Here is a 61,391-nt window from a genome sequence, read left to right on the forward strand (position 1 = left end):
TCCGCTGCTGTAGGAGGTGGGCGGCGGTGCGCCGGCTGGCTGCGTCCTCCGCCGCGGGGGGTGTGCAAGTCCTGCAAGGAAAACCGGTGGCCGGGCTCCCCGGCGCCGGCCCTCCGATGCCTAAGTCAGAGGGGGGGCTTAACTTTGAAGAAGAGAGAGGGATTGTATGTGGAAGTCCGAAATAATCCCCTTGGGAGGAAGAGGCCTCCCCCATCTTAGAGGGAGAAGCTCCCCTTTTATAGGGAGGGTGGCCGGATTACCTGTGATGTGACTGGGCGAATTAATGGGTTACCGTCACTTTCAGGGAGCTGTCACGATTGATCAGACCCGTTGGGGTGGTTGAACCGCCGGCCGTGGTGGGCCTGGGGTCCGTAGATGACAAGTGCATTGATTGCTGAGTGAACCGGTGGTCAGAAAGAGCCGTACGCTTTGATGGTTCAGTGATCCGGAGATCATCTTGAGCCGTGTTCATTTAATGACTGAGTGCATTGGAGGCCTGAGGGGGTCTCATGCATTAATGATAGGGTGTGCCGAATGCCTGCGGAGATCTTGTGCCTTAATGACTTGGGGATGGTGGCAGATTGAAGTGGAGTCATATATTTAGTTGTCAGATCCTTTGGAGGGTTAGGCGGAGATTGGATATTTGGCTAAGGCATGGGCTCGGCGGGGTTGCCTTTCTGGTCGGCGCTCTCTGGTCTCGGCCTTCTGTGCTCAGCAGCCTTTTGTGCTCGGCCTGCTGTGCTCGGCAGCCTGCTGTGCTCGGCTCGCTGTGCTTGGCAGCCTGCTGTGCTCGGCTCGCTGTGCTCGGCAGCCTGCTGTGCTCGGCTCGCTGTGCTCGGCTCGGCCTATGAGCTCGATCACTTAGAAGAGCCCGATCACTTGATGAGCTTGAGAGCGGAAGAGCTCGATCACTTGGATGAGCCGAAGAGCCCGATCACTTGGATGAGCTCGATCTTGCTGACGGATTTGGGTACTATAATTGCATTTGTGGGGTGGTCCATTTTACCACCAACACTACCCCCCGACTTCCGAGTTCGAGCTGCTTTTTGGCTCGGACAAAGGAAGTAGTCCAGTGGTCGATCATCCTGTAATATAGCCAAATATGTATAAAGATGTACGTGCCAAGTAGGGTGTACCTCTCATGCAGTTGGAGTTAAGTGCTCCAGGTTGACTCAGCGGCCTTCTTTGGCTTGTCGTAGGAGGCGTCGAATGGCGTTGAAAGGCGTCGAATGGCGTTGAATGTCGTCGAATGGCGTCGAAGTGTCGTCGAATGGCGTTGAAGTGTCATCGAATGGCGTCGAAGTGTCGTCGAATGGCGTCGAAGTGTCGTCGAATGGCGTCGAATGGCGTCGAATGGCGTCGAATCGGCGTCCCGAGCTTAGCTAGAGCATCATTGGAGACGCATACAGGAGACGGACCTCGTCCGTTGGCGATCGTGCGCCCTATTCGGGGCGACGTTGGTCGTTTTTTGGATTCTCCGACTTGGCACTAGCTTTCTTTGGCTCGATTTTCTGGGGGAGGTGTTCTGCATTCAGGCTTCGGAGCTTGGCAGCCTTCTGAGCTCGGCGGCCTTCTGGACCATGAAAGGATTTAGCTTCATAGTACTTTCTTGGGGTAGAATCTCCTATGAATCTAGCCAGAGGAGCGTTCATCCTTTGGAAGGCATACAAAATAAGGTATCAGCCGAGCTTTCATGATGTACTAAAATCCTTTTTTTAAAACCTTGCAATGATGAGGGAAATAGCTACAGCGTCGTCATAAAGAGGGCTCAACACCCTTTTGGTCTTCATCAGAAAAGGAGATGTGACTTTCACAGAGCACGGATGCTTTGAGGAAGCTCTTTTCTCCGAGCTCGGAGCTTCTGGTACCTCTAGTTGCCCGCCCTCTGATGGTATTGATGATGCCCGTGAGAGGTCAGTGGTCATTCTGCTCCTTATGAGGCACTGGATTTTGTTCCTCGGGCTCTCTCCTGTAGGCATGATCACGGACAAAATAACTCAACCGACCTCGGCGGACAAGTGCCTCGATCTCATCATGAAGCTCGTAGCAATCCTCCGTATCATGGCCGCGATCTCGGTGGAAGCGGCAGTACTTTTTCGAGTGCTTCCGCGACTCTGTCGGACGCATTCTCAATGGAGGTCGGAGGTAGCCCCGACCCTCAATCTCCATGAGGATTTCTGCTCGGGTGGATGTGAGAGGAGTGTACGTCTGGAATTTTTGGAGGGAAGACCCCGGGCGAGCTAGGCTCTTGGGCCAAGGAGGCTCTTTCTCATGCCAGGGAAATCTGCTACTTGGTTGGGAGTGCTCCTGGTGCTTCTTCTGCATCTTGGCAGGTCGTTCGGCTTCCTCCCGCCGAGAGGCCATGGCTTCCTCAGCCTTGGCGTACTTGCGAGCTCGGGTCAACATTTCAGTGAGGTCCGCAGGGAAGTTCTTCTCGATAGAGAAGAGGAACCTGTAAGACCGGGCTCCAGTCTTTAGTGCCGACATGGCGATTGACTGGTCCAGCTCCCGGACTTCCCATGTTGCGGCAGTAAACCGATCCAAGTACTCCTTGAAGGACTCTCCCTCCTCTTGTTTGATGTCAAGGAGGGAGTCCGACGTCCGCCGCTGGGGCTGGCTAGCGGCAAAATTACTGACAAACTGCCTGCCGAGCTGCTCAAAGGAGGAGACAGTACTCGGCTTCAACCCGGTGAACCAAAGCCGGGCCGGTCCTCGGAGCGTTGCTGGAAAGGCTTTGCACATCATGGCCTCCGAGGCTCCTTGTAGGGCCATTAAGGCCCGATAACTTTCCAGGTGGTCAAGGGAGTCGGCCCTGCCGTTGTAAGGCTCCACCTGGGGCATCTTGAACCGCGGCGGGACTGGTTCGTCATCAATTTGCTGGGAGAAGGGGGACTTTGTGGTGAACTCAAAGTCACCATCACGTCCCGGTTTCCTTCCATGGAGTGCCTGGATCTGGCGCTCCAGCTCCTCGACCTTCTTGTCGAGTTCATCATTCTGGGGGATCGCTACAGCGGTTCCTCCGGGTGCAGGTTGCCCTGGAACCGACTCGGCTTCTAAAGGCTGTGGCCAGCCTCCGTGATCTCTGACTGGGTGCTCTCTCCAGAGGGAGGCCTGGACTTAAGAGTCCTGACCTCGAAGAGGAAGCCCGCTTGTAGGGGGCTCCAGTTGAACTGGAGCTGGGGGAGGCGGTGCTGCTGGAATGCCCCTGGGTTGCAAGCTTTGGACGGCGGTAGCCAACGCCTGCACTTGCTGCACCAGGGCATCAAATTGTTCCGGTTGAACTTGAGGTGCTGGCTCAACCGGGGGTGGTGAGTTCCGAGCGGAACATTCTGGGCTTGGTGGAGGACGTCGAGAGGCGTTGGAAGCCCCTTTGCTTCTTAGCTTCATGGTAGCGAACTCGGGCCCTTCCTCTAGCGCCAACTGTTGCTGGAAATTGGACCTGGGGGCTGCCGTGAAGCCGGGGAAGGAGGAGCTCCGCTGCTGTAGGAGGCGGGCGGCGGTGCGCCGGCTGGCTGCGTCCTCCGCCGCGGGGGGTGTGCAAGTCCTGCAAGGAAAACCGGTGGCCGGGCTCCCCGGCGCCGGCCCTCCGATGCCTAAGTCAGAGGGGGGGCTTAACTTTGAAGAAGAGAGAGGGATTGTATGTGGAAGTCCGAAATAATCCCCTTGGGAGGAAGAGGCCTCCCCCATCTTAGAGGGAGAAGCTCCCCTTTTATAGGGAGGGTGGCCGGATTACCTGTGATGTGACTGGGCGAATTAATGGGTTACCGTCACTGTCAGGGAGCTGTCACGATTGATCGGACCCGTTGGGGTGGTTGAACCGCCGGCCGTGGTGGGCCTGGGGTCCGTAGATGACAAGTGCATTGATTGCTGAGTGAACCGGTGGTCAGAAAGAGCCGTACGCTTTGATGGTTCAGTGATCCGGAGATCATCTTGAGCCGTGTTCATTTAATGACTGAGTGCATTGGAGGCCTGAGGGGGTCTCATGCATTAATGATAGGGTGTGCCGAATGCCTGCGGAGATCTTGTGCCTTAATGACTTGGGGATGGTGGCAGATTGAAGTGGAGTCATATATTTAGTTGTCAGATCCTTTGGAGGGTTAGGCGGAGATTGGATATTTGGCTAAGGCATGGGCTCGGCGGGGTTGCCTTTCTGGTCGGCGCTCTCTGGTCTCGGCCTTCTGTGCTCGGCCTTCTGTGCTCGGCAGCCTTTTGTGCTCGGCCTGCTGTGCTCGGCTCGCTGTGCTCGGCAGCCTGCTGTGCTCGGCTCGCTGTGCTCGGCTCGGCCTATGAGCTCGATCACTTAGAAGAGCCCGATCACTTGATGAGCTTGAGAGCGGAAGAGCTCGATCACTTGGATGAGCCGAAGAGCCCGATCACTTGGATGAGCTCGATCTTGCTGACGGATTTGGGTGCTATAATTGCATTTGTGGGGTGGTCCATTTTACCACCAACAAGTTCTATAGTCACTACATGGGAAGATGAAATTTGGGTTATATTATAATTAATGAATTGAAGAGCAACATGATATATGAATAGCATATAGTGACAACAAAATAATTCCTTGGCAAATATATGGAAAACATGAAATTTAAGTCTTGATTCATAAAGCACAGGGTGATCCATGATCAAATATCATTTCAGGTTTTCATGAAACAATCTCAAAATGGTTTTCTGGTCACTAAATATGTGATCAGTATATGAAAATATAAAAATTGAATATTAAAACAATTAATGCCTTAGAGGGAGCATGAAGCAATTTATAAATTTTATCTTTAGCATTTTATGTTATGATTCCAAATCGTTTGGTGGTTACCATATGGAAAGATGATATTTGAACCTATAGTCATCAACAAAAAGAATAATGTGCTTAAAAAAATTATTTTCTGGAAACAAGAAGTTTAAATCTTAATATAATTCATTAATCATGGAGGTTTGCTACCAAATTTTTCTTTCTAATGTCCAAGTAGCAACTTTATAATGATTTCGTGCGTATTATTAGCATTTGGAAATACAAATTTGAATTTTAAAATAATTAGCAAATGGTAGGTGATCTATTTTTAAATCTTATTTTTATATTTTTAAATCGTAACTATTGCATGAGCTGTGGTATCATTTTGAAAACTATTGTTAAAAAAAAAAAACATGAGTAATCAAAAGACCTGGTCTGGCCTGTTTGTACTGCCAGATGGCTGATAAGTAAGGTGGAAATAGCCTTCCAGTTCTAAAATTTTTCTCAGAAAAAAAATATAAAAATATATTTTGGTTATTGCTTTTTTTTTTTTAAACAAACGTTTTGCTTTAGTAGCTTTTTTCTGAAATACTATAAGATATAAAAGCAAAAATCTTTCCCTCGAAGGGATCAACTTTTAAGACAGTCCATCAAGGAATCCCTGTCTCTTTGTTTCCGGAAAAAAAAACCCATATTTCTTATCAGTCAACTGGCGTAATTCCGGTTCAATCGCTGTCGTCTTATTTTCTCCGAGGGGACGAGAAAGGCAAGGGGGAGTAGGCGAGGGAGCGGAAGCGGGGGCAATGTCGAGGGCCGGGGGGATCACGAACGCGGTCAACGTGGGGATCGCCGTCCAAGCCGATTGGGAGAACCGCGAGTTCATCTCCAATATCTCCCTCAACGTCCGCCGTCTCTTCGAATTCCTCCTCCAATTCGGTATTCCTCTCTCTCTCCCCCCCCTCCCAGGCTCAGATCAAGTAATTTTAGCTCTATGGCCTTTTAATATTTAGTATCTTCACATATTTGCTTCTATCCCGTGCGTTAAACTGGCTGTTGCATTCAATTCAAGAGGTAAAATTTTGAGATCTGAAAGGATACCGACAAACTGCTTCGCAATCGAGCTCGTTTTCGTGGGTTTATCGACTTTCTTGTAAAATTAGGACAGCTCTAGACACAAACCCTTGATTGCCAGGTTCTCCAATAGGGTTGAATCTAAGGGAGGCGAGAATGGAATAGAATCATGAAAAGAACGCTTTAATTAGATGGAAGCCTTTTGCTGATACTGGTCATAAGCCAGGGATTTGCAAGAGCATGGTAGGAAAGATGATATACCGGATGAATTGGGACGATAGGTGGAAAGTTTTGGGTACAGTGGCCTAAAATGATCGGAATTGATTCCCAGTAGCCCTTCAAGGAGAAAAGAACTTAAAAGAGTACTAAATATACCCTTCAGCAGTGTTAAAAGCTTTATTAGTGACTGTTAAACCACTACTGACAATTGAGAAGTTTAATATGTAGTGTTTAAATAGACTCATAAGTTTGGTGAGATACTTTGAGCTTCCTATAGCATAAATTAGAGATATAGTTATAGCATAAAGTTATTTTTTCAAATCTAAGGATAAGTAGAAATAAATACGCTAGTGGGGGGTTTTGTACAATGCATTATGGATTTTACATCTATCGATGTGAAGCCATTGCTGGTCTATGCTGTATCACAGCGTATGATTGGTACTTTGTTATAATCTTATTTGTCTTTTGATCAGTTAAGGCCGTGAGTTCAGGAAGACTTGATGACCTTTAGTCATATGGTCTAATAACAATCTACTTGTGGTTTCTCGGTGGGTATCACTATCTTTGACATTCATGCTCGTGTTTTGCTTCAAGAGGTATGTAAAGGGTAAATAGAGACAATTGTGGGCTCGTTTGGTTCGCGGGAAAAGAAGGGGGGAAAGTGTGGTCAACGGGAAAGTAATAAGATGCCTCTTGTTTGGTTGGAGTTTTCAAAGGAGAGAGAAGGAAAAGTTGTATTCCCATGGAAATGTGATTCCCACATTTCATGGGAAAGTCTTTCCCATGAGAAACGTGGGAAAGTTACTTTCCCATGAGGCGGGAATCACTCCATTTTTACTTTTTCCCAAAAAGTCCCTTCAGCATTAAAGAAGCATTAAAGAGGCATTAAAAACCTAATTTTTATTAAGGGCATAATAGGAATTATATATAACTTTCCTAGGAAAGTGGATGGCCAACCAAACATAAGCATCTTGGAAATTTGTCACTTTTCCATGGTCAACCAAACATGCCAAAAGTACTTTCCTAGGCATCCTCTTCCTAGGAATTTGTTTCCCAGGAATCATATTCCTAGGAAGGAAAATGCTTCCCGCGAACCAAACGAGCCCTGTATGTATATAAATGATGCTTCTTAATGTATGAGAAAGTGTCCCGTGACTCAACCTTTACTGTCCTAATAATCATTACCTGGGCAGTTGCCTATGATAATTTTTTCCAAAGAGAATATTCTCACCTAAAAATAAAATATGGGCAGAACACCAACCACGAGTGAGGATGTTATGCAATGTGATGATCCATTTGTCCTGCAAAGAAAATTTTCATTTTGTTGTGATAAGTTGATGCTCTATATTTTATGTCTCACAAAATTTTCCTCGTACCATTTAGACTGTACATATGCATGCTGGTTGTATCTTACTACTAGGAATTCCATCAATTGTTCAGGGCCTTCTCAGGGATCCTTGGATTAGCTAGTTCATGGATAAACGGGGCAAGACGTGCTATTGCTTCATCTTGTTCATTATTCTCTCCCTCGTCCATTTTGCTGGGCAGTTGTTTGTTTGTCAGTATGCTGCATGATGCAATATTGTTATTCCAATACAAGGGCCTGAAGATTGCAAGATTCTGAGTTACTGAACTTTTCCAATTGCTCCTTGGCGTCAGTAATTACGATTTATTATAGTCTGGACATATGTTGATCTCCTTACCATGTACTTTGTATAACTTCTTTCATTCCATCCTTCATAATAATAATTATTTGATTCATCCATGAGCATATGATGAATTCCATAGGCAGGCAAAACACAAGGATAAAATGTTAAAAAAAAAGGATCATTAACCAAATTGTGGATATGATCCCTCATTACTAAGAGAGAGCTGTGCTGATGGCTGGGGCCCAAAGAAATGCCTATATGGACCAAGTAGATGGTTATAAGATCAGTTGGCAGCTGGAGCAGTTCTGTTACTGACCAGCTTGGGCTGAGCTCAGAAATCGGTTTGTTATATTGAAAAACTAGCTGATTTCAGGATACCATGTGTTTGATGGAAACTTGAATAAAAGAACATTTATTGTCTAAAATAAGGCCCTGTCTCATTTCCCTTTGAACCTAGGCCTGTTTGGAGTGCAAGCAGAATTCCTTGTTTTGACTTTGCTTTTCTTCATGGGACTAGAACAACAACGAGATCAATTTTAATTGTGGAAAGATAAATAGTGATTGGACCCATCATTTTCTTTTTGTATGGTTAGGCATGTAGTACGTTATGCGATGTCTTGTTTGCAAGGGAATCAAAGGAATGCTGTCATTCTTTAAAATAGCACATCTTCTTTTTTCCTGTTTCTATTAGCATGGTTGATATCTCTTTTCTATCTCTGGCCTTCTGTATGAAACCTAATTGAAGGGGATTAATTTAGCTTCATGCTTGTTTCTCGAGCTTATTAAGAGTGTCTGCATCTGCCTCCTCTCCCAACAACATCCCATATTTTGAATGCGACATGGTTCTGTAGCCATTTGGAGAAAACATAAATGGGATACGCCAGCATATTATCAACATCAGCAAATGGTTCAATATTTTATGGCTTTCCTGGCTATACATGGCAGATTTTCATGCGGCAGACGTTAATGATAGAGAACTGGGTTTGGAGTAGAGGCAGAGGTTTTAACATTTACAGCTTGAATGAAACTGAAGTCCTGTTGGAAGGGTTTTGCCTTTAAATTTAATGAATGAAATGCTTCTTTTTCTGTTTTGCTCATCTTATATTAATGTTTGTATATTTTAATCTGATGCTTCTCATTAAGTCTAATGGTTTCTCAGAGGCTACAACGAAGAGCAAATTAGCAGCTCTAAATGAAAAGCTCGACATCTTAGAGCATCGGCTCGAGGTGCTTGAAGTCCAAGTGAGCACGGCAACTGCAAATCCATCTGTTTTCACTTAAGATGTATTTAAATGCTGTCAAATATTGTAACAAAGTGCATTATGCCAGCAGAGAATTAGCACTATTCTGTCTATTCTAAACATCTTGTGCCACGCAATCATGGAACCTGTTTTGTTGCTTTTGCTCATTTACCTGATTACTGCAATTGTTAACAAATACTGTAAAATTCCAGCATCCAATGTCAAACTCACTGTCAACTTCCTCAAGAAATAGCATTCTGTGAGCGTATTGAATCACTTTCAATAATGAAGGATGGCCTGCATGAAGAGCAGTCAAATCCTTCCGGATGATGGATCCATGTTTTGCTGTGTGGTAACCTGATTCCACAAGCCATAATAAACCTGGCATTCTATGGTGTTTAAGTTGGGATCCTTGCTCATCTTTGGATACCAACACAAATCCGAGCATAACTATACTGAATACCTGTTAAACCTGCGGTATGAAATGCCCTCCATTCTTCTACCAATCAAATGGTGAGGGTTCCTTTTCTCCTGAGGTTGAAGTTGCTTCCTTGTGCCGGTATCACCAAAATTCTGCTGTTCGTAGCAGCCACCTTGTAAGACAGCAAGCATAAATCCATTTTCCAAATCACCATTATCATTTTATCATTTGTTTTCAATAGCAGATTTAACTTATGGTCATGTTTGAAGGATATTATCCCTTGGGCCCTCCTCTGTTATGAGTTCTCTGGAACGCTAGTAAAACTCGAGACGGCAATTGGTCCAGCATTTCTTTTTGTTCTCTGTCTTTCTCATCATTGCCACAGCCCATTGATGAACAGAAAATATGACCGTCTAAAGTGTCATTAGGTAGAGATACAAAGGTTTTCTTTTATCTCAGCTAAGGGTTATTGAATGAACCATGCTGAACAGGACATCTTTAATGTTCCTATCGCATACTTTTGGACGATAGATTTTGATGCGATTGAGGACAATCTGGATTCAGTTTAATTATCACCTCAAAATAACGGGACTTTGAGAGTAATTGATCCCTTCCCAGTGTTAGCTATCTAGCCCACTTTTGATTTGATGTATTGGAAATTACAAAGGTTGGATTAGCTGGCTTGATTTGGATTTGATTCATTCTAGATAGAGTAGGTTATGAGTCAGGTTAAGTTAAATTATTGACGTTCGACTTATGAGCTATTATGGATCAAAGGATTCTAATCCAATTACTGAGTCAAATTAGGCATGATAAAGGATTCATGTGTTTATTTTGTTAATAATTTTAACTCAAAACCAACCATCCCAAGTCATGGCCCAATATCCGCAGCAGGATGAAGGCTATCCACGCTTACACCAACGTGCACGGTCTCTTCTCATCAATCAACATTCTCTACTCAATCCTAACCGTCCATTGTATTCCATCTCTTGCATCAAATGAAAGCCAGCTATTGAATAAGTCTTGAGACACTTTGTGAGACTAGTTTGGATTTTGATCGGCAGAGGAGACCATCATCTTTGACCATCTACTTTATGATTCCTGCTTAAAGATGTATACTTCTTATCGGTTTCTTGGTTCAATTAGTTGCTTGCAGAATCTTTCCTAACTTTTTCTTATTTAAATATATAATTATTACAAAAAAACTACTATCGAAGTTCTAACACACATACTCAAACTATACTTGAATAGGATGCAAATATAAATACTAAAAAAATACAAATGAAACCTGATTTGTACCCTCTTTTAGCAAATCATGTGTTGCATGTATCATTTTCTATAATCATAACAACAAAAACCCTATGCAGCAACGTCTAACTATGCCAAAAAAAATCTTATACCAACATTGGCATTATATGATTTACTAGCCTTTTGGCAGTCATGAATCATATCAACTATTTTTTTCAACAACAACAAAAAAAAAACATACCAATCACGTCTTGCAACATGGCATGTGGATCTCTGCTGTTCTCATTTTTAATTTATTTTACCGGCAAATTGATATGAGAAGGCATATTTATTCATCCAAATAAATTTTCATTAACTAAATCAAAGCAACGGTATAAGTTTGCTGGGAGTTTCCATATGATACGTAAATTGTACTATTTTTTAGAAAAAGTAGCTATAAGCAGCAATCATTTCCCCACGTTACCTTCCCATCCCCCACCGGTATCGTATGACGACAGGAGAAACCCACTACCATATTTTTTTTTGTTCTTGGCTTGCTACCTATGTTAGAAATATTTTATCTAAAAATACGATATTTTTATTTTACAAAAATATTATAAAAAAATAATTTATTAAAATAAAATTAGAAGATTGGAAGGGACTTGTCTAAATAGAGACATGTGATATACAATGTCCTAAAAATGTGATTTGTCTTCTATGTGCAGGTCTACGGCGATTTTGTTTTCAAGGTACAACAATTCAGCTCAGCTCGTTCTTTCTCTAGCGAGCACGGTCTCTAGAAAAATTTGATCCGACCGACTCTTTTAGATGTCCAGATGAAAAAGAAAGTTGAAAAGAAGAGAAAAAAAAGATTAAAAAAAGAATTCTTCATTCCATCTCAAAAAGTAGAAAATTAATAATATAAATTGAGTAATTCAATATATTGAACCATAGCCTATTTATAGATTCTGTTCAATGACCGATATGGTGTAACGTTTCTGAGGAACATGATATTTCAGAAATATCATATTCTCATGGAAACCAAAACCAACATTATTTTTTGAAGGAAAAAATATACAAAAATCTAAAATTAAAAAAATAAAATTGATTTATTTATTTTTAAATTTATTTTATTTTTTAAAATTAAAACTCCAGCAACCTGCTCATATCCGGCTTGCTCTCTCCCTCTCCCTCTTATCCCCAAAAACCATTTAACTTTACAACGCACCCCTGGCGCCCCGCACGAACGCCGAGTCATTGCGCTGGAGTTTCCGAGATCAAAAAGAGGAACGCCGTGGGCTACGGTTCGCTTTAGGTTGCTTTCCGTTCCTTTGTTTTTTTAACTAAAAAAAAAGGAGGGGAACCTTCCTGTAAGTTTCCAAGCAAAGGGCAATGTCAAAAGCCGTGAGAAAGAGGGCGAGCTCCGACGTCACTACGATAGCGCGTTCAAATTATTGTACGGCTTCCTTCCTTCAGGGGTTCCTTCATCTTTGTCCTCACTACATCAAATCACGAAAACGCCACTACCTGATCGAGACCGTGTGTTCGGGCCTTTCGTTGGACTAGCATGATAATTCCACGATGTTTTCGTTACGTTTTCGATGACGGTCAAATTTTATATATCTATTAATTTTATAATAACGCTATTTGCATCGGTGATAATTTACTTTGTTGTTTTTTATGCGAGAGGACTTTATGTAAATTTTATAATATATTATTTAAAATGGCATTCAAATTTTACTCTTATTACACATTATTTTTGTTATTGAGATTTTGGCTGAGAACAATTTTGGTAAGGCCTCAAGTGACTCCCTGTCACTTTTTACAAGTGATTTTTGGGGAGTTCGATTGTTGAGATGGAGAAATTGTTACATTCTTGGGTGGAAGTCACTCATGACTCACTTCTAAATTTCTTGCCTAATCACTCTCAAGCTGAATTGTTGAAAGTAGGGGTTATTCTTTGATCTAAGTACTCTTGTCTCCCTATTATTTATTCTTTGAGAGATTTGAATCACTCCTAACCCCTCCTTCCTTGACCCCTTTCCTTCCCTGCACCCTCTCCTATTTTGCCCTCACAGCTGTTCAATGGTGACCTATCCAGCTATTGCTTCGATACTTCTCATTGACAATCTCTTCGACTTTTTTTTTTGATGCTTTACTACTTTCCAACAACATTCTTGACCCAATTGGTCAAATTGTTGGCGAGCTCCTCTTTTTTACACCCAAATGTGTCTGTTTATGCTATAATTTCTTTATTATGCTTGTGAAATATCTTATTCAAAGTTATTGTTTAGACTATTCCTTGATATAATCACTTTATTAAGCTAGTGTGATCTTCGATTCTAGGGCTTCTTTGTTTGATATTATTAAGTCTATCCTATAATCTCTTTATTAAGATAAAGCCGGTGTCATATCTTTGTGGGTTTCTCTATGCTTTATTTCGAGTTAGGGTTTCCCTTTATATCAGATTATGTGATCTGAACTATGACATCCATGCGATCTCTTTGTAGGTTTCTCTATATATGAAACCATGCAATCTTTGATTTAAAGCTGGTGCTTTATTTAAGTTAGGGTTTGTCTTTATATGAGATCACGTGATCTGAAGCTATTGAACCGATGTGATATCTTTGGATTTCTTTGTATATGATACCATGTAATCTTTGATTTAAAGCCGATGCTTTATTTCAAGTTAGGGCTTCTCTTTATATGAGATCATAAGATCTATACATACATACATACTTATATACATATATATGAGTCTTGGATGTCAAAAGTAGTGAAATGGATCATATATTGTACATGGGTTTTATTTTTTTTTTCGAGATATGGGCTTGATTTCCACCTCCTTCTGACGTGTTACAATATTATTTTTAGTTCTCATCTATTATTATTTTATTTAATCAGAGAACAATCGATTCACATTATATATGATAAGTAATATTATTTAAATATTGATAGAATAAAATAATATGATAATAATAATTAATTTATTCAACACATGCTCACATAGGGCGTGATAGTTTATATTTCCAGATTAACACTCACAATTACAATATTAAAATACATATTATTATTAAAATATTAGAAAAGTACAGTATTTTAATCTATCGATATACTCTCCATAATACAAATTTAATTTATATTGTTAATAAAAAGGGAGATAATATATACTACATACTAATTTATCAAAAGGGGCAGTCTTAGTGGGGTGACCATATCTCTCCATTTTCAAATAAGTTAAACATCATGCAACCATACATCTAGTAAAAATGCAATAGCAAATTAAATAAAAAACTACTCAATTTCTAAAAAATATATTCCTTTTTATAAATTATTTTTTTAAAAAAAATCAAGAAATTATCCTTCATCTACTTATTAGTACTATGTACTATATGGTTATGTACACTATCAAGCATAGTCGTTTGTTTTTTAGTGCCGCATCTAGATGAAGTTTTGATGATGAATGGGATATACGGAAACAAGCAAATCTGATTGGCGGCGTGCACACGCCGTCGCCGTCTAAGGATATAATTTCTTCTATCTTCCAGTGCTTCTAAGAGAAGGAATGATGATCTTTAGCGCAAAAAAAAAAAAAAAAAAAAAGAAAAAAAAAAGAAAAAAGAAAAAAGGAATGATGATCGCGGAGCCATTTCGCCGTTACCCACGCGGCGGGGCCTGCAGCCTGCTCCTTCCAGTCTACCACCTGCCATTCTTGTGGCGTTTTTGTAATTAGAGGGTCACACGAACAGAATTCTCGTAAAACGCGTCTCACTCGGGCGTCTTCTACATCGCCGTCCCTTCCTCTCTTCCTTCCCCTACCTTCTCTCTTCTCGTTATTTATTCAAACCTACTTCGCTCCTCCTCCCCAGCTCCCTTCGTCGACTTCCTCTCCTTCTCCTTCTCCTTCTCCTTCTCCTTCTTCTTCTTCTTCTTCTTCTTCTTCTTCGCTTCCCAGGTCCCCAGAAACTCCCACCTTTTTCCTCCAAAAACGCCGATGTTTCTCACGGAGAAGGCCGCAACCCGTCTCACGCTCCTCCTCTTCCCTTCCAAGAACTCTCTCCCATCCCCCTTCCCCTCCCTCCCGTTCGACCAAGCCCTCATCGCTCGCCTCCATTCTCTCCTCCCCATTCCCAATTTCTCGTCTTCAATTCCTCTTTCTTGGCTCTGCCGGGCGGTGGATTTCTTAGCTCTCACCCTCTCCGACGCGGCCGCCCTCATTTCTGACCCCTCCCTCTCCGGCTCCGACCGTGCCGCCCTCGCCGCCCACCTCGACTCCGGCATCGCCCTCCTCGACGCCTGCAACGCCGTCGCCGCCCACATCGACCGCCTCCTGCGTCGCCGCCTCCTCCTCCGCTTCGCCCTGCACCTCCTCTCCTCCCCGGACTCCCTCCGCCGCGCCCGCGATGTCATCGCCGAGTGGGACCGGGATCGCCGGCCCCCGCGAGCGATCCACGACTCAGCCGGCATGCTGGTGAGATCTCTCGCCCCCGGCGATCCCCCCCGCGGCAAGATCTCCGCCGTCCACAGGGCGATCTACGCCGTGGAAGCCGTCTCCAGCTTGGTCGCCGGGGCGGTCATCGCCGTACTAGGAGGCGGCGAGAAGGAGGATCTCTCCGGGATCAGCGTCTCCGGCGACTTCCCGTGGGCGGAGGCCTTCAACAAGGTGGCGGAGGCGGTTTCCAGCGAGCTGGGCGAGGGCCTCCCCGGGGAAGTGGAGGCGGCGGAGGCTTCCGTTAGGAGGCTGGCGGCCGTCATCGATGGGGAGGATACCGGCGACAAAACGGAAACGTTACGGAGCGCCGTGAAGGATGCGGAGAAGGCGGCGGAAGAAATGAAGGATGGATTGGACCGTTTGTCAAACGCCGTTAACGGGTTGTTTTGCGCGGCGTTGCGCACGAGGGACGCGGCGTTGCAGAGCTTTCGTATTGGTCTGCAAAATTGTAGATAGATTGAAGGAGAAGGGTATAGATGGAAGTTCCTTCAAAATCATTTGTTTATTTAAGGGCTGGAAAGCAAAAATCTGTCCCCCAAAAAAAATAAATTTGTTTTGTTCCCAAGCTTTTTGTTTTTTTTTTGTGTTAACATTTTTTTTTTTTTCCGTCGAAGACGGATGATTCATAGATATATCTAAAAAAAAATCAAGGAACAATAGATTTTGAAGTGCACTAGGCAGCTTCTTTTCAAGCTCATTCTACCATGCCTAATATAAGTAGTTAGTTTAACTCAGCCGTTTCAAAGGGTTAACCATTCCAATGAGCTTGATCATAACATGAACCAATTTGCGCAACTAGAGCCTGAATTGTGCCTTGGCCGACAAGCAACATTATAGAGGTATTCCAAACATTACTCCAAACCAGCTAAACAAATCAAACATATGGCCTCCGGTTTAAGAGACCCACCAAATGGTTTCACATAGAATTTGTTCACGTTATGTGCTTTCATCTTACATGTTTTGGTATCATTAATCTGTCTAAAGAGAGATCGATGCAAAAGAGAGGGAATACCAAATGAAAGCTAGCAAATACATTGTTGTGCAAAAATGACGAAATGTAGCACTGTTGGAAAATTGCTTGCTGAAGGAATACTATTAGATGCAGACGATTATGTGAAGGGATCAAGGGGAACGCTGGGGGGTAGAACAAAGAGCATTTTCAATGAAAATAATGTTACATTGCACCACGTAGAGGGATTGCATTTGTGATGTAGTTTGAGTGATCTTAGTTCTCACTCAATGTTTTGTTTTGAGTGGCAGCCACGCAAGGGCTGGCGCAGGTAGGCATCACATGGCTGGTCGGCGCGAAATTTCGCCACCCATAGGGCTCGTTTGGTTTGCGGGAAAAGAAGGGGGAAAAGTGTGGTCAACAGAAAAGTAATGAGATGCCTCTTGTTTGGTTGGAGTTTTCAAATGAGAGAGAAGGAAAAGTTGTATTTCCATGGGAATGTGATTCCCACATTTTATGGGAAAGTCTTTCCCATGAGAAACATGGGAAAGTTACTTTCCCATGAGGCGGGAATCACTCAATTTTTACTTTTTCCCAAAAAGTCCCTTCAGCATTAAAGAAGCATTAAAGAGGCATTAAAAATCTAATTTTTATTAAGGGCATAATAGGAATTATATATAACTTTCCTAGGAAAGTGAATGGCCAACCAAACATAAGCACCTTGGAAATTTGTCACTTTCCCATGGTCAACCAAACATGCCAAAAGTACTTTCTTAGGCATCCTCTTCCTAGGAATTTGTTTCCCAGGAATCATATTCCTAGGAAGGAAAATGCTTCCCGCGAACCAAACGAGCCCATAGTGGCTGCTGACCGAACTTCAGAGCTGGTGTTGCCCACACACTTCAACAAACGTGGACGACATGAAATATGAGACTATTAAAATAATATTAATGGTGCAATTTGTATGACCAGTGGTGACTCCGTGACTGCTGCTTGCTTAGCTTAAATTAAGCAAAAGAAAAGAGGATCAGGGGCTTATGGTTTAATTGGTTGAAATATACCACTCATAATGGTGATATTGTAGGTTCGAGCCCCATTAAGCCCATCCAACCTGCTTAATCAACGACTCCGGTAGTCATCGAGCAAAGAACATGGAGTAGTTTTAAAGTCTAGAAACCGGACATAACTCTTTATTTCTAGAAAGCCTCTACGCTACTAGCATTCAAAAGTCAACCAAATATATATATTTTGAACCCTCCGTGTGAGTACGTTACATTTAACATCACCGAAGCTACCAGTGGACCAATAAGTCCTCCCAGACTCCGTGTCCGAGCAGGGAGCATCCGATCTACACAATTTAATCGACGCTTGCATATTTCGAACTTGGAACCACTTGGTTGGAAGTAAGACAATGGTACCACTGAGCTACCACCTCAGTGGCATAGCAAAAAAGTTTTTAATATCTGAAACTGTGTTATATGGAGGCTATTATTTGCTATGTAACTGAAAATAGTGACAAATTACGGCAAAAACCCATTGCTTTACTTTTCTGTAACTCACCAGATAATGCTTTGGAATCATGCATCATTTTTGAATTGTTTTTGGGTAGAAAATTTTTATTTTAAAAAACAAACACTATATTTCATGAGAAGAAAACTGGGGATATGATGACTGTTACAATTGTTACATAATGTCACGTCCCCGCTTCCGCGGAGCACGTGAGGCACCTAGTGCCTACGTGGGGGCCATATGAGGGAGGAAACACGGGGCTCCCCTGCCAGATATTGTTCGGTTCCGGGGCTTCACGCAAGCGTCCTTCACCCCTTCCCGGTTTTGTTTTCTACCCAAAACGCGTCTGCAGGATTAGGAGACACCCGCCTCATATGTCCAGGCTCTAGAACGAGTCTTTCCGATGTGGGACTATTGGACCTCACATCCTTCCCACCATCGGACAAGAGCCATCCTCGGCTCTGATACCAAATGTCAAGTCCCCGCTTTCGCGGAGCACGTGAGGCACCTAGTGCCCACGGGGGGCTATATGAGGGAGGAAACACGGGGCTCCCCTGCCAGATATTGTCCGTTCCGGAGCTTCACGCAAGTGTCCTTCACCCCTCCCCGGTTTTATTTTCTACCCAAAACGTGTCTGCAGGATTAGGAGACACCCGCCTCATATGTCCAGGCTCTAGAACGAGTCTTTCCGATGTGGGACTATTGGACCTCACATCCTTCCCACCATCGGACAAAAGCCATCCTCGGCTCTAATACCAAATGTCAAGTCCCCGCTTTTGCGGAGCACGTGAGGCACCTAGTGCCCACGTGGGGGCCGCATGAGGGGGGAAACACGGGGCTCCCCTGCCAGATATTGTCCAGTTCCGGGGCTTCACACAAGCGTCTTTCACCCCTCCCCGGTTTTGTTTTCCACCCAAAACGCGTCTGCAGGATTAGGAGACACTCGCCTCATATGCCCAGGCTCTAGAACGAGTCTTTCCGATGTGGGACTATTGGGCCACACACATAATGTTAAAGATAATGATGATAAATCATGTACCATGACTGTCATGAAATTGGCAACTTTGATAACTCGAATTCTTATCTTGATGTCATGAATATTTACATCATAAAGGATGTAGTTCAAAGCCATGCATTGAACCTTTAACACAATGTGATTGAATTTGATTTCTATAAATGTTGATTATGATGGTTTCTTGAGATAATTTCATTTTACTTACATAGCTAATTGTCACTTTTCAGATAACTACATAGTTAATTGTCACTTTTCAGATAACTCCATAGAACATGATAAACCTAATACTAAACAAAGAAAAGCTTATTAGTCGATTGTATCAAGGAAATAATCCCCTTTGCATATTGTATCCATGAAATCTAAGTTGCCTACAACCTTCTAACCATTTTTTCATGACTTTTAAGTACATCAGAATTTAGCGTAAAGAGTTGGATCCATCTTATTTCATTGGGATCTGAGTGTTGGAAATAATCATTGCTTCCAAGCATTACTAACTAAATTAGCACAACATCGCACTATCATCATGACTAGAAGAACAACATCTTAAACACTTATTTGGTTGTTTCCCATTTCCTAAATACTAATAAGCAATAAAACATGAAAAATAACTCTTAGAACAGACAAGTCTCCCCTGCGTCTTAAGAAATTTCACCAGCAACCAGACAACCCCTAAGACAAGAATTTGATGCAGCTATATGCATCGTCCGAGATCTAATGTTAAACTCCATCGTCTCGTACCTTGCAAGGCATGGTTGCCATGAAAGCTTTTATTTGTATGCGTCTATTATTATTATTATTTTTTTGGGCCCCAGGGATGGGGTGAGGTGGTTGGGGTGCACCAAAGATTTCGTGGTGAAACTGGGACATTTGGACAACTAGGCCTGGTGGGCTACGAAGCCCAGCCTCTTCTTGGATTCACAGGCCGGAGTAAGCACTAGTCCAGCCCAATATGTTGGAAATTAAGAACACGCACGGTATCTCGTAAATGATGAAGAAATTATATCCTATTTCTAGACCTGCAAGTCCTCAGGTTCGCCACGTCAGCAATCTAATGAAACATGGTGTGAAGAGTCCAGATTCCGTCGGCGAATTAAACACCCTCCTTCTCCCTGTTCCTTTTCCTTCTCGTTCTGGAAATTGAAGGAAAACAAAGAGGCGACAAAAAGAAGAGCTTGAATTTCGAAATGCCCGTTGTCCGTCCTGTATCCACTCCCTCCAAATCCTAACCCTAGTCCTCTCCCTGATCGACCGCATGATGCCCGATGAACGGCCCCCGGGTCCCGATGTCCACCTCCATGTCCCCAGCTCCCCTCTCCGGCCCTCTCCCCTCCTCCTTCTCCTCCTCCGCCGCTGCCCGATCGTCGCCGGCGCCCCTCCAATCCCATCTCCCTTCTCCCCTCTCCCTCGGCCTCCTCCCCCTCCCCCCGGTTCCCGGCTCCACGCCCCGCCTCCCGCCATCCGGCCTCGACCCGGATGAGAGCGCGCCCATAGCGAGGGTGAGGCTGGCGGACATCGCGCCCTACGAGGGGGCGCCCGGCGCGGCCTACGTTAGGGCGGTGGAGGCACTGTCCGGGTCGCTTATGAGGCACAACGCCGTGGTGATCGAACTCGGGAGGGAGGAGGCAGTGGTGGTTCGGTGCGCGCTCGAGTCGGTGAGGATGTTCTTTAAAGCAAGAGCGCAGTGCAGGAGTGGCGGTGGGGGATTGGTGGGTTGGGGAAAAGTGGGCCGCGAGGTTTACATCTACCGCGCCGGGAGGTAGGAAACTGATGCAAAGTTGTATAAAAGTTAGTTTTTTGTGTCTTCTTTTTTTCTTTCTATTTTTTTCTGTCTTAATTTTGGCTCGCGATTGCTGAAATTATGGAATACGATGATGAAGAATTCGTTTCGGGTTAATTAATATTTTTAGCCGTGACTCTGATACTAAATACAGAAAATTGGAACTTTATTGTTCTAAAATGTTGGGGTCATTTCTTGGTGCAATGGTTAAAGTCTTGGGCTGACGAGCGCAATGGCGCAGGTTCAAGTCCCAGGGCCGCTACTTTGTGCAAAAAAAATTACCAATCCCAGCTCCTTGCAGCACCCTGGATTGCCAGGACCATAACTAGGTAATAGCCATTCCTTATTCTTATTTGAAAATTCATGGTTGGAAGCAACTTCTTGGTCAGATTACTGGAGTATTTGCTGACTTTGGATCAGTTTTGTTTCTTGAAGTGGCACTGAGTTATCACAATGGACAATTAGATGTGTATGTATCTGTATATATCCAGTCTTGAAGGTACAAACAAAAGGCATGGTTGTTCTAGAACTATTGTAATTATGAGTAAAGAGATTACCTCTGATGGATCTTTTGACAATGGGTCATTGTTGGTGTATATTTCTGTTTTGCAGATTGCCTTTACCAAATATTATTGGAGTTGTAAATTGGTGCATGCACATCTGGTCTAGGTGCATGCTTGTTTTGATGGTCGCTTAACTTCCTGTAACTTCAAATTTTTGGTCAGGTGTCCCTATGGGCCTTGAATAAATATTATCCTACTGTGAAAGGGTAGGTGGAAAATTAGTTCCTAATTTGAGTTAGATTACAAGCACTTTTATTTATTTGAAGAATAGGACATTCCCTTGTTCTGAGCAAATGTTTGATCTATATGTAGTTGCATACTAGTAAGTGTTATGGAGCGTTTAGGTGACTAGGAATTTCTTTCATGTTATGAGAAGAGGGCAGATCTCAAGAGGAGTCTAACTATGAGTTGAGCATAAGAAGTGACAGGAGCTGGATGGTGCATGATAAATTTGAAAATTAATCTTCATAACATTTTGGAACATTTATTTGTGCATTGAACAAACTTTTAAACCAAAGTTGATGGAGGTTTGAAATCAAAGGGAGAGGATTTGAATACTTCTATTTCAGAGAAGTTTAGCCTTGGATGGGAGCAAGCATTAGAAGTGGACTTATGCGCACAACCCTCGATCATTGGAATAAGATTTGCTCTCTAGTTTCTTGTATTACATGGGTTTATGCTTGTTCCCTTTTCTCAACTTACTTTTTTAATTTGTGTGTGCATTTTGCAAGCCACTTTTTTGACATTTCGCAAACACCATTATTTCTTCAAGACATCCCTGCTATGCATAATAACTATCAGAAATACTAATGGGCATCTTACATTTCTGGTTAGTTATTTCATAGAAAAGCTGGTTAAACAAGCTTAGACTTTTATGAATTGCTTGTTTAGGAGGTTTGCTTTTAGGGTTCTGTTTGCAGATGTGTATATATTATGTTTTATCTAGAAACATGTTGATGAGTGAAGCATGATAAATGGATTACTCTTTCAGGGTTTTTTTGGTTCTGTTAAGAATGTTCTGTCAACAATTTATTTGAGGTTTTGGACTAGTTTGTTACCTAGATCTTATCACCTCTTTGGTAATATGCTAAATTTTAAACAATAGAGGTGTGAGGCAGGTGGATAGGGGAGTTCTCGACGGCTAGGTGGTGCTCAACACCTAGGGAGGCACTCAGTACCTAGGTGCAAGGTGGGTGCTTGATCAAAACCACCGCTGCACCAATGGCAGTGGTAAAACCACCATCCCTTGCAGTGTTGCAGGCACCACCAGAAGCAGTATAACCACCATCCTTGGTGGTACTGTAGGAACCATTGACAACGGCAGAACCACCACACTCGGTGCTACTGCAGGCACCACTAGTTGCAGTTTAGCCATGGCGGTGTTGCAGGAACCACTGGCAGTAGCATAACCACCACCATTGCTGCTGATGGTAGCTCCATTCACGCCTTTGAAAAAAGAAGAAAAGAAAGAGGAAAATAGAAGGAAATAGAGGGAGAAAGCATAAAAAATAAGCTTACCTTTCCTTATCATTTGTTGCTTCACCACCACCTCCACTCTAATGGCTTCCTTGCCATGACGCCACCTCCACGTCTGCACCATCATGCTTCACTACCTTGTTCACTTCTTGTTGCTCATTACTCATTGCTCGCCGCTCACCGCCAACCAGCGGCACCCACCCACCAGGCCATCAGATTAGCTAGGATTTCATTGATAGGACGAGAGGAGGAAATGGGAGGAAGAGTAATTGGGAGGGATTAGGGAAGGTGAATGGGTAAAGTTGGAGACATTTGGGGTCCAGTAAGTGATGGTCCCTAGCTCATTAACCTAAACCTGCTTCATACCTAGCCTATGTGCATGCCTTGTGGCGTGCGGATTTCTGGGGTCAACTGGCCCAATTGTAGTGCTGGGTGCCCGGTGCCTAGGCAGCCGCCCAACCCATTATTTAAAACAATGGTAATATGGTTGTTGACTTAAAACCTTTATGCATGGAGAGGATTTCTTTGACTAGGTCTTCCAATATTGATGGATCTCCTTGGTCTTGTTATATGGATTTTATTAAGCTACTTTTTTTTCTTAGGCCTTGATAGGGGCGTGCACAATTGTAGGTTATTTTGGGTAATGTCAGGCATTATGTGCTCATGGGCCATATTTTACCATAGGCCTGCACTTTTTGTGGATTCTGTAGGGGATGGCTGATCACCTACATACAAGGGTTGGCCGATCACCTACATACAAGGGTTGGCCGATCAATTAAAAGTGATGCAACAATGAAACCTGACTAACTTAGTTCAGGGAGATTTTTTTGTTCACTTTCTTTTATGCCAAGTTTAAGATTCGTTTGCCCTTAAGCTATTAGACTATTATCTGACATACTTACAAGTGTGTAATTGTTTTGGTGTCTGAGGTGATGAGTCATGTTTTGCACCATCAAGTTCCATCAATCTGTGTGTTATGAAATTTGAACTATTCAACTGATGTACTTGCCCAAAGTTATATAGATAGTTATAGTTAATTAGAATGTCAAAATCAAAGATTTTGCTCCTAGTGTTTGTTCAGGTCCTCTTTGGATGTGCTTAAAATGACAAGTTGATGGGTGTTTGCTGGGTATTTTGAGATTTAATTTGCTCTCTCATGCACAATTTTTGATTAGGCACTCCAATGGCTTCAATGACTTTAAGGAGACAATTGTTTCTTCAAGCTTTGAAGGAGCCAGATGTGATGTATGTTGATATGACAATGATAGATCATGGATGATGTTGCAATGGTTCTGATGTGATGGAACATGTTGATGTGAGGATTAGCTTTCATGTCTTTAGAGATGGCATTGTAAGATGGACATGTTGGCTACAGATGGGACTAAGTGGATGAGTTGTTTAATAACCTTTTTTGAGGATAGTGTTTTGCTGAGAGTGTAGATGGATTGCTAGACTCCATTTTTCTGTTACCTTATGTTGATATTCTGCTACTTAGCTAAGTGCTTTTTCCTGTTGTTTTTGTAATACTTGTTTTTCGTACCTGAGCAACGTAGGAATTCTGTACACTTGTGTTCAAAGAAAATTAAGTATAGAAAGAGACATGGGTCCGCCTGTTGCTATGCACTTATCAGAGGTTCCAGGTTCAAACATGGAAAGTGGCATTCCTGCTGTATTTCTCAAAAAAAGAAAGCTAACTGTATATGTGTATGAACAGTCACCCCCTATATGATTGGATATAGGAAGTGGTGACTTGTTGTTCCTAACACTTCTGTCTGTGTTGGTCATTATCATAAATAAAGATGTATGGCACTATCATATCATAAATAAGGATGTATGGCACTATCTATTTTTAAGGCCAAAATATAAGAACTGGAACAATTTTGTAGAATACTTTACTTGATACAAGTGTTAGACAACATCAAACACTTTTAGTGGATGAAAGACAAATCCTTGATTTTCAAGCCACTTGATGCTTCATTATGCTGCCACTAGAGTTAAGAGAAGGGTTATTGTTTGTATTGATCGAATGCAAAGGTTGTAAAGTATAAACTGTGGCGAAATGTTTCCATGCATTTGTACAATATGTCATGATTTTTAAAAAATTTACTAATAATTGGGTGAAATATATATTTATATTAAGACATGATTAAAATGTTTTGTTTTGATTGTAATGCATGTTAGGGCTTTGGAAGATGGGGATTTTTCACCCCCATGCATGAGTGATGCTTTCGGATGCATGGGAAAGGCAGCTCGTGCTGCACTGTGTGCAATAGCAAGGCATCTTCGCCTACGCAGCGAGTAAGATAGCATTTGTGGATGTTAGTGTTGCATCTGGTTGAATTGTTTTTTAGTGATTTTCTCCTGTGAATGATAGTGAGAAATTCTGGCAGTGTTTTCAACCATCTGCTTGACGATACCCCACTACCTGCCAATGAGGTCTCATCATCAGTGTTGGTTGCAGCCTGTTCTCATGCCTCATTACAGAATGGCAAGGGGCATATTGGAGGAGGGAAATCTTTGGCTAATGAAGTCGAAAAAGGGTTGTTGACCTTAATTGCTTCTGACAGTCCTGGGATCCAGGTATTTAGCTGCTCCTTTCAGTAACATATGAATTTTGAGCAATTAGTAGTCATAAGGTTCTGGACTAGGCTTCACTTGCCAATGTTTCTCATTTATTTCTCTTCCCATTTTAGCTCTAAAACTTTTATAAATATAAGGAAGATAGCTGGTATGCTTTTCCATCATACATCATTATTTCACTGTTTTTACATTTGGCTACTTGCGTTCCTTGAGATCATTTGCTTAGTTACTTCTTTGATAGGTTTGTGACCCAAATGGTCATTGGTACCTAGCAGATGGGGCGTCAGGTCCTGGTGACCTATTGTTGGTTACGGGAAGGGCACTTAGTCATGCTACTGCTGGTCTTCGCCCAGCTGCCTCATATAGGACTACTGCTGACTCTTGTTCAGGAATGATGAATGGTGGAAGGTTTGAATTTACTTTAATCTGGCATTAATTTATGCACATAATTTTGCTTAACCTTGACCCTTTCTATATGCAATAATAGTGTACTGTCAAGTGTCAAGCGGACAATTCATGACTTTGTGCACTCAATTGATACTTGATTTATTCATAATACCTGACTTATATTGTCTTTCTTTTTGTAGGGCATCACTGACATTTAGACTAATGCCTCAAAGCAATGCTATATTGGATTGCTCCCCAATTGCAGCTGCTGGCCATGTAATCCCACAAAGTTACCAACCAATATCTGTGAGCCAGTTTATGGATGACTTGTCTACTGAAGAAGATGTTGCGTGCACCCATCCTGATAATACTTATGTGAGTTTACTATTTTAAGCATCTCCTATCTTCATATGTATTGTTTTTTCTTTTCCTTTCACTTTGTAAACTGTCTAATACTTAATTGTGACATGGGAGAAAATAGGAGATGCTGCTCTATATTGTTTGACTAAAAATTCTGGGACATTATAATTGCCATTGTTATAGAAGACTGATATCCTAACTAGTGGAGGTTCAAAAAGTTTGTACCAGTTCTATCTATGACTACTATCGGACAGTTATGGATGAAGCAAAAAAGTATAAAAATTGAGCTTCAATTCTAGCTAGAAACTAGATAAATCATTTCAGAGTTGGCTTCTGTGGATATCCAAGAGTTGATCCAAAGTAAAGAATTTATGTCAAACAAGAAAAACAACATTTTTCTGGTTGGAGCCAAAAGTGTTAGGCTTCTAGACTTCTAGGGCTAGGAGAGTAGGGACATGTCTAGGTGGGATTTTGGATAAAAGAAAACATCTGAAAAATCTAAGGAACATAAGAGGGATTTATGACAACTGATATAAATTGCATCTTCTGATATTGTTAGTGCTTCACAACTTTATAATCACCACATAGAATCTCATAATGATCTTGAATAGCTGAAGTTGGAATCCTAGATGAAGAGAGTTTAAAGAAAGGAGGTCTAAACAGAAGTGAAGAAAGAGGGATGCCAGTTCAGTCTGTTGTAGTAGAAAAGCTGAGGATGAAAAGAAGAAAGAAGAGCAAGAAAACAAAAAGAGAGAGAACAGAGGAATGTTGCTAGAATTTGAGAAAAGAATGAAGACAAAGCTCATCATGTTACTTGGTGTTCCTATTCCATCATCATTTTCTCTTTAGCAAAACCAGAACTCATAGATTACCTTGTACTTTTCTCAAACTTAGGATTACTTTATGCCCTTTAATGGCTTATTGCTTCATGTTTTCTCGGTGCATTACTTGTAATCCCTCATTAATAACGATTACATTATGACCTGTTGCTTGATGACGTTTTAGGGAATAGAAAAGATAATGTATTTGTGCATACGGTCATATCCTTTTGTTTTTATCTGGTCATGTTCACAGCATTCCCGCACCCTCACCACTACATACAAAAATTAAGATAAATGGATTAGAATAAGTAACAAGCAATTCTAAATTGCTAACATTATCCAATAATGTTAATGAGCTATAAGGAACATTCTCATCATATTTTTTTTGAATAGAATGTGTAGTACTGTTTCTAGCAGGTTGTAATCCATTTCATTATGTATCACATGCAAGCGACTGTCTCACAATTTTACCATGACAGTAAGCATTTTTTGCATATTGGTAACATATAACTGATTTCTAGCATTTCCCTTTCTGTTTGTGCTTCTCTCTTAGGTGGCGTGCAATGATCACGATCTCGTTCGGGAACCATCATTGAGAAGTGTCCTTTCAGACCCTCTATCGTAAGTTTCTACATTTATATTTATTTATTTTTAAATGTTTTCTCATCACTTCTTTTTGCAAACCACCGTACCAGGGAGGAAGATGGAAAGTCTGATTGGTTCCTGTCATTTGTTGACATTATTTTGTCACCTATCGCATAATTTTCAAGTCTGCCACATAAGTTCAATTTCATGACAAATGGTACAATTTTATCTGTCACTTATTTCAGTAAATGGGTATCCATTGTTGTTCTACATTCAGTGTCATCTTCTACATATCCAAGATCTCATGGGATAAGCCAATAACAGAACTAACATGATTTCAGATAGTCATAGTACCTTGTTCTTTTGCATTCCTCAAAATGAATCTCTGGTCTAGTTATCCATTGACCTGTTTTACCTGTAATTGCACCCTTTTGTAGTTTCTCTTATATTATCTTTTGTTCAGTCCCTGTTTAACAACTTCTAGAAAAACAATTTTCATCTTTCCTTTTCTTTGAGATATCATGTCCCTGTTTCATTATTTTCATCAATTTTGTAGTTTGAATTATATCAAACTTAGTGCAGCTACATTGATCTACATCTCTAGTTTCATCTTTTCAGTCTTGAGTGGCTTGAGTGGTGTGTAGATCTTCTTGACCTTTTTTATAAAATCATTAACAGCCAATATACCTTTTCTCAGCTCAGTTAAAGCCAGACATATTTTACCTTGGTCTCATTTTGTTCTTGTGTATCTTGATCTTTTGCCACTCCTTGAGGAAGATGTTCAAGAATCTAGATAACCTTTTCCTCTAGTTTCCATTTGAACCTCAATATTTTACAATAGCATTTCTTTTAGGTAGCTTCTTTACCTTTTAAAGTTTGAACTCTTCATTCTTCTATATGAGTAATGCATGCTGCAGAATGGATGGGTTTGCATATTTTGGTTGTTATCACATGAAACTAGGGCACTTAAATTTATTCAAATGCTATTTTTTATGCTTACGTTTGGCAGAGTAGAGAAGCTGCAGGCATTAATCGACTTTGGCTGCTTGTCAACAAAGTGATTTTTGGATGATTTGTGCCCAATTTTGTGCTTCTGCTGACATGATACAGTTTCTCATGGATTTATTTCGTCAAATTCTGTTGTTACAGGGGTGCTTTCCTTGAGGATGCTATGGTTGTCTCTTGTGGACATTCATTTGGTGGCCACATGTTGAAGAAAGTCATAGAAATGGTATGTGTGGATCCTTCTCTTTCAGTCTTCATCTATGCTCTGAATGATCAGTATATGAAGTACACTGATACAATTTTAGTAATTGAACTAAAATTGTTACTTCTTAGATTAGCCTCCAATAAGAAACAGAAAATAACTAGCCAGATAACATAGCACTTGTAGGAGAGAAAGTGAGAGCAAAACTGAATGTTGTTAACTTGGGTAAAGTTGTGGGTTCTCAATTTAAAGTGGAATAAAGGTTGCTGACTAGTAATTGCTCTCCTTTAAACTGCAAATTTTTGAGAAGAGTCAGTATAGGTTTGTAGAAGCAGAAATGGCACAAGAGGTAAAATTGAAGAATATTGGCAGTTGAAAAACAGCGACATTACTGAATTTAAGAGGATTGTAGGCTGAAAGACTTAGGGCTAGTTATTGGCTTTATCTGGAAATGCATATGTGATTTGGGAAAAAAAGTCTTTAGAAATATTCCAGTCACTACCACCCAGGGTATAATCTGCAACTTTGGTGGTATTGCTGCAGTGGGTGCTATTTTTTCTTCAGCAAATTTCTAATATAAATTCGAAAATTCATGTCATGTTGTATATTTTTACGCTGGCTTCTTTTAAATCTATTGTTTCATATCTTCCAATTTCTTTGTTTAGCGGAACATATTATCTGGATAAAGAAATAACTAATGTATTGCTCTCTTAATATTTTCTTTCTCAATCAGGCTAGGTGTACTCTATGCAATGCAGAAATTGATCCTGGGTCCTTGGTCCCTAACTTTGGTACATGCTGATCTTGTGCAAGATTTTCCAGTAAAGCTTGGTCCTCCTATATTTCTGACTAATTGTTAACTTCATGTATTCATCGTATTTTCTTACAGCTTTGAGAGTTGCAGCTACAGCAGTGAAGATGGAGGATGACAGGAGACTGTTCCATAATGCTGCAGTCCGAAAACGCAGGAAAGAAGTTGGTGAACAGATGGATGCCCTGAAGAGACTAGGCAAGGTACATATCTGATGATCCATTGCAAAAGGCTGTATTTGATGGCCAAAATAATTTCTATGATTGTTAATTCTTTTTTATTTGTTTTGTAAAATTATCAGGAAAATGGTGAGGTGCCAGCTGATGGTGATGGCCCTAGACTGCTAAAAGGAGTTCAATATCCATTTGCAGTAAATGAGAAAGTGTTGATCAAGGTAAATTCTTTTGTGACAAGCCTGTCGTCATAAAGTTACTATTTGTTCTGTAGTACGATGGACTTATGAAGAAAACATGCTGACAGTACAAAGTATACAGGGAAACAGGAGGACTCCTGACAAGTTTGTTGGAAAGGAAGCAGTGATCACATCCCAATGCTTGAATGGCTGGTAAGTTTGCGGGGTTTTTGTAGTTTTAAGTATATTATGTGTTAAGTTGAAAGCTTAACAAATCTCTAAAACCATGTATCTAATTATAAATTTACTTGCAGGTATCTCCTCAAAATTCTTGACAGTGGAGAAAGTGTACGCCTTCAATACCGCTCTCTCCAGAAACTCCTGTGCTCTCAAGCTGATGACAGGGCACAGCCACAGCCGTTGCTTCAGAGTGGCAGTTGACAGAATTACATTGATGCTTTTATTGCATCCTCTGCCTGCTCTGGTCATGGAGTTCCTCTCTTTGGCCGGTTATTGTACATTTTTGGTCTGGTCCCTGTGTACCTGCTTTTCTTGTTGAAGATTTTTCTGCCAGAGAGGAGAAAGAGAAGGGGAAAGAATGCAGAAAAATCCCTCAAATCTCGTGGAAAATCAAAGGCCAGATTCACCGAGCTCCTGTAACCAGCAAATGATGTTCCATGCAACTGTCACCTGCTGCTGCGTGCAATAGATCTCAAGGACAAATGAAAGTTAATACTAATCGTGATACACAGAATCCAGTCAAATGAATAGTAATGTTGATGTCGAAAAGCATGTTGGTTCAAAAAGGCGATTACTTCTAGTTAAAGTATAATTTGTTGTTCACAGTTGTTTCGGTTGTCTTGTTGATATGCGTTGGTGCTCACTGAATTCATCTCTGGGTTTGCAATGAGGTATCTCCAAGATGATCCAACCATGCAGCCAAAATCACTACTAGTCTTAAAATGAAGTTTGCTGCAGTAATGTTACTGTATATTATCAAGCCTTAAGTTTTTTTTTATGATTCTTTGCACCAACATCTACCTTCATCTGGAAAACGGGCAGGTTCTTAACTGGCCTTGGCCAACACATTGATTAGAGTAGACGTCATCCAGGCCGGAAGTTGCAGCGGCAATCTGGAGCATTTTTTTTTCTCTTTTTTTTTGATATCCAGGGTAAAAGATAAGCAAAGACATTATGTTCGCTGTGGTCCCTATTACACTGTATGTTGTAGCACCAAGTTCAATCAGAACTCTGCAAGTAAGCATGCTTTGGTGAGATGTAGGTGCTCTTTCTGACATTTTGATATCAAACATAGATGCCATAAGTTCCCTCTGTTGTTCATCCAGTCTGCAAATGTTGCATTCAGCTGGAATAGCATACTCCCTTCCAGCTCTTTCAGGGGTTCTCATGATCGGTAGCTAAAATTTTATGTCAAGCTTCCAGGTAAGTACTAAGCTGCATCCTTGAACAGTTTGTAGCTAAAATTGGCTCGACTGCACGGACGGAGACGTGTTAATCACCATAATTTAATCAAAAGCGACAGCCATCCGGAGACTCCAAGTATTTTTTTATTACGAGACATGCGACACTAAAGACCTTCTTGGCTTTCCTCTCGTAAGAAACTGCATGTCTCGACTTACGTACTCCAAGGAAGTCGCTCCACGAGAATGACATTTTCTCGCGAGTGCGGGAATTTTTATGATTTCTCTGCCGTAACATTTGCCAGTTTTAAACATACTTTGGGGAGTTAAAAACAAAATTATAAAATAATAATAAAAACTATAGTATTATAAATTATAAAATTTAAGATATCAGATAGTCGAGATGAATGTTTGTTTGTATTAATTAGAAAAAAAAATTGAATGAGAAATAAGTGCATGAAAGAAGTTGCAGGACTTAAAACAATATAATTAAATATTAGTATGCATATGTACAGCATAAATATAAAAAAATAAAATAAATAAATTATATTTGTTAGATATCAAGCTGATCATAGGCTCAAGCTTTGAATTTAAGTTATAGTTATTTTTAGTTGGATCGAGTCTATTTAAAATTTAACATTTTCTGAGTTCAAGTTCGAATCATGGTCGGCTATAATTAGAAAGTATAAAAATAGAAAAAAATAACTTATAATAACATGGTGAAAAAAAAGAGATAAGAATAAAATATAAAAACACTCCGTGAATAAGTATTTATAAAATTATCTTCGAGAACGACTTTGATGGTTATGACCATTTAAATCAACGTACGGGCGTCGTCGAAAACCTAGGCAACGAGATCAAGTAAATGACGCTCATGGATTCCTATGGGTCCACACCAAGAGGCGAAGCCACATTTCAACAAGCAACGCGCACGCACATTTTAGTTTCGGTCGGGGGAAAACAACTGGCCAGCGTTAATTTTTTAACTCCCCCACACCATTGCTGTGATGGGCCACGAGAGTAAGACAAACCCTCGCAAGTCGCAACCCCCTCAGATCTCGAACACTCCTAGAGTGGACTCAACCCCTCTTCTGCCCTCCTCGAAGAAACGAAGGAAAAGAACGCGCAATGGGCTCGCCGGCCTCTTCATCCTCCTCCTCCTCCGGCGACGGCGATAGGAACACCGGCAGCGGCTGGAGGAAGAAGGAAGATTTGGGTTGGATCGAGTGGGCGAGGGGCTGGTGTAGTATCGTTGGTGAGTTTCTTTTCCAGAGGATCGCTGCCAGCCATTTGGAGAACCCTCTGCCTCTCCCCCCTCTAGATGGGATCACTTGCATCGTCACCGGTGCCACCAGTGGAATCGGTCTCGAGATCGCCAGGTCCGCTTCGTATTCTTCTTCTAAAGATTCTTCTTTTCTTCCCTTTTGTTGGTAAATTTTGATGGCAACTAGTTTGGTGGGTTTCTTAGCTTCATTTTAGCTTAGTTTTTATTTTTTTGGTAGATATATCTATCAGAAGATGATTTCGAGATGATCTTTATTACAATTTTTGGACGAATTTATGCTTATAGATTTCTTCCAGATGCTAATAGTAGTTAGATGTGACGAGGCTTCACATCTGTGTTCAAATTTTCTTTCGAACTTTATTTCACATTTCTTCTTTGACAAATAATCATAGTCAGAGAATGGGAGAATACAACTGTGCAATATTTAACCGACTAGGTTATTCTCAGGTTGGTTTAATTTGAGAATGCCTTCATTTTTCCCTGAATTTGGGTCTTAACAAACAATTGGAACTCCAATTGAGTTTCTATATAGAAGCTTATCTTCTGTTCTGTGTTCCTGATTATGGCCTTTTACCTTTGTGTTAATAATGGGATGTCCATGGACTGGAACAGGCAACTTGCACACTCAGGAGCGCATGTTGTAATGGCTGTTAGAAAAACAAAACTAGCTCACGAGCTGATCCAGAAGTGGCAGAATGAAAACGCTGGAATGGGGCTACCGCTTAATGTTGAGGTATGTACTAATACACTTACTATAGTTGGGCGGAACAGGTTTTTTTCTTATCCCACAAATCATACCCATTGAGTGATTTTTTTCATGATTTCTTTTTTTTTTTTGGTTTTTTTTTTTTTTTTTGCTCAACTAAGCCCTATCGTGAGTTCTTTATTGGACATTTCTAAGAATTTCTAAATCATCAGTGAGGTTATTAGGCTTTTGGTGCTCCACCAGCGTCTGTACTATGTTGTAACTATAGTCTGCTTCGATCTCAGTCTTATGAAACAAATACAACTTCATGGGCCACCATTGGTCAAACATATAGATATCTTTTACTTCTTCGTTTTACTGCAAGAATGGTCATCAGTGATCTGTAAAAATGGGCTTCAGTAAATGTGATTGTGATAGAAAGACTACAAGTAGTATATAGTACAGGACTACAGGGGGAGAAGAGCTCTGGCCTTCAAAAATTAAATGCAAATGGAGTTTTACTACTATAGGGGGACTTGACATGATCAACTGGTAGTACAAAGACACTACAAAGATAATCCTAGCAAGATATACTTTGCAGCATATTTCTTTTCACTCCTATTGAAAGGCAATAGATAACAAATATATGTAGTGGGAGGAGTACAAGAGGACTGCTTCCTGATTTCTTTCTATAAACATAAACAGGAAAGAAAAACAGACAGGAAAAGAAAAGTGATAAGGAAAACAATGTAGAAAAATCAAAATCAATGCATGATAATAAAAGTGATTTTCCTAGGTAGTTGCTTGCCTGATAGAGATGGGGCAACCTTTTAGAGCAGAGATAAAAGGTGGATTGTTATTGTGGGTTTATGTTCACAAGTTCTGGTGCAAGGTTGTTTGTTCCCCTGAATCCAGATTATCAACAGAACTGCCTCCTATGTAGATTCTATAAGTATATCCAAGTTTCTACAACTCCAGTTAAAATAGGCTATTCTGCAAGAACAATAAGCTCAAGTCAAACATCTCTGGCAAATAACTTATTCGAGATTTAACATAAGATATGTTTTTATATTTGAGGACCTCATTGTAAGCACACGAGTTTTGAGAACTTGTTAAAAGCCTGCCAACCACACTCATGTTTTTTGATGACTCTGTGTAGCAGGTTGAATTCTTAACAAAATAAGACTCTGTCTCTAGTTACTTCAGTAAAAGGATGGTGCTCTAGCTCAGGATAAGGGAGTTGTCAAGGTTGAATAGTAGTCAAGGGAGCACGTACAGATCCCATATGGGCTCAAGGCAAGGAGAAGAATAATCCTAAATCTGTGAGATTGGGATTCTGTGCCCTATTATCTTTGCATCAATTCCACGTGACTTCCTTATGCTGAAAATGGTTGCACTACATATTTAGCATTTTTTAACTTCATCTTCTGAATGGTTATCCATTAAGCTTTTTTTTTTTTCTTTTACTTCAAAGATATGATTGCTAGATTAATTAATTATTACATATGAATTTTAAGGATACTGAGGGTGCTCTTCCGCTATTTTATAATATGAGTGCAATTGTTGCCTGATTAATTGCTAGTTAATTAACAATCTATATTGTTGCATAAATCTATGAAAGACAGGCACCCACTCTTATGTGCTCAGGCAATTCTAATTAAAAATTAGGCATCTATCTTATTTGGTTCAGGTAGAAATCTTACATCATGCAAAAGAAAAAAATAACTTTGTTCTTTTTATATTTAGATTTGCATACACCTAAATGTAGAGTATATATCATGCAGCAGAAGTGTATGTGTGATTGCAGGAACAACCTACTAACACCAACAAAATGAAATCTGTTGAAATGTAAAGCTATCTTGACATATGCTGTCATCTATTGAGTGATAATTGCTCTTTCTTATCTGCTCCAATGAATATTTAACTCATGTAAGCTGCTCGCTGATTGATTTTGTTCAATTTTTGTACTCCTATCAAGGTTATGGAGCTTGATCTGCTTTCCCTCGACTCTGTTGTACGATTTGCTGAAGCTTGGAATGCTCGTCTTGGACCATTGCATGCATTGATCAACAATGCTGGCATTTTCACTATAGGAGGTTTGTACGGAACACATTAACATTTGATTTATTATATTTGACTTCGTATTATGACTTGTAATTTCATTATGTGCTAGTTTTCTAGCCAGCTGAATGCCTCATGGTTTCATTTTATTTTATTTTTTTTAATCCTGCTATAGATCTTGCAAGGCCAATTGAAATGTTTGTTTCTTTCCATAAAACCAACAAGGCAACAAGTATTGTCGAAAAGATATTCACACAATTTTTCAGAATCTAAATAATTTTGAAAAAAGCTGCTAAAACTTTTGACTAAACTGCATATGATGATTCTAGACAACATACCCTTTATTAATTTTCATAATAATATTTATTAACAGTTTTGTTTTCCTTGACTGCTCTACTTGATGGCATATCGTTAGAGATGTTGCTTCTTGCATTCATGGAATAAAGTTTTCTCATGTGTGCTGAAATTCCAAAGCTTGGTGGGCTATTTTGTTGAAGAGGGTGAACGTGTTTGGATTTGTCTGATCAACCAAATTCTCCAATTATGCTGTATTTTTTACTTCATTTCACTGTTAGTGGGATATATTTTTTTTCCTTTTCCAGATTCAAGGCCAACACTTTTGTTATCATTGGATTCAAACTGAATATAAAACACTAAATAATGCTATGGTCGGAATGGGAAAAGTGTCACTTGTCATGTTATTCAACACGGCACATTCCCAAAATCCAGATAGGATGACAGCATGGTATATATTAGAACACATGAACATTCACACATCTATACAGTGAGCATATAGGATCATGTAACTTGTTCTAGTGTTGCCATATAGTATGAATGTGCTCTGTGATATGGATACGCATGTTCATGAAATCATAAATTCTATGGATACCGAGATGTATTCACATGCTTTAACAAGAACCCTTCAATGAACCAGTAATTTTTCTCATGGCATTTTCTGTGTAGGCAACTATTTTAACAGCTCCTTTGTTGTTTTGTGCCCAAGGGATTGCAATACAGTCTTTTGGGTCATCGTTCGTAAATTTGAACCTCATACTTAGTCCTATTTTGCTTTTAATAGTGGTATCTGCAATATATGTATAACCAAACATATTATTAAAAAATAAGGAAAAACTTCTGCTATTTTGACCTTTTTTTTCTCAACCATTATATAATTCTTAATGTGAGTGCTTTAACCTAGCTAATTTGTTTTATCACTTTTATTTAGAGCCTCAACGTTTTTCAAAGGATGGTTATGAAGAACACATGCAAGTGAATCATCTGGCCCCAGCATTACTGTCAATGTTGCTTTTGCCATCTCTTCTTCGTGGCTCTCCAAGCAGAATTATCAATGTTAATTCCATTGTAAGTTATCTGTAATTAACTACCTTTTAAAGTACTGATACATTCAAGTACATTCTTTTGGTATCTAACTAAAACATCATCTCTTCCATAAATCTTCGTTCAACTTGGAGTTTGTGAAGTATGATAATGTTCACTGATGAAAATCAAGATTCCAGTGAATTTTTTATTTTGCACTACCTTCAGCTATAAAGAACAAGATTCACTTCAAATTTATCCCAAAAATGTCTAAAGCCGGACCGACCCCCTTCCCCCCCCCCTCCCCCCCTTCTTTCTATTTCTCTCTGTGCTATGTGGCAATCTAGATGATTCAGTGGATACTTGGACAATTATTGTACCAACACACCTGTACTCTGTACCATACCCTTAATACTCATCTCAAGCCATCTTCTGATAAAGGAGTGGCTTATCAAACTGCAGCCATGTTTCCTTTCTTTTCCGTCTTCCACGAGCTCTAACCCTGTCCTACAATTCTGTTTTTCTCTTTCTTCTTCCTCATCATCCTCATTTAATTGAATCACATCCTTTTATAGGAGAATGCACTCTTAGAATCTATTGATCATCTCCATAATCTTGTCTCCTCGGATTATAGTATGTAGATATTATCTAGGCACATTTGCCATCAAACTATTTAATTAATGGGATAATGCTCTCCCACCTTTGATAATTGATGTGGAAGAAAATCAGAGAAAAGAGACAAGAAGTAAGGCAAGGATAATCATCCAGATGTCATCCATTAACCCCAGACTCTCCTCTGCTTGCTCTCCACATCGCCCTAATTCTCCATCTCTATCAATAAATCCCCATCATCCATTTCCTATATGCTTTGTTGCATTAACCCTATCACAATCAACTTCCATAACTCCACCTTTTCCTACCTCCATCACTACCATTCACCATCAGCTCTTAAAGTTGTGTCACTATCCGTTATCTACATGTTCTCCATTGCTATCTTGCTACATATCATCTTGATGCCATCTCCGTCAGCTCTTCTATATGGTCACCCACCATTCTCCCTTCTTTAACTGGTTTATCCAACACCTCCATTCTCCATATGCTTACCTTCATCACCTCCCATTACTATTACTGTTAACCTTTCCAATCTCACCTCCATTTCCACCACCGCAGGTCCAAAACTACCATCTCGTCCACCTCCCACAAAGGTCTCTGTTACACAACTTTTGCTCCTTGAGAGAGCTAAGATAAGTTTACACGAAGAATGAGGTGGCTAGCTGGCTAGTTGATTCTTGCCTATCACCCTCGTGTTTTGACCACAACACTAACAATTGCTTTTCTCTTTGCCAGCATCTAGAATCTATACAGATGCACTCGCATCATTTACTGTTCCCATCTCCTTATCTCCTTGTTAGTGCACCCCCCCCCCCCCCCCCCACGAAAAAAAAAAAACCTATCTTTTCCACATCTCCAAGATCATCATCACTACTTCCATCTCATATCATACTTCAATCCTACATCTGTTCTTTCATGCGAGGCCCAAATGTCAAAAAAAAAGAAGAAAACAAATGAGAGAGGGAAACAAGATAGTAGGATGGTGTTCAAGCATGCTGCCCCCTCATCACCTGCTGATTTCTGTTTATCCTTAATTGCTAATTTCCAATTCACTTCTGTCACAGTATCCACACTTCTCCATCATGAGGATTGATCCCATATTTACAGAATCAACTGATATACAGTATCCACCACTACTATGATCCTAAATTCATTTGTCTTTGATCAGAAACAAGCTCTTCATATATGCGTCGCAATCAAGCTGGTATATTTTTTTATGGTAAACTTGTAATGGTCCATGAACATATTATTGTCATTCATCTAGTTAAGCCTCAAGTGCTGGTAATTAGATTATGTTTCAAAGCAATGAATTCATGATTGTCCACATTTGACTTTTGTGAGGACCCGTGCGGGCGTTTGTTTAGTCCCACATCAGCTATAGACTTGGTAGATCTTAGGTACTTATATAAGAGCAAGAAATCTAAATAATACATTCTGGCTAGCCTTTTTGGCCGAGGTTCTAGATTATTTTGTTACAAATGTATCAAAATGGACTCGGCCTATGGCCTATGTGGACTAGGCCCATGGCTTATGTCGACTAGGGGATACTATAGCACGAGTCCATTTGGGCTGACCACGAGCTGATCGTATTGTTTATGATTGGATTTGGACCCTTAACCTGGTGAGGATGCTAGGGCTTAAATCGGGAGAGTATGTGAGGATCCGTGTTGGTGTGTGTTTAGTCCCACATCGGTTATGCATTCTATATATCTTGGGTACTTGTATAGGACCAAGGAACCCAAATAATATATTCTAGCTTGCTTTTTTGGGTGAGGTCCTGGCTTGTTACAATTTCTCTCCTTTGTTTGTTTCATCACGAGTCCAGATTCAAGCTATTATTTTTCTGTGTTGCAAACTGATGATCCTCAACTATGTAATTTTCTTCTCTTTAAAATTCCCATTTCAATTACTTATTGGTTTATTAACAAGACTCCACACTTTTTAATAACAACTTCAAGGTACGTGGCGAGGATTTGCCTTTGTTCAATTTAATTCTCAAGGGTTTATGTTTGTGAATGTTAATGTGTGCTTCCATCAGAGTTGATGATTGAGTTTCTGCTCTCTGCCATCATGTAAGCTTTCATTATTGTACTCTCTATTATAATCCTGATATATGCATAAACAAAAAGACTGGGGAAAAGTGATAGCAGTAAATAACAAAAGCAGCATCCATAAATTATGTCGTCACTAAAAATTCCATTGGATAAATAAGTTGTATGATGATTTTAAAATTAGTTGATTCTCACTTTTCAAAAAAAAAAAAAAAAAATCTTCTTTAAAAAATTTGATTATCTAAAGATAATTCTGAAATCATTTGGTCAATGAAAATTTGATGATAAATTGGAGAAGCTTTCAGATATCTTGGAAAAAAAAAGATGTATCATATGGGATTTGGTTGTATATGTTGTCTTTTTTTCCCTGTAGATGCATGCTGTGGGTTTTGTTGACACAGAAGATATGAATTTGACTTCTGGGAAAAGAAAATATACAAGTTATCTGGGATATTCAAATAGCAAGCTGGCACAGGTATGATAAAGTTCCTCTGATCATTATTGTGTCATTTGTCTTTGTAAAAATGATAGTAGTTCCTTTCATACAGCTTTTCTTTTTTTGTTTTTGTTCTGTTGGGGTCTTCATGTTATTTAATGTTATCTTACAGTTTCATTGACTTTTGCCTGCTACATGATCAAATTTTGAAACTGCATTTTGAATCTATATGAAGTTTTTATGAGCTTGAGGCGAAAATTATATTTCCATATCAGGTAAAATTTAGCAGCATCCTTCACAAGCGAATACCTGCAGAAGCTGGCATCAGTGTTGTCTGTGTTTCTCCTGGAATTGTGCACACAAATGTTGTGAGTCTCTGTACCATTTTATTTCAAATATGTCATAATTTAGTTGCCAATTGCTCTTAGGCATTATTGTGGTGTTTCTGGAATATGCTTCCCTGGTAAACTTGAGTATGGACTTGAATCTTTCATGCCCATCTTAAGGCATTTTCTGGGAAAGGGTGGCCATAAATCCAAGCACTTGTTTTGTATGGGAGACTAAAGTACGAAAAGAACAGCTAGAAATATTTTGAGCACCTCACTTTTTATTGAACAATTTTGTAAAACTGCTAAATCCACCTAGCCAATGACTCTGGTTCCTCAATGCTTGGAATGAAAACCTCTGTTCCCTCAGGGGAGCAGCCAAGATACCTGCGCAATCTTAAGAAGGATTGCTTACTTCTATAGGTATTATTGAGTGACTTATTATTCCCCTTAAAAAGTTGTCGAGACATTTTGAAGTGTTGGGGGCATTGTGCTTCCTTTTTTTTGGATGAACGCATTGTGCTTCTTTGCTGCATGCTTCATGGAAGCTAACATCCTACACAATTGCAGGCCAGAGATCTACCTAGGGTCGTTGTAACAGGTTATCGTCTAATTCCCTACTTCATCTTCGATGCCCAGGAAGGTAAAGAGTCCTCTTCTCGATGGCGGAACTATAATCCACATCACTATTTATTATTCATCTCATCTCAAGATGAAAAGAAGAGATCTTGGTGTTCCACTGCAGGTTCTCGAAGCACTCTCTTTGCAGCCACCGATCCTCAGGTCCCAGAGTACTGTGGGGTTTTGAAGGCGGATGAGTGGCCTGTTTGTGCCTACATCTCGCACGATTGCCGTCCGATGAATGCATCTGAAGAAGCACACAACCTAGAAACCTCTCAGGAGGTCTGGGAGAAGACCCTAGACATGATTGGCCTCCCTTCTGATGCCTTGGAGAGGCTTATTGAAGGAGAGGAGATCCAATGCCGTTATGGGTCTAGCAGTGATTAAGATGTCTGTCTTAATTGGCGAATCGGGACCATATTAAATAACTTTTCCTCCCTGCAAATCTAATGGATATATTTGGTCAAAATCTTCTCAGATCCAGAAACCTAATGCTGAACTTGACATCAATTTACATTTGCTTCGAGTAGGGACCCATCGATATGTCACCACTTCATGAGATGTATTTCTAGGATAGTCTGTGTTCTTGAAAGCTTGTACACTCTTGGTCAGCAACCTCTTTCATGACATGCTACTGAAATACAATTTTAATAATGTCCAAGACATCATGACAACGGGACCTTAATTGTATCAATAATAGTTATTGACCTAAGGCAAAATTATTCTGTTAATCTATATTATCTTCAATTGTATCAGTCATATTTATGTACTCAAAGGATAAGTTATTTTGTTAACTTGCCAAGCTTTCTTGCCCCAACAATTTGATTGCATCTTCCCATCTGCACTCTGTGCATGTATTCAAATTTAGGAGGCGCACATCTCTTTTTCTCCTACCCCAAAGGTAGACCTGACCACGGTTCCGGAACCGCCGGTTCTGGTTTCACAAAAACTTAGAACCTTAATCGGAACCGAAAATAGTCGGTTCGGTTCTGGTTCTAGACAGTTCCGGTTCCAATTTTTCAACATAAATTATAATTTTTTTTAAAAAAATAGATTGTGTAATTAATTTGGAAAAAAATTTAAATACAAATAGATTGTGTAATTAATACAAAATGATAATTTGTACTTCATTTATTATTTACTATCAAAGTAAAATTTAATAATACAACTAGATAGCATTATAAAAAAAATAATAAGTTACATTAAATAAATTTGGAACTAATTTATTTTATTATAAATAAAAAAAAAAATTAGGTTTGAATTTAATTAAAATTAAGCTACCTACGTATCCTCTTGAGGTTTAGAAGAATCAAAGCCCTCGTAGTTCACTTATCTTCATGGTTGAGCAATTAACCTCCTTACCTCAATGATCAATCACTATCATTGCCGCCGGCTGTAGCGATCCGCTTGTTCCAATGTCAAATAAGTCTTCACCGTCCTCAAATGTATTATTTTGTAATCTACATTATCTTTCTCCAATCGTCAACGCATGCTTGGGCTTCCAAAATGCCCTTCAAACTAGCCGTTTTTTAGTTGTTAGGAGGGGTAAAATAGTCGTTTTTTTTCTGGTTCCGGTTCAGTTCCATCAAACCTGGAACCTTAACTGAACCATATTCCTCAAAGTTTCGGTTCGGTTAAGAATCGTGAGACACGGTTTCGATTCCGGTTCGGTTCTTTCCGGTTCGGTTCTTTCCAGTTCGGTTTTTCGGTTAGAACCGGACCGTGATCAGGTCCACCCAAAGGTGGCAAACAGAACATCTATTTATTATTAATAATATTGGGCCGGGCCTAAGCATGTGCGATCACAAGTTTGGGCCCAGCACCGGCTTAGGATATTTTTGGGTTGGGGCTCCGTCTTGGAGCTCAAGTTAATAGAATCGCATTCGAGATCGTTCCGGCATGTGGATAAGATTGCCAACGTATGCCCTTTCGTCCACTAACCAAAAAAATTCTAAACATTGGAGGAAGTTGGTCATTGACAGCCTCAGCCTCAGCCTCTTCCTCTTAACCAAAAAAAAAAAAGAGAAAAGAATACTTCTCTCACCTACAACGTTTCGCATCTCTTCGAGCTCCCTCTTTTTCCCTTCGCTTGAGGTACCGTACAAACAAAGATCGCAAAAACTTGGGAATGAAATGGCTTTGAGAGATACTCTCCTCTGCCCGAAATTTCGGACTCCGAATCCATTCCATTCCGCCCGAAACAGCCGAAATGCCAGCCGGAACCTTGTGGTGAGCGCTACCGCTGCCGCGCCCCGGACTCGTCGGCGGCGTCCCCAGAACGCGGAGGGAGAGTTCTTCGTTGGTAAGAACCAAAAGCTCTAGTTCTCTTTTTTAAAAATCTCACAATCAGGAACGTTTGATGTTCTTGTGATGATTGTGATTGGAGTTTGATTGATTTTTTCTAAAACGTAGTTTTCTTTTATTTTTGATTCTTATTCATCTATCTGCAGATCACCGGTGTATTGATTGCGATGCCTGCCGTTGGATGGCTCCGGTAAGTGGTTTCACCTGCTGAGTTAGTCGCGATGTTTGCGTTTGAAAAATGTGAGGGTGTTTGGAAGGCTGAAATCACTTGTTTTTGTAATCTGTCCGAATTTTTTTGAAGGAAATCTTTACTCGGATCGATGAACAATCTGCAGTGATTAAGCAGCCGAGCTGCGAGGAGGAAAGGATCAAGGCTCTGCAGGTGATCAAATGTTACTAAATGCACTATTTAACGATTTAAACGCTTAAATTATGCAAAAGTATGAGGTAAGTTTCCTTTGCATAGCCAGGAATTTGGCAATGAATCGTAGAGGGCCGGCTTCAGGTTCTGAACTAATTGGAAAGAAAGAATTAAAGTTTTGATGCAAAGTGATGTTATATCAACGACATGCCAAGTTATGGTTAGTGCTAAGCTAATCATTATGAAAAGGAAAATGGTCATTTGCTGCATCAACGCATGACATGAGATCATCTCCTTCAATGTTGCTCCATCTTTTTAGGCCAAACCATAAAAAGGCAATTTTTATTAATTCGAGATTAAGGAGATATTTATTGATTGGCCACATGTTTGTTTTATAAGGTTAAAGCTGTTTTGCATGCTTCACATTAGAAAGGATGTGGAATGTGAATCCAAATTACAATTACACCCTCATTATGTGCTTTACTCCTACTTTTTGCATCACTGAACAAAGGTTAAGAATAAGACTGCTTTTTGTCGTATGACATTTCAGTATTGTGCTGAATATCAAAATCTGTGGCATGTAATCCTTACACTTTATCCACCATATGTTGGTCTAAGGTTAGCGGTAAAAGTTTTAGAAACTATATCTTCTTTTTTCTGGTCCCTCAAAGATTTGATCGTACTTAATAATTAAATTTAAAATTAAACTTCCTCTGCTAAGGCTATATGAATCAAGCTCATGATGATTGTGTTGTCATCCAAGCAGAGTGATATAAGCTCTTGCAAGAAGATTAAGATTCATATAGTAGAGATCACACTGGACACTCGAGGATATTCAGTTGTATCATTGCATAAAATGTAGCAAGGTATATCAACAAAGGATGATACACTCATGTAAGTAGTAATGTTGTTTTCTCTTATCCTTCTATTCTGTTGCAGGCACTGCTTTCCTGTCCAACGAGCTCCATACATACTGAGAAACCTACAAAGAAGATTCTAGAAGTGCAGAAAATGTTTCCTCTTCCAGTAGATGAGCAGACACTTCCAGTATATTGCTTCTAATTCATTCTTTTTCTTTTTCATCAACTAATTGATTTCAAACCATGCAGTTATTTGAATTATGAATCTATAGGGTGTGCTTAGTTTGCCCTTAATTTCTAAGTCCTGTTTCCAAGCAACTAGGATTGCAGGTTGCCTAATCTGCACTTGCAGGTTGGCTATTACACCCAAATTCAGATAGGTCCACTGTAGACCAAGGCTGTTCTCAAGATTGCACATTGATCAACAACTCAAGATCAGGCCTGGATGCAGTGGAGACTTCTTTCTGCTGACTTATCATGCAAATAGCTAATTATGTGTTTTCCTGCTAGATTAGAATGAAAACTAGAAGACGCATCTCATATATATTTATGCATTTGATGCTTTTTGTGGTTTTCAAATTGGCCTTTGCTCCAACACTAGCTTAACGCTTACTTATCTAAGCCACATTATACAGAAATGGCAATTGGAGCATTTTCGTCTTTGGATGTAAAGTTGGAGTGAGTGTGGCTTGAAAAAAATCATTCATCATTTCAACAATCACAACATCAAATATATCTGATTCCAGTTATTAAACTGTAGTTTCCATTCCACACTGTCAAGATATATGCATTTGGAAAAGGCAGCTTGTACCTTATTGCAACTCTTACTAATCAGCACACCCTTTAACCACTTATAAATTGGAATGACAATTATGTAATGACCTATAGGGAAGCAGGTTAAAAGACACTCGGATGTTGTCTCCATATTGATTCTGATATTTTCCTTTCGATTATGGTGTATCATGTTTAGGCAGCAACTTCATACTTCAGAACTTACTCATATATAGATTATGTTTCCAGGGTGTTTATCATTGCGGTTATCATTCTGAGTCATCTTATGGAGCAACTTCCTATCTCATCACTCACCCTGATGGGAACATAATTGTTGATAGGTAAATCTAACATCATTAGGTAATCCAGGATGTAGGAAGCCATGTAATGGTAGTTAGAGTTGTATAGGATCTCTTAATGCACAGCAGAAATCGAGCATTACATCACAAAAGCAAATATTGAGCTGTATGTATGCATGCATGTATGCATGTATGTGTGCATGTCTATATGCATGCATGCATGTATGTGCATGTCTATATTCATTCATGCATGTATGTATGTATGTATGCATGTATGTATCTATGCATGCATGCATGTATGTGTGACAAGCAATAATTTAGGTCAACTTTTTTATGGCTATTGTAGAAGCCAAAATTTGCATTTGTTTAATATTTGAAGCCAACATCTGTTATACCGGTACCAAGCCCCGGACTGGTTGCTTGGTGGCACGGGTTGGCATATAAATGAGAAGTTCAAGACACTTGATAAAAGCAAGAAGATATAACAAGAATGACAATTTAATTAGAGCTCCTCTTTTGATAAACTTGAAGCACTCTCTTGAAGGAAAAGGGAAAAAATATATTATGCTTTTGAAATTTCATTTGATTTGAAAATTTAACATTAAAATACTACCGTGCAATTTGCTCGCCATTTAAATGCAATTTGTATACCTGTATGATTAAGACAATAAAAAAAGACATCACGACTATTATAATACCCTTGACCTGATATTTTTGCCAAGGCTAGTAAATTAATTACACAGGATTATATGATAAAGCTAACTTGTGCAATGTGCAACCTAACAAAACCAAGTCTTTCTGGAACAGCTTCGCTCGGATGCATCTACTGGTCCATTGCTTCATAAAATTGACAATCATATGTCAATCGAGAACAGCTATTTATATTGTTAGACGCCACTTATTTGTAGTTCTGTGGTAGTGTATAATCTAGGTTAATTGTCTTACGGCTTCTTTTTTCATTTTTGAACTTTTGAAAATGTGTCACTCCAGGGGATGCCTCACTGTTATCATGCTAAATATTTTCAAAAAAAGAACTTCTGAAAGTGGTTTAAGAAGTCAAAATCATAAAACATGCCATTTTCTCGTACTAATAAGCTGATTATAGGGTATCATGTTTTGCAGCCCAAGATTTACAGAGATATTGGTACGTAACATTGAGAAACTTGGAGGAGCACGCTACATGTTTTTGACTCATAAGTATGATAATGGAAGCCTAACAATATTAACTGATTTTTACTCTTTGGGAAGGGGGAAGTTTACCAGCCAATTTTCTTGAACAGGGATGATGTAGGAGATCATGAAAAGTGGGCCAAGCGACTGAGGTGTGAAAGAATTCTCCATTCAGGAGATGTAAGACTCATGCTTTATCATCTTCATCTTTTACATAGTCAATATTTGCTAAATTCTTCGGTATGATTGCATCAAACTGTGACTTGTATTTTAGCTACCATCTAGAATAAAGGACGTGCGACTTGTTTTTGGTGATACAGGAGGCTGGTTAGAATTGATTAAAATTTATTAGTAAAGAAAAATAATGGACAGCCTCCTGGAGGAAGAATGAAAACCATAAAAAGCCTGAAAAAGCATAAACAAAAGAAAAATACAGTGAAAATAAATGCTTTATGCATGAGATATTGTGAAAAACATTTTCAGAATTTTGAAGACCGCCCTGTCAAGTTAGTTAGGTATAGAGTCATTAACCTTCAATTGTAGTAAATATTTGCTTGCTGTATATACTGCAAATCGGGGAAATTTAGTGGGTTTTTAAAGGATAAGTGGCTATGAAGTTAGAAATCATGCAAGGTCAGGGATGAAGTGTTGTCATCATAGGTACCACGTAGTTTTGGAAGATTAAGCTTCCTTGGAAGAAAAGGTTACAGTTCTAAAACGTCAACTCATACATGAAAGGTATTAATGACACATGCTTTCGCAAAGCCATCTTTATCTTCTCTCTGTATTATCAACAGATGCTTCTACTACATACAAAATGGATCAAGAAAAAATGCAATACCAACTAGGATCATTCAGAATGGTTGTCATGAGTGCCATTAGAAGGAAGTTTACCTATGAAAAGGTAATTGAGGCTTTTGTTTAAAGAGCTTCAGTTGCCTCCTCTGACGAACGGGGCATGTCCAGAACTCAGAAATTTTGAAACTCGTTCCATTGAATTACATAGTAGACATTAGAATAATTCAGGTTGGAATTCAAGCCATGCATGATTTGTTGAATGTGAAGCCTCCATGTACATGATTTAGTTTTCTGACCTGCCAATATCCTGCAATTTCACCAGGTGGAGGCCCATACTGCAGATGTGGAGATGCAACTTTATGGAGATGGTCCATGGAGCATTGGCACTGATTTCGAGCTCATCCACACTCCAGGCCATACTGAAGTAAGAAAATATTTTGATTTTCAGACGCAGACAGAAAACGGATGTTGCAAAGAAAAAAAGGATTGATTAGTTGAGAAAATCAGACTTTTATTGCAAATTGAATATTCTTTTTTCTTTAAATTGGAAAGTATACAGTTATTGCGTCAAGGAAGCAATAAATCTACAAAGAAGCACCAAATAAATGGGGCATCTGTGCACCCCAAAATCTGGGTTTGACTTACCAGAAAGTAGGAAAATATATTTTTTCCATTTTGGGGGATCTGGACTAAACATTATGAACCCTTTAGAGAAATACTCATTTTGGAAATTATGTTAGAATATAAATACTAATGCATGGCCAAGGATGCATATGCCAACACATATAAACGGACAGAAATGTTTATTGCAGATATAGTTTTTCATATTAATACTATTTAGGGACTCAGTGATTTATTTTACAGAAAACAATGGTTAGGATATGCTACCTGGTGTTGGCAACATATGAGCATGCAGATACTTATGCATGGATGTGCTATTAAATTTCATGATATTTCTATCTAACTTGTTTGTGTGCATGCATGTCTATATTTTGGCAATCCAGCTTGTTGTAGTACAAATTTGTTAGGAGTCACAGAGCTGTTCCAAATTGATTAGATATTCATGTGGAAAGTGGCTGTGATTATCTATACTAAAAGATATCATGAGCAAATATATACATACTTGAGTCTTTTTAAAATCAATGTATTAATGTCCAAACATTTGGATCCCATTTTGAAATTGTTTGTGTGACATCCTTGAAATATAGTGTTAGGTTTAAGTCTAACAATTTAGCCTTGTAAGGTAACATTTTAAGCTATGGTGATCTTATTACTTTTAGAAGGATTGTTGTCATGGCTCCTTAAGAATGCTGCTTTCCCAACCTTATTGGCAGGGTTCAGTCTGCTTGTACTACAAGCCACTAAAGGTTCTGTTCACTGGAGATCATCTTGCCAAATCTCGAGACACTGAACTGACTTTTCATGAGATATATAACAGGCAATCCGGTACAGCTACTGGACTTCATTATTTTGTCATCTCTCTCTCTCTCTCTCTCTCTCTCTCTCTCTCTCTCTCTCTCTCTCTTGTTAATCAAAGATTGAAATGTGAATTGGCAGTTAGCTTGCAACTCAAGAGCATCAGGAAGTTATTAGAGCTGGACTTTCAGTGGATTCTACCTGGTGGGTATTCTCCTCTTGTTAAGAAGTTCAGTTAGGGTCCTCGAAGGCAATGAGGTCTTTCTAGATTTCGTCAAATTCTAACATGTTCTTGGACAAGAAATGTGGTAATTGAGGACCGCAACAACCTTTTGCTTGATTTCTATAAACTTGCTCCATTCTCTCCTTTGCTGCTTATCTTTTTAACTTCTACACTCATTATATTTTTATTAGCTAAAATGAGCTTCTTCCAGGTCATGGGCGGAGGATAAAGTTTCGTGACAACCAAGAGAAGAATTCAGTTTTGGAAGCTTTCTTGACCAGTAAAGAACCAGAATATGCCTAACAGGAAAGGCTGCTTTTATGGGGTTCGCAAGGGTAATGTGATCTGATCTATATGGAAGGCAGATATGGGAAGATGGCATGTAAAGTTGCAAAGGTGGTCGAAGCTGTCAGAATAAAGGACCTTTACCAGAATAAGTCTTCAAATACATGTTGCATGCATGAACTACACACGAAACATGTATGTCATATGAATCTCTCAGAAGTTTGGTTTTTCTTGCCGTGCGAATTTTGAAATTTTCGATGCTCTGAACTGAAAGGCAATCCAGCTAAACAAGAAACAGAACTTTCAAATGATGTACCATATGGTGCCAGTAAATCTGTATTGCTAAATATGTATCCACAAAATTATGTGCGCAAGCATGTCGCAAACTGATTTGTTTCAAGGACTGATAATTTGTCTACCTTAACTGAGTGCACCACACTGCCCAATATGGTTGGGTTGAATGTGTTCAGTAACAATTCACCATTATGATATTTCATTCGTGAGGAACTAACCAGTCTAATTGATTTCAAGAGTTGCCTGGGGTAGGTGAGTAGGTCAACAATATTCTCACAGAAGGGTAGCACGAAGAACAGGGTCTTTTGTGCAAAGCTTACTGTGGACGACCACGTTCACATTGCTGAAGATTAGGACGCATATTGAAAAGGGCCCCGTCCACTTTATATGTCTTGTTGAAGTGATTAGATGTAAACAATAATAATATAAGATTTAGTTGAAGATGCACATTGTTGCTTTATATATTTCTTCTGTAACCTCCACCATCACTATTTTAATATTGGAATGAAGAAATTAGTGATACTTCTGCAGCAGAATCCAAAATTCACCTTTTTTGACCTTGTAAACCTACGTAAAATTTCAGAAAATGATCGGCACCCTTTAGATCTCTCCCATAATGGTTCGCATTTCATAGTATAATATATCTCAAAAGCATTTTATTTTTTTTTCAGAGCTTTCTCAGTCCCATGCTTCAATTGGTTGCACAAAAGTGCCTGAAAAATATGGAGGAAACTTGTTTTCTAACATTAGCTTCCCTTGGAAAAAATGTTCCTTACCCAGCAACCACACGATCGATAGCATTGAAGGCAACAAAAAATTACACATTTAAAGAAGAATTGTCGTTTATTACTTGCAAACAATGCTACCAAGCACGCCTTCCCAATATATTAAACTGATGATAATATCATGCAGACTAAGAAGAGACCAAAACACAAACTCAAATAGAACTTGGGAGTAAAATTAACAACGATCTTTAACACTTGTAAACAGTCATTGCTCACAATTTTTTCTCAAAAAAAATCATTGCTCACAATTCCTTGTTGCTCCTATAGACATTAATATGAGACCTTGTCATTTCCTCGGCATACTTGGCTACCATTAGTATACCACTGCAGTTGATTGTGCACAGTTTGATGGCATCATTTCAAGATTTTCTTCATTGTTTGAATAACCTGCTGTGTTTGTATCAGCTTCCCGCCGGTTTGTTATTTCACCATCAATTAAGAAGTGACATGTGATTATGTTGTAGAAACATTCCCTGTTATAACATAGTAGGGTTGAAAAGGCATGCAAAGATCGAATCAAATGACAATTAACTTTTACATTTATGAACAGTTGAAATATTCTATATCTATGACAGGTAAAAAAAAATCCATAAAGACGCTTAAAAACTTGTAGCTTCTTTACTGAGGATATAACATCCTGTCTTCGATTCAGACACTTTCAGTGGACATGCAAGAATTCCAGGGAACCATGGGCCTCTGATTGAGATAGCCTTGTCAATATATTCCCTCCATTAATAAGCCCAACAAACTGAAAACCAAGTGCCTTTCTTATAAAAGCACAGAAAATTCATACTTGATTTTCGTATTACTTGTAAATCCACTCACTGGAACGACCACCAGATTCGTCCATATCTATAAAAATGCTTACCGCCTGTGGGGATCAACAAGTGAAAAGCTTTATGAGGAACGGAGGCTAAAATTAAATCAATAACTTTGACTATGTCTCAAACAAAGGACCACAGATACAGGAATTTAATTCTTGTTTGTTCAACAATTGACAGATGTGATGCAAGGAAACATTGCACAAACTAAGAAAATTATATAAACATCAAGGTATGCTACAGTTTAACTATAAATTGTACGAAGGCTATTGATTCTTATGGATGAAATGTAACCATCCAGCCCTCTCCCAATGAACTTGGATCAGCCTTCATGGATCCTCATTCACCAAGCATTTCTATTTAGGGCTACCTTTGAGAGGGACATCATAACATTCTCAAATATTGAATCTGGAAACATTTTATGGTTAGATATGCATTCTACAACTAGTTTTCAACCTAATACCACCCTCCACCCTTTTCATCTGGGCTGGGGACCAGCATTAACATAGTCCGGGCAAAGGGAAAACTAAAGCCACATATTTTGGCGGCACTGGACATTTGTCAGGGCCTACAGCAAAACATATCCTCATAGCAGGACATTATATATGTGCTGCCATGGAAGACAAATACAAGATTAAAAATGATCTCCATTCAGTTCACAGGGCATGCTAATCAAACAAGGTTTGATCGTTATGGCATCAGACTGAGTCATGGTGATTTTGTACATATTCACAGCTTAAGTTTGAAAGATGGGAAAACTAAAACTTGTTATGAATTTGTTAAAAAATGTCCTCAAAATAATGCATATAGAAAATCAAAAATCAATAAACTTTCTCTTCTCAAAAAGCAATCAATCAACTTTCTTCAAATACGAGCAATCACAGCAAATCTTCAATAAAATTACAACCTTCTAGAGAAATCAATAGATTTTAAATTGCTACAGGTGATCATAAATTTGAGGAATTATAAGGACTCTGAACTCCAACATGCCAGGTTTGAAATTAATACTTCTTAAGTAGAAAAGTTTCTTCCATGTACTTAATGATGCAATGCAGGCAGAAACTGGGCGAGAAAGTAATTATCTTAGGCAGCTTAAGGATATACTTTTCCTATTCGGGGCCGTTCCTTCAATTTTGCAAGACTATTTCGAATGTGTGCGACAGCTCCCCAGCATTTCAGTGTGTTTGCTACATCATCAAGCCTCAGCAGATACTCTTCTTCAGTCAAGGGAAAGGATCTCTAGAACAGAAATTAAGAAACAATATGAGAACGCACACACGCACACACGTGCGCGCGCGCGCACAGAGAGAGAGAGAGAGAGAGAGAGAGAGAAGCCATTGCCATAGATCTATAGCATTATAAATTTAAAAGTCAGTAGCGAGTTTATGAAACAATTATCCTTTTGCTACATAGATAAGTTCTTGAATATGAAGGACTAATAAATCATTCAAATGGCATTAACAATAAATCAAAAATCAACTTATGCCAAATATAGGTGCCATTTTGGAAACCAGAAGTGACCATCAACATCTCAACCTAGGTGGTCCTCGTCATATGTGCTTCCTGGCTTACAAGTTACATGTGTGTGTCCACATGGTGTAGCATAACCAACAAGCATTGTCCCGGTCATTTGGAAGTGGCGCATGTGTTGCAACTTAAAATCATTTTTAAAACTATAGATGACAGTTCAATATCCAATATGTTCAATATGTTCTGCCACCAGAAATCCTCTGAAACCAAAATTCTGATCACATCGCAACAATCACAGAGAGAGTGAGAGAGAATATTAAGGCACACACATTCTCTGGGTGTCTCCTGAGATATATCCTATCATTTTTCAAAATGCACGTTTACATTGATTGCATAAGTTGTAATCTTTCATCAGCCTCTAATATATAATGGAAACAGGTTATATTTCATTTGAATTTCTTTAGATTCTGCTATAAAGCTCAGAGAATGTTAACTGCAACAGCAAAATAAGCACATGGTTGCATGGCGATGCAACAGAAAACTGGTATCGCAAGCAAAAACAAGATGTCATAGCACGCATGTAGGACAACACAAGCATGATTTGAACACCATTATTTAAGCAATCTACACTAGAGGAATAGTTAGATATAATATTTATAAAGAATAATCCATTAGGCAGCACATGCCATAAAAATTGGACAGTCAGCATCTAAATGGCCGATTATTTTCCGATGTTTTTATTTGCTTGTGCAGGCCATTACACATTGTAACCAAATGATGCTCAAATAAATAAATAGTATGGTCTACAACAATACAATAACCTGCTCCATGTACTTCCACATGACATTCATTGCCAACAAGTTTCTTCCCATGAATTCCTGTATCACATAAGTAAATTTGACAATGTCATCTGAGGAAAGAAGAAAGTTACTAATCAAATCAAATTGTTTGAATGACTAGATTTATTTACATTAATATGAACTTAGAAATATAATGTCCCGTGCCAACAGGGGTTGGAGCAAAATTTTTGGTACCCATCTCCACAACAGAGAGGTCCCAGGATTAAACCAGGGTGGTGGCATTTCCCACCACATTTCTCAAAGAATGTCAGTGGTTTGAATCCACTTATAAGCCGGCTTTTTTTTCCCAAAGGACAAATAGCTGAGAACGAGCTGGATGAGGGAAGAAATGGAAGTGAATGTAAGAGGCCTGGAGGAAAATTTCCAAAAAGTGGTGGTTCTTGTTACCAAACTGAATTTGATAACTGGTATTTTGGTGACTGATCTGATTGCCCTGGTAGACATGATGAGCTAAACATGCAATAGAAGTTGATATTTCTATAGAATTTGAAAACAACATAATAAAGACTAACTCATGCTTTAGAATAGTCTCAGTATGCATGATATCATTATATGTGTTACAATACAGAACAGAACTATATTGTCAGTAAAGTGAAAATCATGGGAAGGACAAAGCTTACAAAATGCACTCAAGAAAAACCGGGAACCTAAGGAACACCTTTATGCTATAAGTTGTCAGGATATAGTTTGGCTATATAAAAAGAAAAAAAGCATTGCATGTGCACGGATGTACACCCATATAGAATTTACAAAGTGCCTCCAATTAGAAATGTTACAGGATACAGAGATTGGTAAACCAGGTTCAACTGGTGTGGTACACCATCTCAGTGCCCAATATTATCCGATGATGCACATGGTTAACCACTCAATTAACAAACTAAAAAAAGTGCTGTGATATCTTATGATCTTTCAAGACGATGTAATCAAGTAGAGAGTTATATAGAATCATGGTCATGCTTTCCAGCAGGTGACAATGTTGGCAGACTAAATCATGCATTATCAATAGTAAGCAACTATAACTTTGTCAGATATGTAATCTCCACAATCAACTCTATAATTTATAGAAGAAGCCACAAATAAGACCTTTTTTATTAGTTGGACATCATATGATCTACCGTACTTTTTCCTGATAAGAGTTGCAAGATCTATGCCACTAAAAGTTGAATCATCTTTTCCAACAATTCGTTCCAAATCTTCACGAGATAACCCACCACTCACCTGCATGAATAGAACTTATTTAGCATATTACTACTGTTGCTTAAATGCATTATAACCACATCACGAGCAAAATATGTTACTATCTGAATATGACATGCTCTAGAAACTTAACAAAGATCAAAAGATGTTCCTACATTCCTCCAGCAACTAATAAAATATAAACATAATAGGAAAAGGAAATAAGAAATAATAAGCATTACAGAATTACTAAATGTCTCAAAACTCAACGGCATCCAAAAATTATAAGCATAACTTCACAAGTATAATTCTGCGAAGTACCTCTTCTTCTTCTTCTCCACTCTCCTCGTCCTTACTTTCATCTCCAGCACTGCTTGATTCTGCATCATCACTGACAGCTCTAACAAAAACCTGTCTAGGGTGTGGGGTTCTTTTATGGTAACTGGTAAAGTATTGATCCTGAGCAGACAATGTTTGTCCATGAGGGAACTCTACACTCAAAAACCTCAAGCATTGTACCTTAATAGATCTGCTCTTTAAAGAACTCTTGTAGATTTGCCATGGTAATTTTCTAGGGTGGCTTGACAGGACACTTGTCATATCCTGCAAGCAAACAACTTATTATTCCACAAAGAAGTTACAAGAATATAGCAAAGGCTGCATTAACTTGTCGCTATGACCTCCAGGATTATCACAGTACTATTAAGAAATCTTCCCTAATTAAGCAAGGAAAACTATTGATTATTTGAAGTACAGATATAGCAATAAATGTCCAAACAAAATAAATAAAAACACTTTCCTGTTAGCTCATGATTGTCATATATACACATCAAAGTTGAAAAGTTTAATAAAGACTAATATGCGAATCAATAATTAGTAATAGACTGAATTTAATGCAATTACCACATCAAACAATAACAACAATATCAACAGAAAAGAAAGGCCGGATCCTCGATATTGATTCGGATGGACGTAAAGGCTCTTGAAACATTGTTTAACAGAGTTCTTTCATTGCGGAAAGGTACAAAATAACGGGTAAATAACGGACTGACAGAAAACACGACGCTAGTTCAATGAGTTCGATTATTTTATGCCATCCAATAAAGTAAAAGGCCACTTATTGGGAAGTCCAATCATTCACAGAAAGACCAAGACAAATTTTTAAGGACTTTCCATTCGTCAGATGGTTAATACTTAACACCAACTCATGATTTTCTATAAGGTTGAAATCGTGTTGAAAGTTAATTAGATGATTGAAGGGGCATTAAATTCAACAATTCAAAATAAAAATTCAAGTTACTCGACTAAATGAATTTAAGTCGACCAAACACAAATCTTCAATTAACTTCATCTTAAATTAACTTTATCATACCCTAAAATAAATCTCTGCCACTGATTAATAGGTAGGCAAATAAGTGATTTAAAAGAAGAAATCCAAGCTCGATGATTTAGAAGAAACAATCCAAGCTCGAATTCAAGAAGAATATCCAAGATTCTAAGCAGAATAACAAGGAGCTCAATAAAACCAGGAATATATCAACCTTAGTACAATATAAAGCAAAAGAAAGGAGGAGAGGGAGAAAGGTGGGACCTTTAAGAGAGCATATAAAGATCGAAGGCAGAAGGATTTCCGATGACGCCTGAAACCCCTAACTGGAAGGCGAAAGCTAGCTGAGATGGCGAGCTCGGGGGTTGGCGTCGGGATAAAGCACGAGGGCCTCATTTCTCCTCGGCGATTAATCGGGACACCCACGCTTTTTTTTTCTTTTGAAATCTTCGGAAATTTGGGAACGGGTGGCTAGGAAAGAGAGAGAGAAACGAGGAGAGCGAGTGGCGCGAATATTTCCGTTGGACGGTCCGTTGTCCCTTCGCAATTAGCGTGCACGCGTTGTTGAATCCTTGCTCCACGTAACCAGGATGGAGACGTATCACGAAGCGTAGAAGTTCCACTAACGTCTACTCATGCGATCCTGAAGTATTTGCACGTCGTATTCTGTTATTAGGAGGTCAATTTATACATGTTGGGTTGTCTCTATGACTCTATACACAAAATTTAGACTTGTTGATTGGGTTAACACAAATAATAAGATGGCTTAAGTCAGGTCTGGGTTACCCAAGTCTGATGCCATCTGGTTGCTATGCATCCCCGATGATACATAAGGGAAACTGATACATTATCAAGTATAATCGGCAAGTTCATTCGAGACAACATTTGGAGTTAAATAGTGAGTCTACGAACACTGACGTCCACCTTTTGCACCTCCTTTTTTATTTTAGAGTGAGATTTTTATTATAGCAAGTCCATAATTAAAGTGACCACCTTTGCATTGCATGACGAAATAGAGGGAGATTTTTCTTCCTTGAACATGCATGACCATGATACAGGTTTCTTACATTGTTCCATTAAGTTGTCGCTTATGACAAGCACATCAGAAATCAGACTGAGAGGCTTTTTAGATAGTCTTTTGGATCCAACACCAGTTACCTTTAAGGTTGCAGTTACTGTCAACAAGAACCTATGTAATTGCTCCAGATTGACAGCATCTGCAAGTAGGAACAAGACTGCAAGGGTATAACATACCTTATCTAAGTTGCTTCACGGCACAGCAACAGTAGATGCAACAATCTGACCTGAAGACGAAACCAGTGGTGCACACTGTTAACAAGCTAGAAATTTAGTACCAGCAAGGAGACACAAATCTATAAACTAATTGTTGGTGCAGTAAATGATATTTAAATAAAGCAAAAAAACATCTAATCTAAAACTTTCGGCAACTCAGTAGTTTGAAAAAGGTAGCATCAAGACAAACACGGCTGCATGCTTGTCGGATGGACCCTGTACGAGTTTAAGCTTTTGAGTGGTACTTTGATAAAAGGTCTGCTTCCGACCAAAGATTCCATACGTGGAGTAAGAAAGCTGAAAGACTGCAGGCTGTATTGGGTTTCGTCGAAATACTGAAACAAGCACAATCCTTGCACATTCACAATTGAGTCAAAACGTCAGGGGACCCCTTTTACACTGCCGCATAATAACCACATCAGAAGCGGACCACATGCGCTCCAATCAGACTACAGAAACTTCAGTAATGAAAGCAAATTTTAATAAAAGAAGGGCCAGCAAAAAGATGCGGTTGCTGCAGTTTGAGTGTCTAAGCATTGGGAGGCCAAAGCTTGGTGTCTTGTGTGGTATCCACAACTGGAGGAGGCAACCATTTCCACATGGCTACGCCAGGGAATGCAGTAAAGGGGGCACATTTGCTCGCCGGGGCCTGACCATGTGGAGCAAATGCGACGGTGGCAGCAGCAGGATGGTATGCGATTGGATGTGGCATAAATCCTGCCGGAGGCACACTCATGACCTTGATTTGTTGCTCTAATCTCTCCTTATCTGCCTTCAACCTCATCTTCTCCTCTCGAAGCTCATTCTTCTCCACCTAAACACCAGAAAAGATGCATGCACAACATCGTGTCAAAACAATCAGCTGTACAATCCGTCTGCAGAAACCAGACCTTCTTATGCATTTCAAGATGAATTGGTCATATATTCCAGAAAAGAATTTGATTTTTCATCTATTAACACATATTCCTCTATCTTATGTGTTGCAGTTCATATACTTGAATAAGTATCTTTTATTGCTAAAACATCATCATGAATTAGGTTTTGTTATTCATATATCAACAGAATTAAATAAGCATGCTTGCTGCGGCAATATCATGCTTTGCTAATGAAGAAGACTGTGACCTTGGAGTTGAGATAAGTCCCTCTACAAGCACATTGATTTTTCTGGAAAGAAATTAGTCAATGTTAAGTCTACTGCTCATTCAGTGGTGGAAGCATTATATATTCCAACAGATGACCAATATGGCACCTCCACCCCTTTTCTTATGTCATTTCCTTTACCCACACATGAAAAAAAGGCAAACTAGACAACTATATTTCATCATAAGAAAAACATATTATGACATATTCTCATGAAATTTAAGTCGACTAGCACAAGCTGCATATGTCCATAGAAGGAGAATAAACCAAACTGCAAGTTGAGACCTTTAGATCTTTAATTGTTTCTTGAAGCTTTTCATTTGATTCCTTAAGTTGCTGTGCTTCGCTTCTTAATTGTACCAATAGACGAGCTGCATCACTTAGAATACTGGCTTTGTCAAACTTAGGATGCCTACCGGGATCAAGGATGGCACTTAATTCCAAAAACCTAAAATGTGAAAAATGAAAGTTAATCGAACAATGATAGGCAAGAATTGAATAATGGATGCATAGAAAACCTATTTACGAACTAAATTTCTAGCACTTTAACATTTTTGTTTCAGTGTGATTGATTGAGTACCTATCATTTAGCCTATCACGCCGTATCTTCTCACGGCATGCTTTAGACTTGGGTCCTGCACATGATTCATCTCTCATCCTGCAAAATTGAGAGAACATGAGTTTTTTCTATCCTCCTTAAAAACTATAAATTTGAAAATGGGACCTGCCTTTAATTAATATCAAATAGAATGGTGCAAATTGGATTAGAATTTGGATCAAAATACATGATGTAAAATGTTTATAAATAGAAGTAATAAAAAAATGATGTGCTTGAGCAATTTTGAGAGGCAAAAATACAAAAGGATATAAATTCATGCATTACTTTAAGAAATGATCAAAAAGTGATTAGAATGCTTTCTATCAAGATTAAGATAAAAAAAAAAAAGCTAAATTACAGAGGTGGGTCATTAAATTATCAATACATGCAAGTTAAAAATTGACTTTCTCCACATCAAAACAATGTCGCAAAACACAAAACCCACTACTTTTTATCATGAAAAACATACCACCAAGGCTTTCCGACTGATCAAAACACTTAGTTCTTAACATACTGAGGACTTCAGCTGATACTTGTTCTTTTTTTCCCTAAAAAATGTAGCAAAAATTAAAATTCTGTTAAATAAGTTTCTTATTTTTTTCCTCTTTTTGGTGTCAACATAATTTTGTTACTCATGTCACCTCTTCAATAACATGACTTAAACTATCATCTTTCATCCTAAGTGGTACTTGGTTGAAAGATCAAACATTCATGTGCGCCCAACATATATCCTCTATTCCCAAATAACAGTCATGACCTTGTATAAAATATGAAGTTTGCTTTGCTCCTCTTTAAAACCAAAAGATTCGGCACTTTTAAAATCTCTCTCATACCATATCAAAGATAATTGTAAAGAAGTGGATTTATCAGGAATCCTACAGATGGATTCACGTAGATAGTAAATCCATTACTTCTTAAGGAACAAGCCAAGCTATGTGAAGCAGAGAATAGCGAATACAGCATATGATGAAGAGGAATGAATTATCACGTTTTGGTAGAGAACAAACCACAACTGATATAACAGGAGCCAAACGAAACCCTAGAAGTTCTTAAGTGTGATGAGTTTTTTTCCCATTTACCCAAAAAGTTCTTAAGTGTGATGAGTTTTTTTTCCATTTTTATTCATCTATCTTTTCCCTTCTTAATCCAACCAAACAGATGGTCCTTCTCTTCATTGTGAATTTTACCTATCAATTACTTGAGTAAAAACATTGCATCAATAAAACTGACAAATACAATTAACAATTCCCATTTACCACCAGAAAAAAAAATCAATCAAACCAGTTACTTTAAATATCACTTCAATTGCACAAAACCACCATGCACAAGCAACAAATGCATCACAGAACATAAAGAAGCATAAAATGCATGAACAATTCACTTGAAAAGCAGTGCGTTTTCAGTTAAAATGCTTAATATATCCATCATATAGTATTAACTTCAATAAAAAATTCTACCTCTTCCTCAAGCTAGCCTGCTCAAGGCCGCTGGCATCTCTGTAGGCCTCTTCAATCCGCACTCTGCCACAATTTTCATGGAAATCGTTGAATCATCATACCAAAACACATAAATTACCAAAATAAATAAGATCATATCACAAGAAAATCCAATTTTCCAAGAATCTCGGGGGACAGTGGGCTCAACAGTATGTATCTCCATGATCTTATTCGAATTCCCAGAACACAGCAATGCATGAACCAACCAAAAAGATAACGTGAAGAACTCGCAAAGGATTTCGTTCTCGTACCCTGCAGTCGGAGCCATTTCACAGAAGCTCTCCAGCGCGCAGCGCAACTCCCCGTCCGACCCTCCGCCATCGATCCAGTAGTCCTCGATCGCATTGGATCCCATCGCAGATCGAGACCCCTCGCCGCCTTCTTCACCAAATCCGGGCAAGAAGAAGGCAAACTCCCGGGCCCGATCCGTCCTCCGCCGCTCCTCCGTCAAGGAAACAGCCACAGAATCCCAAGAACCCAGGACAAACAAAGGTGAAGGTTAGGATTCCGCAGGTCGGGGAAATGGGGACAGAGAGAGGAAGGGAGAAACAGGGGAAGAAGAGGCGACGAGCGGTTTTGGAAAGGTTTTCTTTTCCTGTGGGCTTGCAATGTTTGAGCGTGAATGGGCGAAAGCTCTTCGAGCTCGCGGCACCCAAATACTACCGCGCTGGCGCCAGTGCCAATTCTATACACGTGCAGCAAAATTTTCGTAGAGACGAAATTTGACCGTCTGATTGACCGTTGGTGACCATATCGACGATCCTGGCCGTTGTTTTGATGGACTTCATCTATGGTCCATTTTTTGCCGTGCACACCACTGGCGTCTCTTTTTTTTTTCGCGTGGGAATTCTTCAACGGATCGGGTGGCCGCCTCGTGTGACCGCGTCACCCACGCGTCAAGTGGCCATCGCTGTCGTATAATTTCTTTCGTTGTTGCGTCATGTTTTTTGGGCCCAAACCCGAGAGCTTCACACAATATGGCGGGAAGTGATTGGTACAACCGACGGGGTCGGAGAGCGTAGCGCCAATTCCTGCATGAAAAGTGGCGATGTAATCAGTTTGGTATCATGGTTGGGCGAGGACGTAATTTTCCGTCAAAGATACCCTTTAATTTTAAAATCCATCTAATATAACCCAAGTGGAGCAAATGGGAGGCATAGATTATATTTTGGGATAGTGATTCGGGGAATCGAATCTAGGGATAATCATAAAGGAATAATTATAGGTTGGGGGTTGACCTAAGTCCAGTGCACCTCATCATAAGATCTTCTATTCACTAGCAAAGATCTATATAAAAAAAGAAATTATATTCTGTACACCATATTAATTACAGGAATGTATTTTTTTGAATGCTATTCATCGAATATGCATCTTAATGATTAATATGA

General features: G+C 39.5%; 7 protein-coding genes across 20 annotated transcripts; 5 read left to right on the top strand and 2 right to left on the bottom strand.

The window, feature by feature from the left end:
- The first annotated feature begins 5,444 nt into the window (after positions 1-5,444).
- Positions 5,445-9,076, top strand: BRK1 (BRICK1). The gene is made up of 2 exons (XM_008805555.4): positions 5,445-5,665; positions 8,828-9,076. The coding sequence occupies exons 1-2, from the start codon at positions 5,533-5,535 to the stop codon at positions 8,947-8,949; spliced, it is 255 nt and encodes an 84-aa protein (XP_008803777.1). The 5' UTR covers positions 5,445-5,532; the 3' UTR covers positions 8,950-9,076.
- Positions 9,077-14,304: 5,228 nt separating this feature from the next.
- LOC103717231 (protein BPS1, chloroplastic-like) lies at positions 14,305-15,614 on the top strand. The gene has a single exon (XM_008805544.4). The coding sequence runs from the start codon at positions 14,552-14,554 to the stop codon at positions 15,503-15,505; it is 954 nt and encodes a 317-aa protein (XP_008803766.1). The 5' UTR covers positions 14,305-14,551; the 3' UTR covers positions 15,506-15,614.
- A 3,898-nt stretch (positions 15,615-19,512) lies between these two features.
- On the top strand, positions 19,513-30,475 carry LOC103717222 (uncharacterized). Of its 4 annotated transcripts, XM_026808779.4 has the most exons (13): positions 19,646-20,278; positions 20,541-20,628; positions 24,520-24,636; positions 24,729-24,918; positions 25,160-25,326; positions 25,506-25,680; positions 27,040-27,107; positions 28,221-28,302; positions 29,012-29,069; positions 29,168-29,292; positions 29,391-29,483; positions 29,584-29,654; positions 29,756-30,286. In XM_026808779.4, the coding sequence occupies exons 3-13, from the start codon at positions 24,554-24,556 to the stop codon at positions 29,880-29,882; spliced, it is 1,239 nt and encodes a 412-aa protein (XP_026664580.2). In that variant the 5' UTR covers positions 19,646-20,278; positions 20,541-20,628; positions 24,520-24,553; the 3' UTR covers positions 29,883-30,286. The 4 variants fall into 4 exon arrangements, with proteins under 4 accessions (XP_008803754.3, XP_038971021.2, XP_026664580.2 ...); XM_008805532.6 differs by lacking the exon at positions 20,541-20,628 and having other exon boundaries at positions 19,513-20,278; positions 29,756-30,475; XM_039115093.3 differs by lacking the exon at positions 20,541-20,628 and having other exon boundaries at positions 19,560-20,278; positions 29,570-29,654.
- A 1,231-nt stretch (positions 30,476-31,706) lies between these two features.
- Positions 31,707-40,991, top strand: LOC103717214 (dehydrogenase/reductase SDR family member FEY-like). Its single transcript, XM_008805522.6, has 8 exons — positions 31,707-32,241; positions 32,760-32,880; positions 34,811-34,928; positions 36,119-36,255; positions 39,247-39,348; positions 39,585-39,677; positions 40,206-40,278; positions 40,381-40,991. The coding sequence occupies exons 1-8, from the start codon at positions 31,991-31,993 to the stop codon at positions 40,641-40,643; spliced, it is 1,158 nt and encodes a 385-aa protein (XP_008803744.4). The 5' UTR covers positions 31,707-31,990; the 3' UTR covers positions 40,644-40,991.
- Positions 40,992-42,134: 1,143 nt separating this feature from the next.
- Positions 42,135-49,161, top strand: LOC103718713 (metallo-beta-lactamase family protein). Of its 4 annotated transcripts, none has more exons than XR_016398661.1 (11): positions 42,135-42,558; positions 42,707-42,750; positions 42,862-42,942; positions 43,861-43,968; positions 44,802-44,893; positions 45,974-46,048; positions 46,132-46,201; positions 47,142-47,243; positions 48,154-48,295; positions 48,336-48,439; positions 48,670-49,161. XR_016398661.1 is itself a non-coding variant. In XM_017845333.4 (11 exons), exons 1-11 carry the CDS (start codon positions 42,156-42,158, stop codon positions 48,759-48,761), a joined length of 1,242 nt encoding a protein of 413 aa, XP_017700822.3. In that variant the 5' UTR covers positions 42,139-42,155; the 3' UTR covers positions 48,762-49,161. The 4 variants fall into 4 exon arrangements, 3 of the variants coding, with proteins under 3 accessions (XP_089783886.1, XP_017700822.3, XP_089783887.1); XM_017845333.4 differs by having other exon boundaries at positions 42,139-42,558; positions 48,154-48,265; positions 48,377-48,439; XM_089927760.1 differs by lacking the exon at positions 43,861-43,968 and having other exon boundaries at positions 48,154-48,265; positions 48,377-48,439.
- A 953-nt stretch (positions 49,162-50,114) lies between these two features.
- Positions 50,115-56,915, bottom strand: LOC103717197 (uncharacterized). 8 transcript variants are annotated; one of them, XM_088712126.2, is made up of 7 exons: positions 56,731-56,870; positions 54,669-54,752; positions 54,471-54,560; positions 54,057-54,191; positions 52,935-52,991; positions 51,748-51,882; positions 50,344-50,693 (listed from the first exon to the last, which is right to left on the bottom strand). In XM_088712126.2, exons 2-7 carry the CDS (start codon positions 54,747-54,749, stop codon positions 50,628-50,630), a joined length of 564 nt encoding a protein of 187 aa, XP_088568252.2. In that variant the 5' UTR covers positions 54,750-54,752; positions 56,731-56,870; the 3' UTR covers positions 50,344-50,627. The 8 variants fall into 8 exon arrangements, with proteins under 8 accessions (XP_026664560.2, XP_088568252.2, XP_008803724.2 ...); XM_008805502.6 differs by lacking the exon at positions 56,731-56,870 and adding an exon at positions 55,741-55,963; XM_026808759.4 differs by lacking the exons at positions 50,344-50,693; positions 56,731-56,870 and adding exons at positions 50,115-50,295; positions 55,741-55,958 and having other exon boundaries at positions 54,471-54,752.
- A 143-nt stretch (positions 56,916-57,058) lies between these two features.
- On the bottom strand, positions 57,059-60,631 carry LOC103717189 (transcription factor bHLH115-like). Its single transcript, XM_008805481.6, has 5 exons — positions 60,255-60,631; positions 59,965-60,027; positions 58,490-58,567; positions 58,195-58,357; positions 57,059-57,583 (listed from the first exon to the last, which is right to left on the bottom strand). Exons 1-5 carry the CDS (start codon positions 60,356-60,358, stop codon positions 57,299-57,301), a joined length of 693 nt encoding a protein of 230 aa, XP_008803703.2. The 5' UTR covers positions 60,359-60,631; the 3' UTR covers positions 57,059-57,298.
- Between the last annotated feature and the right edge of the window lie 760 nt (positions 60,632-61,391).

The sequence above is a fragment of the Phoenix dactylifera genome, chromosome 16 (assembly GCF_051530095.1).
Source record: "Phoenix dactylifera cultivar Ajwa chromosome 16, Ajwa_hap1_PhDact_Kaust_v1.1, whole genome shotgun sequence".
Lineage (NCBI taxonomy): Eukaryota > Viridiplantae > Streptophyta > Magnoliopsida > Arecales > Arecaceae > Phoenix > Phoenix dactylifera.

Excerpts from the sequence above, each read along its gene's own strand:
- LOC103717189 (XM_008805481.6), bottom strand. The coding sequence starts at position 60,358 with ATGGGATCCAATGCGATCGAGGACTACTGGATCGATGGCGGAGGGTCG. Across the intron at positions 60,028-60,254 it reads GAAATGGCTCCGACTGCAGG|AGTGCGGATTGAAGAGGCCT; the intron begins GTACGAGAACGA and ends AAATTGTGGCAG. Across the intron at positions 58,358-58,489 it reads CGTGATAGGCTAAATGATAG|GTTTTTGGAATTAAGTGCCA; the intron begins GTACTCAATCAA and ends TTCACATTTTAG.
- LOC103717214 (XM_008805522.6), top strand. The coding sequence starts at position 31,991 with ATGGGCTCGCCGGCCTCTTCATCCTCCTCCTCCTCCGGCGACGGCGAT. Across the intron at positions 34,929-36,118 it reads TGGCATTTTCACTATAGGAG|AGCCTCAACGTTTTTCAAAG; the intron begins GTTTGTACGGAA and ends ACTTTTATTTAG. Across the intron at positions 40,279-40,380 it reads CATCTTCGATGCCCAGGAAG|GTTCTCGAAGCACTCTCTTT; the intron begins GTAAAGAGTCCT and ends GTTCCACTGCAG.
- LOC103717222 (XM_008805532.6), top strand. The coding sequence starts at position 19,785 with ATGAACGGCCCCCGGGTCCCGATGTCCACCTCCATGTCCCCAGCTCCC. Across the intron at positions 25,681-27,039 it reads CCCATCCTGATAATACTTAT|GTGGCGTGCAATGATCACGA; the intron begins GTGAGTTTACTA and ends CTTCTCTCTTAG. Across the intron at positions 28,303-29,011 it reads TGAAGAAAGTCATAGAAATG|GCTAGGTGTACTCTATGCAA; the intron begins GTATGTGTGGAT and ends TTTCTCAATCAG.
- LOC103717231 (XM_008805544.4), top strand. The coding sequence starts at position 14,552 with ATGTTTCTCACGGAGAAGGCCGCAACCCGTCTCACGCTCCTCCTCTTC.
- BRK1 (XM_008805555.4), top strand. The coding sequence starts at position 5,533 with ATGTCGAGGGCCGGGGGGATCACGAACGCGGTCAACGTGGGGATCGCC. Across the intron at positions 5,666-8,827 it reads CGAATTCCTCCTCCAATTCG|AGGCTACAACGAAGAGCAAA; the intron begins GTATTCCTCTCT and ends ATGGTTTCTCAG.
- LOC103718713 (XM_017845333.4), top strand. The coding sequence starts at position 42,156 with ATGTGGATAAGATTGCCAACGTATGCCCTTTCGTCCACTAACCAAAAA. Across the intron at positions 42,751-42,861 it reads CCTGCCGTTGGATGGCTCCG|GAAATCTTTACTCGGATCGA; the intron begins GTAAGTGGTTTC and ends ATTTTTTTGAAG. Across the intron at positions 44,894-45,973 it reads GGGAACATAATTGTTGATAG|CCCAAGATTTACAGAGATAT; the intron begins GTAAATCTAACA and ends CATGTTTTGCAG.
- LOC103717197 (XM_008805494.6), bottom strand. The coding sequence starts at position 55,872 with ATGAGGCCCTCGTGCTTTATCCCGACGCCAACCCCCGAGCTCGCCATC. Across the intron at positions 51,883-52,934 it reads TGTGGAAGTACATGGAGCAG|AGATCCTTTCCCTTGACTGA; the intron begins GTTATTGTATTG and ends TTTCTGTTCTAG. Across the intron at positions 50,694-51,747 it reads AACGGCCCCGAATAGGAAAA|GCGGTAAGCATTTTTATAGA; the intron begins GTATATCCTTAA and ends TGATCCCCACAG.